General features: G+C 42.0%; 1 long non-coding RNA gene across 1 annotated transcript; it reads left to right on the forward strand.

The window, feature by feature from the left end:
* Positions 1 to 1,458: 1,458 nt before the first annotated feature.
* LOC311620382 lies at positions 1,459 to 26,803 on the forward strand. The gene is made up of 3 exons (XR_014794685.1): positions 1,459 to 1,492; positions 25,863 to 25,912; positions 26,739 to 26,803. It is a non-coding gene; the product is annotated as an uncharacterized lncRNA (long non-coding RNA).
* The last annotated feature ends 45,286 nt before the right edge of the window (positions 26,804 to 72,089 follow it).

Genomic DNA, 72,089 nt, shown 5'->3' on the forward strand with positions numbered 1-72,089 from the left:
GGGTGGCTAACATTTATTAAGAACGTATCATTCTTTATGCACTGTGTTGTCAATTTACATGTATTGTTTAATAATACTTGTATTTTACGGTTGGAGGAACAGGGACAGAGAATGCCAGTGGGTTCACAAGGAATAAGTGGCATAAAGTCATAAAATAATCTATGTCCTTTTTTTTTCTTTTTTTTTTTTTTCATTTCTAAACTTAATCTTAGGGTGTCTTGAACCACTAAAGCCTAGTTCCCTAACTAGATTGTCAACTGCTAGACGGCAGGGGCCTTACTTTTAATTTTATTTTTTATTGATTCCAGAGAGGAAGGGAGCAGGAGAGAGATAGAAACATCAATAATGACAGAGAATCATTGATCAGGCTGCCTCTTGCACACCCCCTATGGGGATCGAGCCCACAACCTGGCATGTGTCCTTGATTGGAATTGAACCCAGGACTTTTAGTCTGCAGGCCGGCACATTATCCACTGAACCAAATGGGCTTGTGGCAGAGACCTTATTTTTTTATTTATTTATTTTTTAAGTCTGCATAGACTAGGCATTCCATAGTTATAGCCTTTTGTTAAAATAAAAAAGAAAATGTATCCCTAGCCGTTTTTGGCTGGGTGGATAGAGCATTGGCCTGCGGACTGAAGGGTCCCAGGTTTGATTCTGGTCAAGGGCACATGCCAGGGTTGCAGGCTCAATTCCCAGTGGGAGGTGTGCAGGAGGCAGCCGATCAATGGTTCTCTCTCATCATTGATGTTTCTATCACTCTCTCCCTCTTCCTCTCTGAAATCAATAAAAATATATTTAAAAAGAAAGTAAAATGTAAAATCTCGAAGAATTTTATAAATAAACACTGGAAGATAGAAGCAAATCCCAGGATATTAGTTTCTCAAAATCACTACCTGGACAGCACAAAACATTGGTTTTTGTGACCCAGGGCATGACCCACGGGTGTCTGGAAATGCACAGGGGAGTTCTTAGGTTGTCAGGATCCTAGAAGCATTCTGGGTGGCAGACAGGAACATCAACATCCTGCGGAACGTGGTCTAGTCTCACAAAATTGCCAGGCCTCCAGCGCCAGCGGTGCGCCCGCTGAGAAGCAGACCTGGCTTCGCAGTCTAGTGACAGAAAATGTGGGCCTCTAAGTCAGACTGAGTTCTAACCTAGATCCACCCTCTTCTCGCCGTGTGACTCTCATCACATTTACTATGTGCTCTCTGCTCCTGGCACTTAGCTAGTGCCCCAAACCGGCTGGCCTCCAGAAAAATGTCCCCAATGGCAAGATATGATCTTTGAGGAGTGAAGGAATGACTAGACTAAAAGTAACAGTGTAAGGACCAGAGTGTATTATAAAAGTGCTTCTCTGACTTTAATGTGCTTTAAATCTCCTGGAAATCTTATTAAAGGACAGGTGCTGATTTAGGAGTCTGGGACAGGGCCTGAGAGTCTGCATTTCTGACAGGATCAAGACACGGTTTCTGTGGGCCACACGTGAGTGGTAAGATTCAGAAGTAACTTGGTAAAACTCCCTCAATAAACTAGACAAGGGAGCATTTATTGCATGTTTGTTGAGACCTTAAATTATAGAGAGGGAGGTAATGGAGGCTGAGGTTAGACATAAAGAGTATATAACACAGAAGGAACTTCCACCTGCTTTTCTGAGAGAGAGAGAGAGAGAGAGAGAGAGAGAGAGAGAGAGAGAGAGAGAGAGAGAGAGAGAGAGAGAGAGAGAAAGCGCATGCAAGCATTTTCCATGGATAATGATTTTTTTTTTCCAGGGGGAAAATGCAGAGAAATATTTTCTATGTGTTTTTTCTCAGTCAGAAGAAAAAGTCATTTTGAGTCCCCAAATAATTTGATGGTAACGGAATAAAGGAAAAACTTGGCCACCATTCTTGGATGCAGGATATAAACCTTGCATATGTTAGAGGGAGCCGTGTGTGTGTGTGTGTGTGTGTGTGTGTGTGTGTGTGTGTGTGAGTGTTTCTGTGTAAGTGAGTGAGTGTGTATGTGTGGGCTGGGAAGGCTTTGCTTTCTTAAATATGCTGGAGAAGGGGGATCTAATATTCCCCTCTCCCCGGCCGCCCACCCCCACTCCCCAGCCCCCATCGCTCATGAAGGTTAAAGCTCTACCTTGAGGGGCAGGGGTTCCTAAGGCAGCCTCTGGGAACTTTGCATAGTTTAGGCAGTGGAAGTTATTTGAATCTAGTCATTGAGAGAAGAGACTACTCATTATCCACTTAAAACACTTCCCGGCTGCAGGATGGTGTTGTAAAGAAGCCAAAGCAGTTGGCTCTGAGTTGGCCAGCTGATTTAGCAAGAAATTTTGCAAATTATGCAGTCCTTACAGATGGTGCTGTTGAGTTTGTTAGAATGTTTTAAAACACCGACACCCTTGATCGAGAACTGAATTCTAGCCTCTCAGAGGTACCTCCTGCTAACCCGAGACGATTTCCACTGGCAGTTGGAGACCAGGAACAGACCTTTCCTGGAACCTTAAGACAATGACTTCCTTTAAAAACCTCTTGCATCATAAAATAACTTGGTGGTGAACTTGGCCAAGGGGAACTCCTGGAACTTTCTGGGTGTTTTTCCTTATCTGTGAGTTGCCTGCTTTATATTTAAAAATGGTTCTTAATTGGTTTTCTGGTCTTCTGCCTGGAGGTCAGGCAGGAGCCAGCGTCTCCAGGAGGAATGATGAGTGTGCTCTGCCAGTGCACAGTGTAAATCCTGAGAGACTGTGATGAGCGTCTATGCCCGGATGTGCAGAGAGAACAGCTGGAGGCTACTGCTTTCTGGGGAAAGTGATTTCTAAATTTGCCTCTTAGAAGCTATCAGAAAGTTCAACATAATGTATCATCTTCACGGGCCCAATTCTCGTTTAGATCTTTGCACAGGGACCAGTCTTGATCTTTGCTGTTGACCGCTCGCTGGTTTTCGTTGGTTTCTGTTTGACCTTTTATCCATCTCCTCAGTGCCCTTTGGTTTGTGCTGGTGCTTATTTTGGCTCTATGAAAGCAGCATCTCTGGATGCATGAACGAGGCAGATAAAATTCCCCAGGGTTACTGAGCTGCCCTTCATCTATTTTTAGCACTGCAGTGGATTTGCCATAACTCACAGCATAACTCAATCACTCTACGCCTGTGAGCAAATTCTGAGGTGTTTGGTTGTGTGTGTGTGTGTGTGTGTGTGTGTGTGTGTTTTTAACCTTTTCCTCAGGCATTTGATATAGGCTAAGCATAAAGGCACATGATTCAATCATTGATTATTCAAGATATGCCATAGTTAGATGTGAAGTACAGCATAGGGAATATAGTCAATAATATTCTAATAACCATGGATGTGTCAGACGGGTACGAGATTTATCGGCATGATCACTTTGTAAGTTATGCTATGTCTGATCACTGGGGTGTACACCCACCTGAAATTAATATAATAATGTATGCCAACTATAATTAAAAGCTAAAATAATGATAATTTTTTGGTATAAAAAAATGATATACCATAGTTAGAGTTCTGTAATCACCAAATTGTCGCTGTCAAATATACATTCAACTCTGGCTCTTAATTTTGTGTTGGAAGCTGCACAAAGCCTATTGTGTCCTGTGTGTGGCAACAAGGAAGTGGCTGGTACACACTAAGGGACTGAGGTCAACCCATTTGTTCTGCCAGTCAGTGTGTCTTTTTTCAGAGAACCCTTGGCTTGTAGCCTGAGCTGTTTGACCCTTGTATATTTTCCATCTCTTCCATCCGTAGGGATCCTCCAGATGATGAGGATGTAGCTTATTTACCACTAGACCCCCAGAATTTAGCATAGGTCCCTAAGCCTTTCCTTTTTTCCCATTTATTTTATTTTTATTGTTGACAGTGTTACAGATGTTTCGCATTTCCCCCTCTGCCCCCTTCAGCCCAACCCCAAACCCCCCTCGCCCAGTTCTTCACCACCCTATTGTCCATATTCTTTCTTTTTAAAAAATTTTAAGTTTTTAATAAAAATTGTATATAAGATTATTTTACTCCTGCATCTTCTCAATAGTTTTTTCCTTTGCATTTGCCCTTTTCCTTTCCTACTTGGAGAGGTTTGGCTTTATCTCCCAGGCTTTTTTGGGGTCATTGTCCAGCTTCCGGCTAGTGAGAGCACCTTGCTGGGGCGAGCCCACCCGAGCAGTCGGACCTCCAGCTTTCTCCCGCCGCCCCGTTCAGTGTGGATGCCATATTTCCTCCTGTAGACCCGGCCACTGGGCTGCCTTCCGTAGTGTCCTCACAACCTGCACTTCGTCATCCTGTAGGACGGACGTGGATCGGACCCCGTTCCTCTGTCTCAGCTCTCTGAGGAGGTGACATAAGGTTCCTGCCTTTTATGGTTCTTGCCCCCATCAGAAGTCACAAAGGACTGAACTTCATTTTGGTCGCTGGCACTTCTGTGATGACTGCCAAAGGGAAGAGCCCTAAGCTCTTCCTAACAGCTGAGTTAGAGGGAGGCATTCATTCATTTGTTTACTGACTGACTCATTCAATAAACATTCATCAACAAACACCTATAGTCCAGCTGGGAAGCCTGGAATGGGGATCCCCCAGCTTTTGATTGGAATATATGCTTATCATCCAACCATCTTCGAGCTCCTCTCTTTCCGGGAAACGTGCTTCTCCACGGTTGTCAGCTCTGCGTTCCTATCATACGTGTCCCTTTCCTTCGCCCATGCAGTGACCTGCCTATGCAGCTGACCTCACTACTTGTACTAGTAAGTGGCCCCACTCCGTTCTGAATACAACTAGTTTCTGTTACTAATTTATTTCATTTAGGGTCAAACGGGAGGTCTAGGAGATAGTTGTCCCATGACGTGACCTGTGATGGCTTTGTGTTGTGCCCACTTGACTAGGCTGAACCACACACCCCTGTATTCCCTTTCTAGTGTGTTACTAGAAAGTGGCCATGGTAGGCTACAAGAGTGTAGCACCCACACACAAGCACCCTTTCTTCCAATTATTTAGCCAAGCACTGTCCTAGGTGCTTCTGTGAAGGAATCTTGCAGATGTAATTAAAGTCCCTAATCCATTGCCTTTAGAGTAATCAAAAGGGAGATCATTCTAGGAGACTTAATCAGTGCAAAGCTTTTACAAAGAGGGCTTAGAGCCTTCACTCATGTTGTTAACCTACCTACTGTTTTGCCTCATTGGTACCAAGCAGCAGTTGCTCCTATAATTGTTTTCCTCTCCAATTGGATCTTCCTTCTATTTTACTCATTCTTGGGCCAAGTGTGTGTATTCAGCTCCAGAACTGAGAGCCCAGGCTCCTGCAGCATACCCTTACCACCAAATTCATCCTTGTGGGGTCCCAGCCTGCTTATGACCTCCTTCTCCTGACTGCCTGCCCTGTGGCTATCAGCCCTGCTTAGCCGGCTCCTATAAATGTGTAAGACAATTCCTTGTAATAAATAACCAGATAGATTATAAAACCTCCCACTGGTCCTGCTTCTCTGGTTGATCCCTGAGCAATGCATGAACCAAAGAAGCAATTGTTTGCTTTACATGTCAGAAAGCAGCTTGCAATCTAGATGGCCACCAACATTCATTCATTTACTCATAACTGTATGAGGGTTGGCAATACAGCAATAAACAAAGCAGACATGGACCCTGCCCTTAGGGAGCTGATCTTCTAGCAGAAAAGCGGATGTTAAACAATATTCACAAAGATAATAAGGTTAGCACAGAATTGGTGGGACGTGTACGTGGGAGACCCTACCCAGTCTGAGGTGCGAGAGATGGGAAATAAGGGCCTGGGAGAAGGCGTGAGAGAACATGAGAACGAAGGACATAAGTTCAAACAGTTTTTTAGGGAGTTGTTTTTTGTGGTGGCAGAGGGAAGAGGCTGGAGAGGTTAACCATAGAGGGCCCAAGATGATAATGCCTGACAAACATTTTTATTTACAAATCTTCATACTTTGGAATCCTATATTTCTTTTTTTACTTTATGATATGACGTGTGGTTTCATTCTGAGCCTTAAAGATCATGGTGTTAGTATGTTTGCTCCCACCACCGCTCTTATTTCTTTTCAGCTTTTTTCTACAGTCCCCTTATACTATATAACCAACAATGCTCTCCTAATTATGCAAGCATCAACTAGCTATTATCAGACTATTTTTTAACCAATTCTCCTGCCATCTGCTTTGAATTCTCACAGCACACCTGTTGAGGGGAAAAAGGAAACAAATCCTGAACTCCTCACATTAATCTACCTGACAATTCCCTTGTCGCAAGGTTTATTTTCTGTTCGTGAAGACTCACAGCAATGGCTTCTTGGAGGGCGGGCAGTTCACCTGGCCTCATATTTCCTGGCCTCCTGTTACCACCTGAGGTGCGGGGGGAACTCAGTCCTCCCGTGGGCTGCTAAGCACCCCAATGCCCTAAGGATTTTCTTAATTAAGTAATTGAGCCACATGCTATCCTTAAAAAGTGGGCTAGAGAGAATGTGGCAAAAACCAATCACAAATATGCATTAGGGTGAATAGTGGGAACGTAATTAAAAATTTGTCTTCCTTTGGTTTCTTTCATTTTTCAAAACCCGCTGTTCTGGTCTCGGTGTAGCTGTTTTTGGGAAAACAGCTAGGTACAGAGGAGTGAGATGAATTTTAGAGCAGACTGATTTGGGCTGAAAGTCTGGTTCCAACCATAGCCCAATTTTTTATTTGAAAAAACTAGGAATAAAAGTATCCACCTATCAAATGATGTGTGCAAAGCAATTCACTTAGTGGGAGGCACGCATATAGGGCTCCGTGAATTTTGGGTATTAATCATTATGATCTTGAAAAGGGTAACTTTTCTAGAAGGAGGGGGAGAAGAAGATTTGACTACATAGCAATTTACTCAACAGTTTATTTTTACCCGTTGTGCCTGCTTTTATACTCAGAGTAAGAAGCATCGTTTGCTTTAAGAGCAATTCCTGGTCTCGCAAGGCCCAAGTCAGGAGACATGATCGACTGGTTCACGGGATGTGAGGACATTTGTACAACGTGTCCAGACTCATTTAAAAGTGAATATACTGTATACACACGTATATGTATGTATACTAGTATAAATATAATATGTATATTCACAAAATCATTATTTTGTACACCTTTAATATGTCAACTATATCTCATTAAGTTAGAAAAAAAAATTTAACCTCACTGTGAAAAAAACATAGTGAATTAGAGTGAAAAAAGTTTGAAAATAGTGGTGTTGACTGCAAGGCATTGTGAATGTAATTAATGCCACTGAATTGTACACTTAAAAGTGGTCCAAATGGTAAGTTGTGTGTTATATATGTTGCTCCACCATAACAAAATACAAGGAAAGGGAACTGGAGAATAGCCTAGTGGCTGTGTCTGAGTAACCCCTCCTCCCACTCCCGAATGTAGGCTAGCTCAGAAATAATGTGACCCACTTACGAACCGGACTATACACGGAGTATTGTTGCTAAATGGTTTCTGAACATGAGTTAGGAGGGCCCATATCTAAATCCTTCATTTTACAAAGTGGGCACGGGGGTGTGGTGGGGGGAACCTGAAAGCGTGACTTACCCAGGACTGTATAGCATCCCCTGGGGACCAGACCACACCTATTGTGCTCCGCCATGCTGACTCCGGGCGGCCTCTAGAGCAATCAAGGCCTCTGGGTGCTCACATGTGGCCTTTTCCTCCCACTTTTTCTTTTTCTTTTTTTTCTTTTTTTCTTTTTTTCTGGAACCCTGATCCTTGTCTCTAATAATCCAGTTGCTCAGAGTTCTCATATTGTCCAACTGAAGGCTAGGGCATTGGATTCCAGTCCTATCATCATATTCTCACAGCTGAGCCAGTGCAGACAGTAAGTGATATCTGACAATTCCAAGCTTCCGTCCTGCTGTCTGAATGTCAATCTCCACTCCTCAGACAGGCCACACTCTTCCTTTGTGAGGGCCTTTGCATATGCAGTTCTCTCTGCCATGAATATCCTTCCTCGCGTTGATCATTCCTATTCTCCCTTCAGGTTCCAGGTGAAACAGTCCTTCATCTGGAAAGCCTTCCACTCTCCCAGTCTGTGTTAGCTCAGCCTGGATGATTTCTATACTTCTTTGTACCTCATTCCACTTGTAATTTACTTGTATTATGCCTCAGTTCCATGAATGAGGCCAGGGTCTTGGCCTATCCTGTCCACCATTGTTACCCAAAAACTTGGCATGAGGTCTGGCATATTTATGTTCAATAAAGAAATAAAAATAATTAAAATCAACCCTGTCTCCTCATAAGGGGGATAAAGAAGGTAACGATATACCTTTATGTGTATTAACAAGCAAGAGTGGCCAGCGGAAGTAGGGCAGACACTGCCTTTAATCCAAAGAGACTGACCCAGGCACTAGCTGATCCCCTAAGGAAATGCACAGGTGGAGTGGAGGGAGCAAGCTGGGCACCCACACCTGCAGTGCGTGCAGGTGAGAAGGAAGCCTACATCAATCAGCAGAGGCGTATAGGTTTGACACAAGGGAATGCTTTCTGTTTTGATGCTGAGGATTGTTAAAAATGGGTCGGAGTACCGAGGACGCCTTCCCTAGAGGCTTCAGAAATCAGGCCAGAGTTCCATTTCAGCTGGTTATTTTAGGCTTACCACAGGTAGGGGGTGGACTAGACAGCCTCTTGGGGTCCAGTCGCTCCAATCCTCTGACCCATAATCAAACTCTAGATGCTGTTGTGGCCAATACCCACACAAGCGCACACACACGGGAAACGCACGTAGCCAGTCCTGGGGCTGTAAACATTGCCCAGTTTCCTTTCTACTGAACATTCTGAAGTCACCTTTTGTTTAGAAAATGACCTCAGTCTTTGAACACCGCAAAGCTCTCCCTATAAAGAACTGGTTCCATATTTCAAAGTGAGAACTGCAGTGCACACCAATTTAACTCTTGGATTGACGTCCACCTGAAAAACGTGGGGAAGGCAAGCTAGGCCGAGAGGGTTAGAAAAATAACCTGTTCCTCTGACTAATTTCCCAGCATAAAAAGGGAGCGATCTGGACACCGCTGTGCGTCTTATCAGTAAAGAGGGACACTTTTCTCTTTCTCTGGTTTTAAAGCGAGGGACGGGAATGGACTTGAATATGCAAATGATTCTAATTTAATTAACTTTTATGACCACAGCCCCTTCGAGATAACCATGGGAGCCAATTAGATTCCATTAAAATTCAGTCATTTCCATGAAGCTTCAATGAGACACCCTTGTCTTCTCCAAGAAAAAAACAAAACAAAAACAAAAACAGAAAAACATGCAAAGATCGAATGAGAACAACACAAAAGCATAAGTCATCGGTAGCAGCTCTGCTGTGTGGTCTCTCCAGAAGCTGCTTACACACACAGTCCAGCTTGTCACCTGAGCCAGGCGAGCAGCGTGAAATCACCCAGGTCAGTCATGTAACGGCTAGCCCAGAGTTTATCATCAACCGAAGCAATGAAGGGGAAAGGCAATGATATTTCACACTTTGGGGCAAAAATTCAAGCCTACGGCGGGTGAGTGGAGAATTGCCTTGACCTCAGGCCAGACATGAAGAGGAACTAATGCCAGTTACTCCTTTGCTGCCCAGTTTTGTAATATTCTGTCCTTTTTCTTCTCCCTGATGATGAAGGTAATACATATTTATTATTGAAAAGTGGAAACGTACAGCACGGCTAAGGAGATGTTGCCCACATTACGAAAGAACTTGGAAGCTCTCTTTGATTTTGTTCCCATCTTTCTCTTTTACTAAGCTCATTTTAGAGGCCTTGGTGTGTTTGGGGAGGGACAGAAATCGGTAGGGTGGGGAGGGTTGCAGTGAGTGCTAGGAATGGGGATATCATATATTCTAGCTCCTTTTTATTTTTTATTTTAAGTCTATATGCCATGCCACTCACCTCTCTTATCTCTAATAATGTACAATTACATAGCTGCCAATGATTTCCGAATTCTGGCCCCTACATCATTGTCCATGGGAAGAAAATTGTATGGTGGGTCCACCCTGAAAGTGCCTCAAGATGGGTTTAGGAAGAGAGCAATTGAGTTTCTGGGAGCTGTATTGCCTGCCGGTTCTAAAACGCTTTTGAAAAATTTTATTTGCAAATAGTTATATACCCTTTAATATGTATGTATGTATGTATGTATGTATGTATGTATTTATTTATTTATTTATTTATTTTATTTCAGAGAGGAAGAGAGAGGGAGAGACAGCAATAGAAATATCAATGATGAGAGAGAATGATTGATCTGCTACCTCCTGCATGCCCCTTACTGGAACCAAACCCAGGACCCCTACAGTCCCCAGGTCGGTGCTTTATCTACTGAGCCAAACCAGCCAGGGCAGTTCTAAAACATTTTAACCCTCCTATCAATATTCTGAAGTCAGTTGTCCCAGTTGGGGCAGTTGAATAGCTAATATTCATTCTTTCCTCCTCTGGTTTGCTAACAGAACTCACTTTTGCTTAGAGGGCGTCAGTTTATGCAACTAAACACTCACTTTCCCAGCCTCCATCACTGCTTTGGCGGCTTTGTGATCCAGTTCTAGCTAATGGGATGTATACAGAAGTCTGCCGGGGGCTTCTGAGAAGAATTTTTTCTTTCTTGAAGAAATGGACACATGGCTGTAGTAAAGCTGTCAGCCTGCCTCCACTTCTTTCGGCCTTAGGTTTAAATGTGCTGAAGGAAGCTGCCTTGGTGTAAAGATGATGGAGCTGCAGCAGTCACCTTGGAAACACAAAGTGAGGAACCAAAGTGCTAAGAAAGGCAGAGCTGAGAGGTAGAAAGAGCCTGGGATCTCAGTGGCACTATTGAACAGCTAAACCATCCCCAGCAACTGCCTACTCTGTTCTCCCAGTTATCTGAGAAAAAGAAACAATTTTTAAAGCTATTGTTAGGTGGGATTCAGTTACTTGCAGTAAAATGACTAAGTCATATGCCACATTTATAGGATCCTTCAGTAGTGATATGGGGGTTTGAACTCACATATTCTCAATTTAATTTAGTAGTCTATATGGATGAAGGTGGAGAAAGTGATGACATGAGCCTTAGATTGATATACATTGCTATATAACCTATTACCCAAACTATAATAATAATATCAATAGCCTATCTAATAAAAGAGTAATATGCAAATTGACTGTCACTCCAACACACAAGATGGCTGCCCCCATGTGGACATAAGATGGCCACCAGGGGAGGGCAGTTGGGAGGCACCAGGCCTGCAGGGGAGGGCAGTAGGGGGCAATTGGGCTGGCAGGGGAGAAGTTAAGCATCAATCACGCTGGCAGGCAAAAGAAGTTAGGGGCAATCAGGAAGGCAGGCAGGCGAGGCAAGTGGTTGGGAGCCAGCAGTCCTGGATTGTGGGAGGGTGGAGGCTGGGCTGAGGGACACACACCCCTGTGCATGAATTTTGTACACTGAGCCTCTACCATGTTTCCCTGAAAATAAAACATCCTCTGAAAATAAGACCTACTTACAGGTTTCCTCCCGAAAATACCCCCCCCCCCCCCCCAGGGGCCTTAAAACATGAGAGATTTGGTCCACTGATTCTGAAAGAAATGGAGTCACAAGAAATTCACCAGGAAATTCAGGAATTGGATTGTTATGATGATGTTCCAGAAGATGATGACATGATTGTCATTGAATAAATGAGTAAATTCTTGATACGGTAGGATTCACAGTTTGTCTGGTTTGTGTTGACAACTATCGTATTACCATACCGTATACAGATAACAAATTTCCTTTATTTTCATTTAACAATAAATATGTACTGTATTCTTTTTCATGGAAAAATAAGACATCCCCTGAAAATAAGACCTAGTGCATCTTTGGGAGCAAAAATTAATTTAAGACACTGTCTTATTTTCGGGGAAACAGGGTAGTAGTAACCATAAATTGGGACAGACTCAGGCAAACCAGGCTATATATTACCACCCACTTAGCTCTTCATGAAATCACCCAGTGTCATCCCTCACTATTCATTTCTATTCATTAGGGCCACACCAGAGCACTCCCTGTTCTCAGAGCACATGCATACTTTTAAACAGACTGCCTCCACTCCTGCTATCCCCTGTTCCTCCTGTTTTCTCCTCATTCCTACTCTGTTTCCTCTTGGACTTCAACTTCTTCAAGTTCTAGTAGAACTGTCATCTCTTCCCCTCACTCGTGTTGCTTTTACCTCTTCTCTTTCTTTCCAGGTTAACTGCTTTTTACCAGGGTTTTGTAATATTTTATACATACCTTTAATGCAGAGTTTATCATAACAACCCATATAGAATCCATATTGTATTCATTTAGGACTCTCTTACCTACACAAGTGTCTGTCACACAGTAGGTGCTTAATAATCATTTAGTAAAATTTTATTTTGAATCTCATATCCACTGTTGTTTTTTTAACACTCTCTGTAGGAGATGATAAAAAATGGTGAAGATGTCAAGTAGGCTAAAAGAGGGAAGTAGTGTAGGAAAACAAAATCCATAAACTGCATAATTGCTTCTTGAATTATATACTAATTATTAGCCTAAATAGTACTTGCAGTAATTTCAAATTCTTCTCTTTCTTTTCACTTCTAGTGACCAGCAGATGCATTCATTGAGAATGAGTACTATCACCCATGGGTTAGAGACTAAGAGAACTCAATGTTTGCATGTACTTTATAAAAGCTATCTTCCTGATAAGTTCATAACAAAACAATGAAAATTAATTCCAGGCTACACTGTATATGTAGGGGGATTTTTCTCTCTCATGTACACACCTAACATTTACTAAATCTCATGTGTGTTATCTATAAACATTGCTGGGGGATGGGGAGCAAAAACTGATGAAGGGCAATGTTCTCCATAAACTCTCATGAATGAAATTAAACTACAAAATATTAAAAGGAATCCAGCTGGCGTGGCTCAGTGGTTGAGCATTGACTAGGAGGTCATTATTTGATTCCCAGTCAGGGTATATGTCCAGGTTGCAGGCTCAATCCCCAGTGTGGGGTGTGCAGGAGGTCGCCGATCAATGATTCTCTCTCATCATTGATGTTCCTACCTCTCTCTCTCTCTCTCTTCCTCTCAGCAATCAATAAAAATATATTTTAAAAAAGATATTGAAGGGATAGATAGTACTAGGGGACTGAGATATATTTTTGTTGGAGGTCTATAGAGTTAGTGATAGGACACCATTAAACCCAGTAAATTATTGTTAATGTTTATCCTGAAGTCTGAGATATTAGAGAAAATGATAATGGCATGGGTCTTTTCTTTGGTGAGCCTTTAATTTGTCTCCTTCTAAATTAGAAGTCCCAGGAAACTTGGATCCAGTTCTGATTCTGGTCCTTCTTGACAGTATGATTTGAAATAGGTCATAACTTTCCTAACTGTCTTCCTATTTAAGATGGGGCTACTAATACTTATTTCTCAAGGTTAAATGGCATAAGATATGTGGAAGGACATTGTAGACTGGGTTTAAGTCTACCAATGGGAGATAGGACTATTTCAGGCTGCTTTGCAGGCAGTGGTGATGAGGAGAATGGGAGAGAGGAACAGAATGGAGAACCATACTTAAGTCGCCCCCAGGCCTCCTCTGACTGAAACCCTGGTTTATTCCACAATAGCAAGTTAATAATACTACCCAATAAAGCAGTAGCATTTAAAAATCAGTCTGGGACGAGGTTGTGTTTGCCAGGGAGGGTTGGTTCTGTCATGGCATTCTTTAAACCTGTGGTTGGCAGTCAGTTTGTTGCTCGATTATTGCCTACATTGGAAAGGGTGAGCCCAAATTGGAACTCTCTTTCCTCTGTTTAAGCCGTTCCTGCTGAGTCCCATAGCGTTGATTATAGTTCTTGCACTCTGCCACTGACTGTTTTATTCTTGACTCACCTCCAGACTCATAAATATCCTGCAGAAAACAGAGGTTTTAAACGTTGCTTATCTCTTAACCTTGTGCAATAATGTGTCTCATGTAATAGCCAGGGCACACACTCTTTCCTGCCTTATTGCCTCCAACCTATGCAAGAACAAAAATCTTGATTGACTTCCTTCAGATCTTTCAAAAGCAGCAGACAAGCCCAGTTGTGTGACCTTGGGCGGTTTCTTCTACTACAGAAAGAGGGATGATAATATCTCATGTGGAGGCTCTTGTGACCATGACCTACAATGTAAGGAAGAGCACCTGGTACATTGTAAATATCTCATAAATAAAGTGCTCTTATTCTTTATATATATATATATATATATATATATATATATATATATATATATATATATATATTTTATTGATTTTTTACAGAGAGGAAGAAAGAGGGATAGAGAGTTAGAAACAGCGATGAGAAAGAATCATTGATCAGTTGCCTCTTGCACACCCCCTACAGGGGATATGCCCGCAACCAAGGTACATGCCCTTGACCAGAATTGAATCTGGGACCTTTCAGTCTGCAGGCCGACGCTCTATCCACTGAGCCAAATTGGTTTCGGCAAAGTGCTCTTATTCTTATTAGTAATGATAACATTAAAATATTCATACTAAATCAACATTTGAAATGAGCCATGGGAAGATTAACTTATACTTAATAGGCAAGAAGGCTATCCATTAATTTTTTTCCATGTGCCTATATAGAAGGAAGTCCCTGCCCTAGAATGAGAGACAAATAACACTCACAAAAAAATCTAAATAACAATGCAATAGATGGAGGACATTTCAATACACTGAAATGCTGTTAAACAAGATTACCCAAGATGGAATGAGTGTACCTACAGTGTTTTTTGTTTGTTTTTAGATGAGTAGCTGCCTAGGTGTCACTCTATAATAGACTGAGAGCAGCTTTACTTTATATTATGTCATGACCATGTAGTATGACAATGAGATTGCATCAGAAGCAAGCAGTGCCCTTAAGAAGCTGGGTGGAAAGCTGCCACTGCAGGGAAGGAAACAGAGATATATGGAGGCTGGGGAGGGGAAGGAAGCTATTCCAAGATTGTTCTCTCTAGAGAAGTTGATTGGGACATTTTATATACTTAATGCAGCTGTTTATTTTCTGTGTCCCTTGTCCTATATCCCGGCACTGGCTAGACTTATAGAAATGGAACACTGATTTTCCCCTTTATTATTTTATTTTTTTTTTAGAGACCAGAAAGAAAAGGTGTTAATCTAATAAAAAGAGAGGAGGTCTCATGAGTGGTGAGAAAATGCACTCTTCTGGCTTATTCGTAAAGCCTTGATGTTTTGTTTTGTTTTTAATCCTTATTGTTGAGAGTATCACAGATGTCTCCCATTTCCCCCCCTATTGCCCTCCTCCACCCAGTTCCTACCCCTACCCCAGGCCTTCACCACCCTATTTTCTGTGTCTATAATTAATGCATATCATATCATATATATATAAAGAGGTAATATGCAAATTGTCTGGGATGCCGTAACATCACGACCTCTCAGGAGGAGACTGTGTGCAGGTGGGTTGGAGGGGACTGTGTGTGAGGTGAGGCAAGCCATGGATGGCACAGGCCCGAATACAGGGGGCTTACCAGCCACCGTGCGCCAGCAGTCCTGCCTCTGTGCGTGAACTGTAGAGGAAACACCTTTTCTGACTGCTCATTGGCTAAGCTCCTGGTACACCACTTGCAGTGTTCTTGGTAACTTGGGTAATAAGAATCCAAGAAAGTTATCTAGGGTTTTTCCACCTCACTCCTAGAGGAAAAAACAAAGGCCAGCTGCTAGAAGGGCTAAAAAATGTCATATCCTACCCTAGCTGGTTTGGGTCAGTGGATAGAGCCTCAGCCTGCAGACCACAGGTTCCGGGTTTGATTCTGATCAAGGGCATGTACCTAGATTGCAGGCTTCTCCCTGGCCAGGGCCCAGGTCAGGGCTCATGCAGGAGGCAACCAATCCAAGTGTTCCTCTCACATTGATGTTTCTCTATCTTTCCCTCTCTCTTCCACACTTTCTAAAAATCAATGGAAAAATATCCTCAGGTGAGGAGAAAGAAAGAAAGAAAGAAAGAAAGAAAGAAAGAAAGAAAGGAAGAAAGAAAGGAAGGAAGAAAGAAAGAAAGAAAGAAAGAAAGAAAGAAATGTCATATCCTATGAAAGACATATCTTGAAAATGCCTAAAGAGAGTTGTCATTTATTTTTCGTGGTGAAAGGACTGAAGTCCATGTTGATGAAAGCACCTTGGTGGCTGTGGCGGCTGGCAGTGGCAGCAGCATGGGCTGATGGGGCTGGTGTCTTCCCCTGATCAGCTCAGTCACCTCCCACAGAGAGAGGCAAGACTGTCAGTAGGACATTCCCTGAGGGCTCCCAGTCTATGAGAGGGGGCAGGCTGGGGTGAGGGGGACCCCCCAGTGCATGAATTTCATGTACCAGGCCTCTAGTATACATATAAGATCTTTGGTTAATCTCTTCCCACCCTGCCTCCCCACTTCCCTCTGAGACTTATAAGTCTGTTCCATGTTCCCATGCTTCTGGTTCTATTTTATTCATTAGTTTATTTTGTTCATTAGATTTTTGCTCATTTATTTTGATATTTAGATTCAATTGCTGATAGCTATGTATTTATTGCCATTTTATTGATCATATTTTTTTTTTTACTTCTCCCTCTCCCTCTCCCTCTCCCTCTCCCTCTCCCTCTCCTTATCCCTCTCTCTCTCCCTCTCCCTCTCCTTCTCCTTTTCCTTCTCCTTTTTCTTCTTCAAGAAGACCCTTCAACATTTTATGTAATACTGGTTTGGTAGTGATGAACTCCTTTAGCTTTTTCTTGCCTGTGAAGCTCTTTATCTGACCTTCAATTCTAAATGATAGCTTTGCTGGGTACATTAATCTTGGTTGAAGGTCCCTGCTTTTCATCACTTGCCACTCCCTTCTGGCCTGCATAGTTTCTGTTGAGAAATCAGCTGACTGCCTTGTAGGTAATTAACTGCTTTTCTCTTGCTGCTTTCAAGATTCTCTCTTTGTCTTTTGCCCTTGGAATTTTAATTATGATGTATCTTGGTGTGGGCCTCTTTGGTTTCCTCTTACTTGGGTTCCTCTTTGGGACTCTCTGTACTTCCTGGACTTATAAGTCTATTTTTTTCATCAGGTAGAAGTTTCTTTTTATTATTTCTTCAAATAGGTTTTTAATATCTTGCTCTCTCTCTTCTCCTTCTGGCACTCCTGTAATACAAATGTTGATATGCTTGAAGTTGTCCCAGAGGCTCCTTACACTGTCTTCATATAATATTTTTGAATTGTTTTTTCTTTTTTGCTCTTCTGATTGGGTGTTTTTTGCTTCCTCATATTCCAAATCATTGATTTGTTTCTAGGAATCATCTTCTCTACTGTTAAATCCCTGTTAATGATTCTTTATTTCAGTTAGTGTATGCTAAATTTCTGACTGAACCTTTTTCATGTCTTTGAAATTCTCACTAAGATTCTTCTAAGTCTTACTAAGTCCCTTAAAGCTCTTATTAAGATCCTTAAGCATCCTTATAACCATTGTTTTGAACTCTGTAGCTAGTAGTTTGCTTGCTTTCATTTCATTTAGTTCTTTTTTTCTGGAGATTTCTTTTTTCTTTTGTGACATGTTTCTTTATCTCTGCATTTTAGCTGCTTCCCTGTGTTTGTTTCTATGTATTATGTAGAGCTGCTATGTCTTCTAGAATTGGTAGAGTAGCTTTGTGTAGTAGTTGTCCTATAGGGCCCAGTCACCTGTGCTAGGCACTCTAGGTGTGCCCCTATTTGGGCTGTGTGCATAACTTGGTTGTAATTGAGTCTTGATTTTTGTTGGTGTCACTGGGAGGAATTGACCTCCAGGCCAATTGTCTGTGAGGACCAGCTGTGACTTCAGTGGGAGAGCTGCTGTGCAGGAAACAGCGCTGTGGAGCAGGACTTGCTTCAGTGGAGCTTTGGTGCTTACTGAGTCTGACTCTTGAGTGTGTTGCTTGTGGATGTGTGGAGTTGTATTCTGGTATGATCTGAAGCTGGTCCACTGGGTGCACTGGCTCTAGGGCCTCCAGGGAGGTGCAAAGTCAGCCATTGCCTGGGGCCACCTGGTAGAAGCTACAGAGGAATTGCAGATGGCTGCTATTTGCTATTTGTATTGGGCTTTGAAGTGCCCAGGCAAGGCCAAGTTGTGAAGCAAGGCATACTGCTGCTAGGTCTTAGGACTCTTATCGAGAGGTATGGGCACACTGATACCAGATCCTGCTTATTTGAGAGATTTTAGGAATATCTGAAGCCTGAGACAGTACAGGCCATTCATATGGGCAGGCCTGAAAATGGATAGGCCAAGTCTCAGGGACTCACAGGGGCTGAGCAAACAGTGTGAGTTAGGCTCATGGAAACTCAGATATGGAAATTCATGGAAGGCCTCTGCATTGGAGATATACCTCATAATTAAAAAAAAAAAAAATATATATATATATATATATATATATATATATATATATATATATATATATATATACATACACACACACACACACACACACACACACACACACACACACACCACACTTGGAAGTCAGACCAACCTGTTCTGAGCCTCCACCTCTCCCACCAGTCTTGATGTATTTCTTCTTTACTTCTCTAGTTGTAGGATTTCCATTTAGCTAGATTTCAGGTAGTTCTGAATGATATTTGTTCTGTATTTTAGTTGTAATTTTGATGTGGTTGTGGGAGGCAGCAAGTACCAGTGTTCACCTACACAGTCATCTTGGTTCTCCATTTTTTCTCCCCTCATTTGAGGATATGTTTATTTATTTGAGAGAGAGAGAGAGAGAGAGAGAGAGAGAAAGAGAAAGAGAGAGAGAGATTGGTGGCCTCCCTGACCATGGATCAAACCTGAAATCTAGGTATGTTCCTTGACTTGGGATCCAACTGCAACCTTTTATTGTCAGGATGATGCTCCAACCAACTGATCCATCTGGCTAGGGCAGGGCTTGCATTTTGATGTTTCAAATTATCTCCAGGGCTTTAAAAATATTAAAACAGTAAAAAAGTTTTTTTAATAGCTTAAGATTGGATAATATAGTTCCTTTGTTAAAAAATAAAAATTATGATGTAATGGCAAATCATTTTTCTTCATGAAGATTTTTTTTAATGAAGCATGAACTAACAAAGACTGAATTGAGAAAAAAGTTGTTATTAGATAATACATATTGAGATTTTATAGGCTGTTGTAAATGGTTCAAAGAGCTAAAAAGTGATAAGAAAAATGAAAGCAAATTTACTATTAATTTTTATTAATCATTATTTTATTTGTTTACTTGTTTATTGTCATTCTTCTCATTAGAATGGACACCAATGAGGGAAGGCAAGCACCATTTCTCTGTTTTTCATTATGTATCCTACCAGCTGTACAGCAATGGTCATATATTTGTGGAATGACAAATTCATAATCTAGCCCCATCAACTGCTCAAAATTACTCTTGTCCTAAATTTACTTCATTAAAAGTACTAAAATGAGTTATCTAATGATTATTTGAAAAATGAACAAATCAAAACTCAATCCTGACCTGAAATTGTATACAATATATTATAATCACAAATATATTCTTCATTAGATATAGATTAGCATAGCTCTATATTTTCAACATCTGTCATTTTAAAATAAATAGTACAACATTGTTAGATTACTTATAAATGACATCAATCAATTAGCACTGTAGGACTGAGTCTTGAAGAAATTTTTAGAGACCAATTGGTAAAACTTTAACTCTTCATATTCCCCAGATAAGACTAAAGTGATTTGGCTCTTCGTAGGCTCCCTTCCTTCTTCCACTATTGAAGATGTAATTAGTGTGCACATTATTGGGGCTGCCAGACTTAGGCAGAGGTTAAGAGTTTGAACAAGAAGCATGGGACTGACGTACCCTTTCTCCCACTATTAGAGCAGTGAAGTCTGGCACGTCCTGTTTGTTAATGGCACCAAGTCAAAGACTAATGCATTGACTGCTAAAGATTCATTAAAAAAAATTTTTTTTTATTCTTATATAAAAGTCCCTGCTGGACTTTTATATATTAAGCCAAATCATCGTTACTTATATCAGTTTTGCTCTTCATTTGCTTGATGTATTTCATCTGCATTGGGAGGAATTTAAGAATTACTGTTTGATCTATTGTATTTGTTGTCATACATTTATGCTTTAGGTTTTCTGCAAACTTATATAGATTATGCCCTTTAAAGACAGTAAAGGACAATTAGCACCCTGTATTGCCTTAAAGTTTAGTAAAGCAATAATTTTTTTCCTTATTTATTTTATTTTTTTAAAGGATATTTTATTGTTTTTTTACAGAGGGGAAGGGAGAGAGATAGAGAGCTAGAAATGTCGATGAGAGAGAAACATTGACCAGCTGCCTCCTGCACACCCCCCACCGGGGATGTGCCCGCAAGTAACGTACATGCCCCCGACCAGAATCGAACCCGGGACCCTTCAGTCCGCAGATCGATGCTCTACCACTGAGCCAAACCGGTTTCGGCTTCCTTATTTTTTTAATTAAATTATTATCTGTGTACATATTTACCATTACCCCCCCCCCCCCCATACATGCCCTCCCTCCCCAGAGTTTTGTGTCCATTGGTTAGAACAACCATTTTAAAAAAAAGTCTCTGGATCAGGGTGGAAAGTTTGTCCTGGTTTGCCAGGGACTTTCCTGGTTTTAAAATAGAATATCTTGAATCCTTAGGATCCTTTCAGTTCAGACAAACTGAGACAGTTGATCATCTTATTTTTAAAAAATATATATTTTATTGATTTTTTACAGAGAGGATGAGAGAGGGATAGAGACTTATCAATAGAAACATCGATGAGGGAGAATCATTGATCAGCTGCTTCTTGCACACCCCCTACTGGGGATGTGCCTGAACCAAGATATATGCCCTTGACCGGAATCGAACCTGGGACCTTTCCGTCTGCAGGCCGACGCTCTATCCACTGAGCCAAACTGGTTTCGTCTCGTCTTATTTCTAGTTGTGTTGCTGAGAGAACCTTATCAGGATTTCTTGAAACCAGACAATGAAATTGATTTGGAGTCCTAGCACTGGATTTTAAAAAATATTATTTTCTTTTTGAGTACAGTTGGTACATGATCTTATTTTGGTTATATTAATTTCAGGTGTACAATATAGTGAGTAAACATTTATATACTCCACACTGTGATCATCCCTCTAATTCTAGTATTCATCTGCCACCATGTAAACTTTTTACAATATTATTGACTACATTTCCCTTCCGGGTTTCAATCATCTCTCCACCCCTGCCTTTTAGTACCCATCTCTTTAGTCTCTGTTTATATGAGTTTGTTTTTGTTTTGTTTGTTTTATTTAGTTTTAGGATTCCACATAGAAGTGGAATTTGTCTTTCTCTGCCTGACTTATTTTACTCAGCATAACCTCTAGATCCATACCTATTTTTGCAAATGGCAAAAATTTTATTCTTTTTTATTGCTGTGTAATTAATATTCCATTGTGTACGTATATATACATGGGTAGGTAAAAGTAGTGAGTATGCGAAACAGAATTTATTCTTGCATTATTTATCATAGTATTTATTTGTATTAAAAAAGTCAACAAATAACATATGTTGGTGAGGTTGTGAAGAAAGGGAACCCTTGTGCATTGTTGGTGGGAAGGCAAACTTGTGCAGTCCTTATGGAAAACTGTATGGAGAGTCCTCAAAAAGCCAGCATTGTATTTTATAGGATAATAAATCCCCACCATGGCAAATAAACATGTCAATAGCAGTGAAAGCACACATGTATAGTTCTTTGAAGTACAGCCCTTTGGAATCAGATCGGAATTTTAGAATAACATTTTGTGCCTTGCTCTTTTTGGTTCTAAGAACACAGGGCCCAGTTATTCAGAAGCATTTGAAGTTGTTTAGAGAACTGCGAAGAATTTCACCAGACTAAACAATATACCTGACTTCAAGATTGATCACAAAGGGGCTGCTGATGATAGTGTCCATATCAAAGGTAGCAGTGATGCTTTTGATTGAATGAATCATTGCTGCAAAACAATCTTATATGAGAACCAGCTTCCCCTCCATGCAAATAGGAGTGATCTGTGCATTGGAAAAATGCTTATATTGTTCTTCTGCTCTGTTGGAGGCATGAGTGTTGAGGGAGGAGAGTGAGGGAAGCCACGGTTGTCAGGGATTAAGGACATTGTGTCCATGGTTTGAGCACCCTACTCCTCTATTGTACATGTTAACTCCTTGAAGCTTTGAACTTGTCAGTCTGCTTTTCCAATCCCACTTTTTTTTTTGATTGACATCTAACTTATTCCTGGGGAGTGGAGGCAGTATGGCATAGCAGAAAGAGAAGGGTTTAGAGTCAGAATGACTGGGTTTAAATCCTGGCTCTGCCCAGCACTAACTATAAATGTAGGCAAATTTCTTGACTTGGTTAAATCTCAGCTTATTGTCTACTAAATAGATTTAATGATTCATTTTATGATTATTTTGAGAACTAAATAGAATGATATATATTAAAGTGCTTAGTAGGTAATGAAATTATGCTAAAAAAGACAAAAAACCCACATGGTGAAATGATGTGTACACTACTCTTAGGTGCTCATATGCCAAAGGTGGTCTTAAAAGTTTGCTAGTTTGGTAAATTAAAAGTCTGAGGATATGGATTCTGCCCTGAGCTTCATACTTAACTACTCTTGTTCTTTGGTTTCCAGTGAGCGGAAGTGTGAAAATAGTGTCAAATGATTCCTAGAATTTTACACTTCTAAAATCCTGTGAATCTGTGAAGCTTGAAATATGTGAACCTGAGGTTTTCTGTGCTCTAGAGAAACCATGGTACCATGTATGTCATTATACAATATTTTACAGAAAACACCACCCCGCATCTTTGAGTTTGGCCTCAGGAAGAGTGGTCTCTTGTAGCCTTACATACGATTCAATATGACCTTGTACATTCTTTCCCCATTCCAAAGCCATAGCTGTTTTGATTAGGAGTGGGAACCTATTACATGGTGGGCCTGTTAGATTCTCTTGCTGGATCTTGGGATTAGAATATGGAAAGTCTAGTTAATAGACAGTGATGCTGGACCTGGAAGATCACCTTATAGGTGTTTAGAGGCTCAGGGTAAATTTGTGGAAGCCATGATGGGTCATGTGAAAGCAGAGTGAAGGAAGACAATCTGGAAGTAGATTTAATGGAAAGGGGGGGGTGGGGGATAGGGAGAGGGAAAGATGGAGAAAGTAATTTCTTTGGTCATTTTTTCATTGCAATCACTCACAGGATTTGCTATTCTTTTTTACAGCTGAGTTCTGTGAAATATCTCTGTATAGGTGACTGTGGAACAATATGGGGACTTAGAGGTCCCCAACCCCCTGCACAGTGGAAAACCTGGGGATAGCTACAGTCGGCCCTCTGCATCTGCAGATTCCCAACCGCAGATGGAAATAACCGTATTCTTTTTCCCTTAAAGCAGACTTGAATGGCTTTTCTGTTCCTTATGTCATAAGACATATGGTGACACAGACTAGGAGCTGGTAACATGGACTGGGAACTCCCCAACAGCAGGGATTCTGTCTTTTTCCCTTTTGGAACAAACATTTGGCCCAGCATTCTGCACAAAGTAGGTGCTCAATGAATTTATACTGAAATGACATGAAAATCATATATTTGTGTATAAATAGTGTCCTTGATAGCATTTATATAAGAAGCATTAAAATAATAGATGATGATGTTTCAGGAAGCATTTTCTGAATCCTCCTAATTGGGCAAGAAGCATTTTTGAACACTGTCTTCACTGTGTCTTAGGACCTATTCAGCTGTAAACTCATTGTAGCTTAGTTTTATTTTAAAATGGTGAAGACCTGGGGTGAAGTGGGGTGGGAGGGTAGCGAATGGGCGGAGGGAGGGGAAATGAGAGACATCTATAATACTATCAACAATAAAATAATATATATTAAATTTAAAAATATCTGAAACAAATAAAGCTAAGAATAAAGATTTTTATAAATCGGGGAAAGGTGGTGATGGTGGTGGTGGTGGGGGTTGTCTGTTGAAGTTAATAGCCTAGGGTTGCTTTGCATATTGTGAAGATATAAATTTATAGTTGTTCCACATAAGCAACTTGCAGTATAGTTGGGCAAAGACAAAAAAGAAAGAAAAAAGGAAGTCAGGAATAAATAAACAAAATATGGTGATTTGCAATAGATTTCAAATGGCTGGGAGAATAGAGGGTCAGCAAGGTCTGCTTTATTTAGAGGTTTTTGGAATAACAGCGAGGTCTAGTTACTCCTTTGAGATTGGCAAGGCAGAGAGGTGGGGAGGAGGAGGACCAAAGGCTAACAAAAGCATGGAGGCAGTAATGAGAGTTGTGCAGTGCACACACCACTAACAACTTAACAATTTGCATTGAGAAATTTGAGACAGAATGGCCGAGTATGGGAGGCAATAAATATGGTTAAAAAGGCTGAATCTGGAATTGGACTTTCCGTATTCAAGTCTCAGTTCCACACCTGCCTCACCACCTCTTATTGGCTTTGTGACGTTGGGGAGTTTATTTAATCTTCTTGTTCCTCAGTTTCCTCACCTGAAAAACTGGGGGCAAAAATTGTATCCACCTCACAAGGGTGCTGCAAGGATTAAAAGGGATACCATTTGTGAAGTTCTTAGATTAATGTCTGGCACTTAACACAATCAATGTCAGCCAGCACTATCTGTTGTAATGGATATCTGGTCAGATAATAGATAGCTGGTGTGGTAAGATCCAATTAAAGGAACTCTCCTATTAATTCTGAACTGCCATGTTGATAGTAAATTTTGGTCATTTAGGAAGTCAGTTACTGTCTGAGTTGTTACTGAATTTTTGGGGCGCTAATAGGGACTGGATTAAGGTAGAAAAGAACATTGGATGGATGTATAGAACCCAGTGGAAAGAGTTTGGACTTGGTGAATAACTCGTGGGGCATGGTTGTGTTTTCCTGAGCAGGGAAGTGATATGATTAAAGTAAAAGAAGGAGAGACAGAGATAGGAGGTCCAACAAAGACCACTGAGGGGGAGTATTACAATAATTCATATGTGAGGCAGCAGAGGCCACAGACAGGGCTGTAGCTGAGAGACAGCAATGTGATGGGAAATCCGAGATTCTTTAAAGGAATGGTGTCCACTGCTGCCACCATGGTCCAGGACACCAGCATCTCTTGCTTGGATCACTGCAACCTCCCTCTAACCTCTCCTGCTCTGGCCCTGTCTCCTTCAGTCTTATCTCAGCACAGCTACTCCTCTGTGCATACAGTGCTATCGCTCCCACCTCACTCAGAGCACAAGTGAGCTCCTCACTGTGCTGCACTGTGTGGGCTGCACTGCTGGGCTCCCGTTATCTCTGGCTTCATCCTGTGCTGTGTGCCTACTTGTTCTCTCCACTCCACAAAGCTGCCATCCTTGCTCTTCCTGACACACCAGATCTGTTCCTGCCTCAGGGACTTGCCTGGGCCTGGTCCTCTCCTAAATATCCCCAGAGCTAATTCCTCTACCTCCTGTAGGTCTCTGCTCAAATGTCCCCTTATTAGTGACATCGTCTTTGACCACCCTTCTGAAAATAGTCCCCCTTCCCTGCCTTGGTACTTCCTATCTCCCCTACCGTGGTTGGCTTTTCCTTACCTTATCACCATCTGACATTTATTTGTTCATTGTCTAATTTTTCCACTAAGATGTTAGCTCTAGGACAGCAGATATCTTTGACTGTCTTGCTTGCTGATGCATCCACAGGACCAAAAGAGTGCCTGGCATATAGGAAGCACTCAATAAATAAATATGTCGAAAGAATGTGAGACTAAGAGCAAATTGGTTTTGTTGTATCAGGTACCCTGCCAGATGCCTCTTCAGAAGTTGCCTCATTTGCTTCTTGCAATGACCCTGTCAGAATGTATTGTTCTCATTGTCTTTCAGATGAGTTTGAGGCACAGAGATAGTAGGAGGTAACCAAGAGCACAGAGCTGGTAAGTAAAACAATCAAGAATTGTGTCCATTCTTCTGACCTTGATGGGGTCATTAACATGAGATGGTGAGGCAGGGCTCAACCAAGCACCAAGACTTCTAGCTGCTGAACAGTGGAAGAGCAGAGGAACTACCCACAGAAATGGGAATGCTGGGAAAGAAGGCCAGTGTTTTAGAAAGAGAAGTCATGAGGAGAAAATGTCAAGGCCAGTTTCAAGACACTCTCCCCTCCCACCTCCCTACCCACCAAGAGTAGGAGGAGAAAAAGGAGTCTGTGAAAGACTGAGAAGAACCAGAAAGGAGAAGAAGCACAGAGGTCAGGAGGAGCCATGGACAGGAAGGAGGGGAAGTACAGAGGCCACATTTTGCAAGGCAACTAAAAGTAGGTCAGCTGGAACTTGGCAACAAAAACGAGATTAGAGAATCACTTGCTTTTTGATTTTATAACAAAATAATCTATCTCAACAAAGTGCTAAAAGGCATTTAATTAAGTAGATTAAAATTAATTTTCACTTGAAGACTTTTTTCCTCCTGCTGCCCTCATTACATTTTGAGATGCTTTGGGTGCTTTCAAAGAGTGGATCGGGGAGGAGGGTTTGGTGTTCCAGCCTGAAGTTTTCTTGTGCCTCTGCATGGCTCTAGTCACTGAAAGGCCCTATATTTAGAGTGTCATTGACACAGATAAAATCTGGGCCCCAGTTGGGAAATACAATAGCAAAAGGGGATACTTTAGTGATTTCTTTGGTGGCAGGAAGATTGAAAATTGAGTTTCTATGCTAGTATAACTAATATTGCCTAAAATCTGTTCTTTTTTCCTTTGTAAACTAGAAATTCTGATAACTTCATTATCATTCAAGCAAATATTCCCTACCCTAGCTTCTTACTTCAATGGGGTAAGTGTGCGTGTGTGTGTGTGTGTGTGTGTGTGTGTGTGTGTGTGTGTGTATGGATATCAGCAAACAAAGCTCTAGTTTAAAACATTGAAATGAGAGCATTGGCAAAAATGCTGGTGAAGTACACCTAACAATAAAGTAATTTATCAACTGGTGGTCTGTCAGATAAGACATGAGAGCTAGACAGACAAAAATGATTTGATGCATAGAGGAAGGAGGTTACCAAGAGCCCAGAGATGGTAAATAAAACAATCAAGAATTGTGTCCATTCCTTTAACCTTGGTGGTGTTCTTAACATAAGATGGGAAGGCAGGGTTCAGTCAAGCACCACATCTTCTATCTAGACATGGTTAGTCCACTTGGCTCTAGCCAGACAGGGCCTTTTCAAGGTATAGTATGTGTGGATGGCGCATGGCTTAGAGTTCTCAGTTTATTAAACAATAAAGTCACATGACTAGGGGCCTGGGAATAGAATCTATCCCTTGCATTCTCTGAAAGCAAGTATTAATAGCTGTGATGAGGAGCTGCATCAGGCAGAAGATATGCACATCATTTCTTTTTATCGCAACAAAAGTGTTACTGGGTTGAGATCATCATGACACATAGCTTCTGGAAACTGAAAGGAATAAAATCTTGCAGGATTTCAAAAAGAGCAAAATCATTAGCACTGAGCCAAAGCCCACTGGCATGCATGATAGAAATCAAATAGATGTAGAGGGCTCCTCTGAGAGGAAACATGCATGACTCTAGGCTACCCCTTCACAAGATGCTAATATCAATACCTCAAAACTAGTTTCCAAAGAAGCAGTTCGTCTGTAGCTGGTTTTCATGCCATATCTGATAAATGTGTGTAGCCAAGGCTGACCTTGAGCAGAATGAGGTTTTGGCTCACCACACCCCTCTGCCCTTCTCATTCCCACCCTGAAGACTGAGCCTCTTAAGGAATGGAAGGTTTGGCATTCTAAACAATAATGTGAGGCATGTGGTATGACATTAGCCATGTTCAGTACTCCCATCCTTTCCCCTTGAATCACCTTCCTCCACCCCCTTTGTTTTTGTTCCATGTTTTATGTCCTGGTCTTTTCTTTTTCCTTCTCTTTGACCATTGTTGTTGTCCTCTCCTGAGATATTAATATATCCTGAAAGATATTAATCAGAGAGAGAGAGAAAGAGAGAGGCCAGGGGAGGAGGGTTATCTGTTATATAAAGATTGTGTGCCTTGCACATAATAAGGTCTCAATGAATATTAGTTGTTTTTAGTATTTAAATGTTTGCCTTTGGAATAAATATCTTTAGATATAGGGCAGTGATTTTCAACCCTTCTCATCTCATAGCACACAAACTAATTACAGTCTAAAATTCTGTGGCACACCAAAAATATATATATTTTGCTGATATGACAAAAATAAGTATAATCTCCAGAGTTCCATTGTTCAACTATCCCTTTAAATTGATGACCTGTTATGGATTTGTTCACTTGGATTTGACCATCACTCCTCCCTACGCATGACTTTCATGCCACACACTCAGTCTTGGGCATCTGGTATCCCACCCATCTCCATTGGGGCCTGTCTTGGGCTGGCATGGCCTCTTTGTGGTTTCCTCTGGACATAGATCAGAAATTTGATAGGGAATGAAAGTTCTTGTCACATGACAGACAGCACTTAGCATTAAAAAAGAAAGATGTTGCCTGGACCCCTCTCACATGGCCCAAATATCGGTACGTTGACTGTCTCATTTCCTTTAATCTTTGCAAATGTCAGCTTCCCAGAAAGGGCTTTCCTGACCATGGTATCTTTTTTTTTCCCTCTCATTTTTTTTTTATTAAGTATTATATGTGTACCTACCTTACCAATCCCCACCCCACCCCCATTCCCATATATGCCCTCCTCCCCAGAGTTTTTCATCCATTAGTTATGTTTATCTGCATGCATACAAGTCCTTCAGTTGATCTCTTATCTCCCCCATATCTCCCTACCCTCCCCGCTGTAATTTGACAGTCTGTTTCTTTTTCTTTTTTAAAAAAATATATTTTATTGATTTTTTTACAGAGAGGAAGAGAGAGGGATAGAGAGTTAGAAACATTGATGAGAGAGAATCATCGATCAGCTGCCTCTTGCACACCCCCTACTGGGGATGTGCCCGCAACCAAGGTACATGCCCTTGACCAGAATGGAACCTGGGACCTTTCAGTCCGCAGGCCGACGCTCTATCCACTGAGCCAAACTAGTTTTGGCGACAGTCTGTTTCTTTTACTGTCTCTGTATCTATCTTTTTGTTCACCAGTTTATATTACTACAGTTTTATCAGTTTATATTACTACAGTTCTCACACATTTATGGATAAATGTGTGAGATCATGTGGTATTTTCTTTCATTGACTGGCTCATTTCACTCAGCATAATGTTCTCCAATTCCATCCAGGTCGCTGCAAATGGTAAGATGACCACGGTATCTTGTATGGAACCTTGGTCACTCTCTGTCCCCTCACCCTGCTTTAGCTTTTCTTTGTAGCTCATATTGAGGGTCTGGATCCACTTTGTTTGGACTCATTGCATGTAAAACAGGGAGATTTAGAGGCCAGATGGAATTCTACCTCAACTTTATCAGGGAGAAAATGCAAGCTCAGAAAGGTATGTAAATATTCCATGGCAACCTAGCTTATTTATGGCAAAGTTGAACTAGAAAACAGATCTCTGGCTATTTGTCTGTTCCTCACTGATTTATGGTACTGTCCTGGTCCATGCTGTGGCCTTTATGATGAGGTTTTGGGGGTGATATTTTTCTCATAATAAGGTTTGGGATGCATTGTGTCAGAGTGTCTTAGACTCAGTAGTAAATAGTAGTGTGAAGATGTTCTGATGTTTCTCACTGGATGCATCAAGTACTTAGTCAAAAGGGCTTTGTCCTCCTTCCATTTTTAGCCTCCCTACTCTTTGTTCACCTGCTCCCCTAATTTCCTTTCAGGTTTCATTTTACACAGAGGGGGAACTGAGGCATAGAGAAGTAAAAAATATAGGTAGCACCTCAATTAAACTAAATTACAATATCAAAGGGAAAGTATTAAGTACAAAAGTCTAGAAAACTGACTGAGGTTGGTAGCCAGAAATTCTATAATATTTAGGTGAAGATTTCAGCTTAAGGTTAACAAGGTGAAGGGTGTAATGAAAAATGGAACCAGGAAAAGGAGATGAAGGCTTGTGTCACAGGACTGGATAAAGGAGATAAAGGGGCCACATAGCAGCACAACTAGGGGCCACTGTCAGGTCTGGGCAGGACCTTCGCGACGAGGGGCTAAGGTTGGCTGGATTTCCAGTTCTCTTGTAACTTTTGTATCTGGAGCAGCAAGTCTTTTGGGAAGTTCTAGGAGTACTTTCATGTAGTGCTGTCCCACCCCAAACACCTCCTATGTTCCCCCAATGCAAAAGTGTTGGTGGTTCGTGGAAATTTTAATTTTGTCAGACCTGTTATCTATTCACTACCTCTTGGCAATGACATGACTGTTTTCCTTTGGGGAGTGGCTTCTCTCTCATTGGTTTTCTGGTGGAACTGTTAACTAAGATACCCCTATCTCCCCTAGATAAGGGGAAGATGTAAGATTCAGGGGAATCCAAATTGGCCCTCTTCCGGGAACCTGAGTTTTGATCCGTGTGACAATAGGAGACTGAAAACAGTTGGAGCTCACTTAGTCTAGTGGCAACACTAAGGACAATTGCAATACTCCTGCTACATAGACCCTGAAGCAGCCTTACTTTTTGTCCTTTGCTGGGCCTGGCTCTCTAGTCTTCCCTTTCATTTCGCGAATGCTCCCAAATCCTTCTCGTACATATCTTTAAAAAACTTTTTTATATATTTTTTCCCATGTAGATTTCTGATGCTGAGCACCCTGGGCAGTCTGACCTCTTTCCACCAAAACTATACTAATGGCCCCCCCCCAAAAAATGTTTGTCCATCACCCACAGGATGCAGGTGCTATGGCAGGAGCTTTCATCTATGTTATCTGATTTGACTCTCAGAACAATGCCACAGATAGAGATTATTCAAAAGTTTCTCCAACTTTTAAAATTGTAGTAATATATCTGTAATGTAAATTTTACTGTTGCAATAATTTTTAAGTTTTGTGGTAAAACTATGTTCATATTGTGCAACCCTTGCCACCATTTATCTCCAGAACTCTTTTCATCTTACCAAACTGAAACTCTATACCCATTAAAGAATAACTTCTTATTCCCCCCTATCCTCAGCACCAGTAACCTTTATTCTACTTTATGTCTCTATGAATTTGCTTATTCTAAGCATACCTCATACAATATTTGTCCTCTGTGTACGACTTCTTTCACTTAGCATAATGTCTTCACGGTTCATACATGTTGTAACATTATGTCAGAATTTCTTTTCTTTTTAAGGCTGACTAATATTCATACATACACACACACACACACACACACACACGTATCACATTGTATTTATGCATTCATTTATCAGTGGATACTTGGGTTGCTTCCATGTTTTAGCTACTTGTAAATAATGCTGCTATGAACATGGGTGTACAAATGGAGAGACTCTGTTTTCAATTCTTTTCCATATATATCTAGAAGTAGAAAAACAGTAATCACATTTTAAACCTTTTTGAGGTCACACTTTCCCACAATGGTTGTACCATTGTATATTCCCACCAATAGTACACAAAAGTTTGATTTTTTCCCTTATCCTCACCAACACTTGTTCTTTTCTGTTTTTGTGATAGTAGCCATCCTAATGGATGTGAAGTGGTAGCTGTTTTTTAATTTTAGATGCAAGTCTGAAGATAAGTAAATTGCCCAAGTCATATAACTTGTAAGTAAAAAAGTTGGGATTCAAGTCCATATCCTGTGGTCTTTCCATATGTCTGTTCCTTATCCATTCCCTCAAATACAATGCTTCTATTAGAAATTTGAAGGTATTTGATAAAGTTAAATTTGTCTTTTAGAAAAATATATCAGCTATTAAGAAGATTTAGGAGCCAAAAAATAATTCTCAGTCAATATCATAGAAACCATGTAGCTGACTTATAACAGACTCACAAAAGATTTATGGAGTTATGGTGCTTCATGATCATAGAGATCCATTCAACTTTCTTATCTTATGGGTAAGAAAATGGGGGCCAACAAACTTCTCTGTTGTCAAGTGTTACTGAAATTATGATTTGCCAATAATGAGGTTTATTTATTTTTCTTTTTAAAAAAATACATTTTATTGATTTTTTACAGAGAGCTAGAAACGTCGATAAGAGAGAAACATCAACTAGTTGCCTCTTGCACCCCCCCACCGGGGATGTGCCTGCAACCAATGTACATGCCCTTGACCGGAATCGAATCCGGTACCTTTCAGTCCGCAGACGGATGAGCTACCGCTGAGCCAAACCAGTTTTGGCGCCAATAATGAGGTTTAGATCTAAGCCAATTTAGTTTAGTCATGAGACAGGTGAGAGTGTGTAAGCTTATAAAGCTCAATTAAAGTCACAGGGCTCGAAGGAACCTTCAGGTCTATTATAATAATGTATCCATCTGCCTTTATCATGAGAGTTTACACAAGAGCAGCAGGTTGCCTTCGTGCTGCAGTAAGGAGTCTCTCTCACCTCTCAATCCAATGACATTTTAACATGTAAATGTGAAGCACTATATATATCTGCTTGAAAACTAGTACATTCTATTTAAAGGCATTTTAAACAGTTATTTTAAAATTAGAAGCAGTATTTAAAGTAAATTGAAGTATTAGTAGGCAACTGAAGGGTTGTAATAAGTAACCTTGAGTAACACTTTCATAATTAGAAACATCAGCCCCAGGTTTCAAAAGTAAATAAGTGTGAAAAGGGTGAAAGATAATCATGAGAAGTTAATGCTTTCTCCAACCTGGGAAAAGAGCAGTTATAGAAGGTCTGCATAACTCAGTGCAAACTTGCTAGATTCATCCTCGGATGCTCTACAACTCAATTCAAAATAGCAAATGCTTACTGAAAGCCTCTCATGTAAGCTACTGAGCAAAGGCCTTTTAGAATAGACACAACTAGATGGAATTCCTGAGGAGCTTGAAAGCTCATTAGGGAGATAACATAGATACATAAATGCCTCTAAAAGGTGTAAAAAGTAAAAAGTGGCATCAGGTCCACAAAAATGCACTCCAGGTTAACCCTGGCTGGGGGAATCAGGGAAAGCGAGTGAACTATGCTTTCAAGGATGAATATGATTTTGACAGACAAGAATAGGGGAAGGGTTATGCACCCAGAGAATCGAGGCCTAAAGAGGAGCAATGTCCCTACACATACTTTACAACCTGTCCTCTCCTCCTTGAAATTCCCCCTCCCCTCCCCTCACCCTTTATCACTCTGTTAAAATTCTTAACTACCAGGACTTAGACAAAACTATTTATTTAAAATGGTTGTGTTAAAAGGGTACATTTATTGGTAAATCTCTTTCTTCCTTCCTTCCTTTCTTTCTTCCTTTCTTTCTTTCTTTCTTTCTTTCTTTCTTTCTTTCTTTCTTTCTTTCTTTTTAAAAAAAAATATTTTATCGATTTTTTACAGAGAGGAAGAGAGAGAGATAGTTAGAAACATTGATGAGAGAGAGTCATCGACCAGCTGTCTCTTGCACATCCCCTACTGGGGATGTGCCCGCATCCAAGGTACATGCCCTTGACCAGAATCGAACCTGGGACCTTTCAGTCCGCAGACCGACGCTCTATCCACTGAGCCAAACCGGTTTCGGCTCCTTTAAAAAAAAAAATTGTTAATTTATAAGGACAATTATGTGAGACCATAATCAATAAAAAAATAAAATAAAAAATTATTAATTTAATTTAATTTTTAAAAATATATATTTTATTGATTTTTCACAGAGAGAAAGGGAGAGAAAGAGCTAGAAACATCGATGAGAGAGAAACATTGACCAGTTGCCTCCTGCACGCCCCCTACCGGGGATGTGCCCGCAACCAATGTACATGCCCTTGACCGGAATCGAACCTGAGACCTTCCAGTCCCCAGACTGACGCTCTATCCACTGAGCCAAACCGGTTTTGGCATAATTTAATTTAATTTTTAAAATTTATTCATTTTAGAGAGAGAGTTCTGGGAGGGAGAGGAAAAGGGAGGGAGGAGGAACCAGATGGGGGCTGGGGAGAGAGACAGAGAGAGATTGGTTTGTTGTTCCACTTACTTATGCATTCATCAGGTGCTTCTTATGTGTGCCCCGACTGGAGATTAAATGTGCAATCTTGGCATATTGACACTCTCACCAACCGAGCTACCTGGCCAATTTCTTATTTTTTATTTTGTTTTTCTTTGGAAATGTGATTATATTACAGAAAAAATATTTTTTAAATAAAGGTGTGGTGAGGCCGGCTGGTGTGGCTCAGTGATTGAGCATCGACCCAAGGATCAGGAGTTCATGGTTCAGTTCCCAGTCAGGCCATATGCCTGGGTTGTGGGCTTGATCCACAGTGCGGGGCGTGCAGGAGGCAGCTGATCAATGATTCTCTCTCATCATTGATGTTTCTACCTCTCTCTCCCTCTCTCTTCCCCTCTGAAAAATATATTTAAAACAAAAAGGGTGGTGTATAGCTTTCAAGGCCACCTCAAATCCTTATTCCTCATAATGATTCCTGACTATCCCATAATATTAAATTTGAATAGTAAATGTGAATATAAACTCCTGATTTAAAGAGAGAGAGTGCTCTATCTAGTTAGAGCCTAGAAGCAGTAGCAATGAGCACACCTGATGCATAGATGTTGCACTAAACATCATTTTCCACTAAATTGAGCCAAGGCTTTTTGACAAAGATCTGGAGCTAGGGAACACAACTTAGCCTAGGTGAGCCTAGGAAATCCCATAGTTCCAGAAAAAATGAAAATCCTCCAAGACTAACAGGGGCCTATTAAGGAGTCAGCTTGAAGGAGTTCCCCCTGGCTAAATTTAGGCACTAAAAAGAAAAAGTGAGGAGAGAGAGAGAGAGAGAGAGAGAGAGAGAGAGAGAGAGAGAGAAAGAAGAAGAAGAAGAAGAAGAAGAAGAAGAAGAAGAAGAAGAAGAAGAAGAAAGGGGGAGATAGAGGGGGAGGGAGAGAAGGAAGAGGAGGAGAGGAAGAAGTAAAAGTAGTAGCAACAGCTCTTACTCATTTGGTGTTACTTTCCCTTTGACAATCCTCCTACCTAATAAAAGAGTAATATACAAATTAACCATCACTCCACTAGAGCCACGCCCACCAGCCAATCAGAGCGACTATGCAAATTAATCCAAATCAAGATGGCTGCAGCCACAGAGATCAATGGAGAGGCTTGGGTTTCCCCGGCAACTGAAGCCAAGCTTTCCAGATACCCTGGCTGGCCTAGGCCTCCACTCAAGGATACAAAGTTTCAATTATAGAAGTTACAAAAACAGAAATGGCCGCAGCTGGAGTGAGCAGGGGCTTGGCTCTACTCCAGGCTACAGTTTCTTTTTTTTATTTTTTATATATTTTATTGATTTTTTACAGAGAGGAGGAGAGAGGGATAGAGAGCTAGAAACGTCGATGAGAAACATCGACCAGCTGCCTCTTGCACACCCCCTACCAGGGATGTGCCCGCAACCAATGTACATGCCCTTGATCAGAATTGAACCTGGGACCTTTCAGTGCGCAGACCTATGCTCTACCACTGAGCATAGGTTTTGGCCCAGGCTACAGTTTCAATTGTAGAAGATAAATAAATTCCAGATACCAGGGCCTCTGCTTGGGTCACCAGGGGGGCATGGCTGGCCTGCAAACCACCACAGGCCCCTCCCTCAGGCTGCCCCCACATTCCAAGAGAACCCCCACCCTGATCCAGGACACCTTCAGGTCAAACCAGCTGGCTCCCACCCATGCACCAGGCCTCTATTCTATCTAATAAAAGAGTAATATGCAGATTGACTATCACTCCAACACACAAGATGGCTGCCCCCATGTGGTCAAAGATCTTGCCCCTTTGTAGACACAAGATGGCCATCACAAGATGGCCAGCAGGGGAGGACAGTTGGGAGGGACCAGGCCTGCAAAGGAGGGCAGTTGGAGGTGATCAAACCTGTAGGGGAGGGCAGTTAGGGATGGCCAGGCCGGCAGAGGAGGAAAGTTGGGGGCAAACAGGCTGGCAGGGGAGCAGTTAGACATCAATCAGGCTGGCAGGGAAGTGGTTAGGGGGAGATCAGGCTGGCAGGCAGAAGCGGTTAGGGGCAATCAGGAAGGACGGCAGGCAGGCGAGCAGTTGGGAGCCAGCAGTCCTGGATTGTGAGAGGGGTCCCAGATTGGAGATGCTGAAGGCTGGGCTGAGGAACACTCTCCACCCTGTGCACGAACTTCATGCACTGGGCCTCTAGTATATAATAAAGAGCTAATATGCTAATTAGACTAAACAGCAGAATGACTGTCTGGACGACCTTCTGGATCAAGGTGGGGCTGCAAGGAATGGCTGAGGCTGTGAGGGCCAGCTGTGGCTGCAAAGACTGAGCCTCTTGCATGAATTTTGTGCATCGGGCCTCTAGTTGTTATATAAAGGAAAACATAAGCATTTACCATATATATATTACTGATTTTTTACAGAGAGGAAGGGAAAGGGATACAGAGTTAGAAACATCCATGAGAGAGAAATATCGACCAGCTGCCTCCTGCTGGGGATGTGCTCTCAACCCATCAGTCCACAGGCTGATGCTCTATCCACAGAGCCAAAGCAGTTAGGCATTTTACCTCATCTTTTAAGGAGAAATTATTTTTCTCTGGTTGAGGAGAGACACACTTTCTCCCCCAAAGAATGTTTTCATTAGAAAACTATGAAATTGTTGGTATTCAACTATTTTAGTCTACAACATTTCACTGGATTCAACCAAAGACGAATGAAAGAATTAGAGAAATTAGCACTTTGCAACCCCAGTGAAATAGGTGATTCAGATTGGAATCATTAACGGATGCTGAATTGATCATGTGAAAAGTGGCGGATTATGAAAGTGAAAACATACCTTTACATCTCAGGGGTGAGGTCTTGCTGACATCACTTTAACCAAGCGGAAAAACTTGGCTTGTTAATGGTGAGACCACCTAACATGTTTCTCCTGATGTGATTCAATCTGAAATTCACAGCATGACCTAGGAAGCATTCTAGCCAAAATATGTTTTAAGCTGTGTGTTCCTTATTCTCCATTTGCCCTTATAAATCTACTTGATGCCTTTCTCCACCCTTGCTTTATGCCACTGGAGACATCCTTCTGCAGAATGTATCACCCAGGATCCCTTGCATTTTGGCTTCAAATTTGATTTGGCTAATGGATAGTCTCTGGCAGAAATCTGGAGGATGAAGAAAAAAGATTTGGGGTATTTATTCCCTACCACTTGACTCCCCACCTGGGTACATTTGGGGCGGTAACTGTGTCCTTTTACATCTATGGCTCCTTAGGGGCTCTTTTTCCAAAGCTCTACTGACAGGTCCCAGGTGGTACTGTGAGCACTTCACCACCCCTTATTGTTCCCTAGGCCTGCACACATGCCTGCAAGTAGTCCAGTGACTTAACTCCCTTCATTTAACCCTTTTAATGTGTACCCACTTTGCATCAGGAGTGACTGACTCATCCTGAATCTAACCAGGCCTCTAATAGAACACTAAGGCTAGAAAAACAAGTTAAACAACACCTTGCGATAACAATCAGACAAATCCCAGAATCTGGGATTGTTTGCAAGACAACTGGTCTGGTGTCTTCAAAGGTCAGTGTCATTAAAAAATAAATAGGAGCCCTAGCCAGGTTGGCTCAGTTGATAGAGCGTTGACTTGTGGACTGAAAGGTCCGGTTTGATTCTGGTCAAGGGCACATGCCAGGTTGCGGGCTCGATCCCCAGTAGGGGGTGTGCAGGAGGCAGCCAGTCAATGATTGTCATCATTAATGTATCTATCTTTCTCCCTCTCCCTTCCTCTCTAAAATCAATAAAAATATATTTAAAAAATAAATGAGTAGGAGAACTCTTTTAGCTTAAAAGTAGTAAAGAGCCATAGCTACCAAACGCAATGGATGAATCTGGTTTGACAAACTCTGCTGATTGTCCACCCACAGGCTATCTCCTACTTTATTTCCAGCTAAGAGAACTCTGTTTTCAGATATCGGGATTCCAATATGCTTCAGGGGAGTCCTCAAACCTTGTCCATTGGCCAATCTTTGGTTGAAACACGGGCACTTGGGGCACATGACACAATCAGGCCAAGGAGGTGCGAGTGGGGTGGGGGTGGGGGGGGGCGAGAATCTTCTATAAGTCTTCCAGGTGTTTCTTGGCTCTTCAAAAAAGATGCATTTGAGAAATAGACCCTGCCTGTCTCTAGACACTATTGTGTGAGGATGTGATGCCGTGTTAACCCACTGGTAACCCCATCTACAAAAACAAAAGCTCTAATTTGTGGTGTTTACCTATTTCCATTTCTGTGCTGCAGATTCTCTCATGATGGCTGACTTTAAGCTACAAATAGCTGGACAACTGGCTGGCGAATTTAGCAACTGGCTCTTGGGAGCCCAGGGGAGCCGATTCCGGCCCACTGCTCATTGCTTAGAGCTACTCTGCCCATCTTGTGAAAGGAGTTGGCGACATAGTAGGGATGACAGAGAAGAAAGACGAGAGAGCAGGTCCTTAAGGAGACCTGGAGCCCCAGAATCCACCAAGCCTATAATCTTCCCATCTCTGGACTTCTCGTGACATAAGTGAATAAACATACTTACTGTTTAAAGCGGATGAGTTGGTATTTGTGTGCAGTGAATCTGGGCTTGATCTAGCTGGTACAGATGTCCATGGGGTCCCATCTAGTGGAGGGAGGAAAGCACAGCAGGGGCAAACCTGTGCACTGGATAATGGAAACCCTGGTGGTCAGGAGGAGGGGGCGGGGTACCATCCGGTGGAAAGAGGACTCTGGCCAGTTGCTGAGAGGAACAGGATGGTGGCTGGGAGCCAGCCATGCTGTCAATGCCCTTGCCAAGGAGGCTGAAGTTCAGGGCAATGCCCCAGGGAGAGCAGGAGCCAGAGCATGGGTCAGGAAGCCAGGCAGAAGCCAGGCCTGGGAAGGGCTGCCTGCTCTGTGCCGCCCAGCACAGTGCCTCAGGTCGGAGAGGAGGGCCCGGGAGGAGGGAGCTCAGAGAAAGGCCGCAGTGTAATTCCAGAGTTCCAGACACACACTCACCAGTGGGGCAGGGACGTGTCCAGCAAGCCGGTCTTTATTCGCTCAGATGCTGACCAGCGGAGATGGAGAGTTGAGGGTTTCAGGAACTACCTCGATCAGGCTGAGAAAGGCAGAAGGAACCAGAATCTTCTGCAAAGCTGCCTCAGCGCATTTCCTTGCTGACATTAAGGAAATATTGCTTACGTTTTTACTAAACCTTGAAAAGAGGCTCCCTCCCCCACTTAACCCCAGACTGTCACAGCTTCTGGGGTCCTGAAACCCACCCCTGAGACTGATGTTTGGCCTTCTGAGAAGTGACATCCCCTGTGTGGGGAAATGTGTTTGCCTGCCCCTGGCAGGTGCAGTTTCGTTCCTGTTATGAAATGCCCTCACAGTGTGCTGTCGCCTATTGTTCATTTACCTCTTTTCTTTATTCTCTTTTCCCATCCCTCTAATAACCTAACCACAGGCCCATTCCTGTTCATCTCTGTCCCATTCATTGAATAGCTATCTAGCAAGGACTTTTGTAATGGAATTGTATGTAGGGAGTAGGCTCAGAAAGAATGAAAGCTGATGTGTCAACAACATTCTCTAGGGATTTTCAGACCATTAGTTTCTTTCTCTGGTCTAGCTGGTGTCAACTGCTGCTCTTTGGCACCAATTCAATGCCAATAGGAATCTCCCACTTGGGGTGTGGTGAAGAGGAATGTGAAGAGGAAAGCTTTATTCAGTGCAAAGAGCTCCAGGATAACACGGGGCTGCTGTGGCAGAGGCCAGGCACAGGCAGCCACGCTCCGCACAGGCCCGCCCTGGCAAGCTGTGTTCAGCGTCTCAGCTCCGGCACTCCTCAGCCTTTGGTGGGAAGTGCATTCCCAGAACTCAGCGTGAACAGGCTTATGTAGACAGAAGTCCCTGCCCCTGGTCCCTGATTGGTCTTTCCTCAGACAACCGAGGATACTGAATTCTCACAGTTTGATGGTCCAAAGGCATTGTCCTCATTGGTCAGAACTACACAGCTCAGATTGGATGGGGAGAGCCTCAGGCCTATTGGTTGAAAAGGACTTCAGGAAACCTTTATAAGATCTGGACCAGCTGGCAGGAATGCAGTGCAGGCAGGCAGTTAGTGGTGCAGAGATAGTCAGTATAGCAGTGGCACACAGGGCATCCAGGAAGTGCAGTTTGCATGGGAAGCCCCTGTGCAAAAATGGCGGATAGGGTTTTTCTTTTTTTCTTTTTTCTTTTTTTTAAATTTTAGTTCAGTCAGCAACCAGGAGCCTTTCTTAACAGCGCGCTCTCTCTCTTTTTCTCTCTCTCCTTTTTCCTCCTCCTCTTCCTCCTCCTCCTCTTCTTTCTCCTCCTCTTCCTCAGGCTTCACACTGGGAAGCCACAGGGCAGAAAATGGCCTCCTTTGCACTGTTACCATTGTAAGTCATGGTTAGTAATTTCAGTTTTATTCACTGGGCTAAGTTCTGTGACACTATTATTATCCGGGAGCAATTAAGGATGGGACAGGAGAGAAAATCATCAAGAATGAAGTGTCCCAGATTCAGACTCCTTCCCTACTTGTCCAGTAAAGTCTGGCCCCTCCCAATTAAAAGAGATGCTTCAAAGAATGAATAAAAGGAATATTTTTCTGAAATGCAAACCCATTATAAGCAAAATCAACTGCAATTATAAAAAGGGGAAATATTTGCAACTCATTTAATAGACAAGGGTTAATTTTCTTTATATGCAAAAACTCCTACAATAAAAAAAGACAAATAGCCATACCTTAAAATAGGAAGTCTATAGAAAAGGAAATACAGTACAAACATGCCTTTTAAAAAATATATATATATATATTTATATTGATTTCAGAGAGGAAGGGACAGGGAGAGAGAGATAGAAACATCAATGATGAAAGAGAATCATTGATCAGCTGTCTCCTGCACACCCCTTACGGGGATCGATCCTGCAACCCTGGCTTGTGCCCTGACCAGGAATCGAACTGTGACCTCCTGGTTCATAGATCGACACTCAACCATTGAGCCACTATGGCCCAGCCAAATGTTTCTTAAAAATATAAAAGATAGCTTACTTCATAATAAAATAAATGGAAATTAAATTTACACAGACACCATATATTAGATTGGCAATGATAAAATAAATGAACATGCTCTGTTGGTAAGAGTATGAGGAGACAGCTGCTTTCATATGTGATTGGTGGGAAAATAAATTGGTATAATCTTATGAAGGGTTATTTGGAAATACCCTTCAAAATTATGAATATCTATATTTCATGTTGAGTCAAAGCCAATTCTAGGAGTTTATCTACAGATTTATTGTTACATATAGGTAATGACAAGTTTACATTTCACATTGTTTGTAATAGCAAAAAATTTGAAACAATCCAAATATATTATTAATAAAGGATTAGTTAAATAATTTTTGATATATACAAATAATGGAATATAATGCAGCCTTAAAAAATGAGGACATTTTTTATATACATACATGGAGAGGTCTTCAACATATTTTGTTAACTGAAAAAAATTAAGGTGCAAAAATTGGGTAACAAAAGGGAGGAGAAAGAATACTTATACCAGATATGTACGTGTATTTGCATATAATACGTAAGGCTAGAATGATATCCAAGAAATTAATAATAATCAGCCCCTTGGTGGAGAGAAATTGGATACCTAGGGCATAGAGTGGGAGAGAAAATTTTTCTTTTTTCTTTTTTTACTTTGTACCCCTTTTATTCATTTTGGGAATGTACTCACAATTCAAATTAGTAAATCAATTTTTTAATAAGAGGAGTACTCTGACACAGATTAAATCTGAAATGACCTAAATTTACCCAATTGGTAGTATACTTTTAATTTTTCCTTTCATCCTCTTTTATTATTGACTTTAGTGGCTGGCACTTACAAGGTGGGCAATGAGTGTGAATTTACTCTTCCTGGCGAGATCTAGTTTGCTCTGCTGCAAAGTGGTGGGGGATGAGAGGAGATTTCCTCTTTAGGTGTTTTGGGGATATGTGCTTACAGGACCTGTAAAACAGAGTGGCCCATGGCTGGCACTGCCTCCTCACCCTCAGAGGAAGACTAAAAGAAAGCTTGGCACCACCCTTTCAAAGGCTCCTGTTGGTCTAGATGCTCACCGATCTGTCTTACCTAATAATAGAGAAACACGTAAATTGACCGTACCTCTGCTACATCCACAGCCAATCAGAGTGAATATGCAAATTAACCCAACAAAGACGGCATTTAACTTGCATATATACCTGGGTCCTGGGAACCTCCTCGGCATCCAGATCACTCCCAGCCGGCCATTGGAGGGGCAACAGGGTGGGAGGGGAGCTTGGGGCGGAGGGTTTTGGCTTGGGCAGGGGCTGAGCCTGTGATTGGAGGGAAGGGGAAAAATCAATGGAAAATATCCTCATATTAAACATATTTAAAAAGAAAAATTAAGAAAGAAATGTCATATCCTATGAAAGACACATCTTGAAAATGCCTAAAGAAAGTTGTCATTTTTTTCTTGGTGAAGGGACTGGAGTCCGTGTTGATGAAAACACCTTGGTGGCTGCAGTGACTGGCAGTGGCTGCAGTAGTGGGGTGATGGGGCTGGTGCCTTTCCCTGATCAGCCCGGTTGCCTCCCGCAGAGGGAGGCCAGACTGTGGCTTAGGTCTGCTCCCAACAGAGAACATCAGTAGAACATCCTCTATGGACTCCCTGTATGTGAGAGGAGGAAGGCTGGGCTGAGGGGACCCTTCCAGTGCATGAATTTTGTGCACCGGGCCCCTAGTTTATTTATAAAGGCCCAGGTTTGAGATTCCAGAAGGAGCTGCCTGCACAGTATTGTGCTGCTTCAGGTAGGATATTGGTTGAGAGATACATTTGGGTCATTTTATTGGCTTTTCTGCTTCTACCCACTTGCTAGAAGCTATGTAATATAGTGAAAAGATTATGGGCTTGGGGTCCGAGAACCCACTTTGTATCACTTGCTATGTAATCTCATGTAAGTAATTTAATTCTCTATGCCTCATTTTCCTCATCTGTACAATAGGACCTCAATTCCTGTTCTATCAACATTTTAGGGTTGCTATTGAGGCTCAAAGAAATGATGTGCTTGCAAGCACTTTGAAAAAAGAAAATGTTTGAAATGAAAGGAGTTAGAAAACACCATAATAAAATACTTTGTGCACACATTTTTCTGTGCTAAGGGCCAACCTCATTGGGGCTTGGGAAATGAAACTGGTTGAGAGAAAATAGGCAAAGTGGGATATTTTTGTTCATAGTGAAAGATAGAGTTGAGTTTAATTAACAATTATATTTTGGTTGCCTAGGTCAGTGGTCGGCAAACTCATTAATCAACGGAGCCACAGCCTGCCGACCACTGGCCTAGGTGTATTTGTTCCTGGTATTTTACATGTTATCTAAATAAGTACCCTAAATAACCCCAAGGGGTAAGTATTATTATCTCAGTTTTATAGCTGAGTGACTAATGTTGCACACTTAGGTAGTGGCAGGCCAAGATCTGAAAGTCAAGTCTGTTTAACCACTAAGGCAAGTGAGGCCATCAGCTGACTCAGGCAAGAAAGAAGTGACTGCAGAAACCGGTTTGGCTCAGTGGATAGAGTGTCGGCCTGTGGACTGAAAGGTCCTAGGTTTGATTCTGATCAAGGGCATGTACTTTGCTTGTAGTCACATCCCCAGTAAGGGGTGTGCAAGAGGCAGCTGATCTATGATTCTCTCTCATTGATGTTTCTAACTCTCTATCTCTCTCTCTTCCTCTCTGTAAAAAAAAAAAAAAAAAAAAATCAATAAAATTATTAAAAAAAAGAAAAAAAAGCAACCCAGGATGTCATACCCAGGTGAACATGTAGACATTCACCCAGGGGTTCACAATATTCTTGTAATTTATCTATTCATCCATCTAATCCACAAACATTTTCTGAGCATGTCCCACATAACAGGAATTGGGCTAGATTTGTAATAAAACAATGAATAAAATACAGTTCCTGAAGGGTTTAAGAAACACCAGTGCAGCAGAATAGCTTGTCACATGTTCCATTTATCCTCAGTTCAATTCTGTTAGGAAAATTGTTCCTATTGCTTGGCCAACATTAAAGTTTTAAACATTATTGTTCTGTAAAAATGACCCCACTTATGCTGCTTCCTGCCAGGGAATGGCATAAGTCCATAATAACTGAAGATCATATAACTCAATGATTTTGTTTCAGAGGCAACTGTGCAATGGTTTTGAAATGGCAATAATTGCCTATTGCTCTCGAGATTACCTTATTGTCTGGTAGCGGCTATAAAGACAGTGGAGTTTTAAGAGGCCATTCAGTAAGACTGACAGAAGGAACTACTTTATATTTTTCTCTGAATGACTCTCAAAGTGAGAATCTAATTCAGAGCCCATAAAGGTCTGAAAGAACTTCTGTGATAACTTCAGAGTCCTTACAGCTGGAAGGAGACTGAGTTATAGAACAATACAGAAAACTAAAGGTGTGGCTCCTACATCAGCAGTGTTCTTTCCTTCCTGATTGAAACGGAGGTGAGCTGGAGGGGACCCACAGTTAAAATAGCCACTGAGATGATGTAGGCATTAGCTCATGTCAGGGTCTCTCAGGAGATTGCATTCAGTGTGTCAGGCTGTTGGATTGAGGGTCTCATTTCCTTGCTGGCTATTGGCTGGAGGCCTCCCTCGGACCCTGCCATGCCGGCCTCTCCTTACGGGTGCTCACCATGTAGCAATTGTTCTCACTCAGAATGAGTGGGCAAGTGAAAGAATGAGTGTGCCCAAGATGGAAGCCACAGTCCTTTTGGTCATAGGATCTCATCACCATTGCCGATTCTATTCTCCAGAGGTAAGTCACTAAATCCAGCCCACATTCAAGCCATTAGGATTATAGAAGGGTGTGAATACCGGGAGGTGGAATCATTGGCAACCATCTTAGAAACTGCCTATCACATTTAGGGAGGCCTCTCTAATGTGATGACATCTGAATAGAAACCTAAAGGAAGTGAGGGAACGAGCATGGCCATTCAAGAGGAAAGCACTTTAGGAAGAGGAAATAGTGCAAAGCCTGAGGGAGGATGCCCTGGCCGGGTAGCTCAGTTGGTTAGAGTGTTGTCCCAATATGCCAAGGTTGTGGGTTTGATCCCCAGTCAGGGCACACACAAGAATCAACCAATGGGTAAATAAATAAGTGGAACAACAAATTGATGTCTCTATGAAAAGAAGGCTAAGGGAGGAATGGTACAAGAGAGATTTAGCATTGGATGAGATAATGTAGTTTTATGTGAGGAATTTGGATATTTATTTATTTATTTATTTATATTGATTTCAGAGAGGAAGAGAGAGGGAGAGAGAGATAGAAACATAAATGATGAGAGAGAATCATTGATAGGCTGCTTCCTGCAAGCCTACAACCCGGGCATGTGCCCTTGATCTGGATTGAACCTGGGATCCTTTAGTCCACAGGCAAACATTATCCACTGAGCCAAACCAGCTAGAGCTGAATTTTTTTTGAGATGAGAAGGCTTTGGAAAGTTTTGAGCAGAAGAGTGACCTGACCTGAAATTTTTTGTAAGAAGCCTACTCTGTTATGAATTTAGAGTTTGTAATGAGCACCTGCAGTGCTCATTATAAAGTAGATTTGGGAGGCTCCCTCTAGAATCTCAGGGTTTGGCATCTTGTGATCTTCATTGTTAGTGAAGATCCCCCATGAGACTCACTACAAATGAATGAGTCTAATGTTTGAAAAACAATGTCCTCCCCTATGCACTTTGTCTTACATTTAGTCAGGTCACTATTTGACTGAAGATATTAGAAATATGTTGTTTGTGTAACTCAAATGAGTATTTTTTTTATTATTATTATCATTGGTCCTGGAAGCATTCCTGTATTTCCCATTAGCCTTTTTATTTCCTGAAGTTTTTAAGAAAATATGGGCAAAGAAATTCTACAATTCCAAAGAATCGTAGTAAACACATCTCCCTTCCTTGATGGCTCCTCGGAGCTTCACAAATTTTAAAATTCTCAGAATCCACATGTTAGCTTCCCAAGGCCTCCAAAAACGGAGACAAAATTCATGCAGGTTCAGGAAGAATTCAATATTCCATGAGTCACTGAGCTTCTCCATCAAGTTAGATCTGGTGGGGGGCTGGGGGTTCCCAGGACACTTTTATCCCTAGCTCCAAGGCTCCACTGTTCAGCAGTGTCTGGAGATGGTTCTTTTTTCGCCCTGAGATTTTGGCCCCAGAAGCAGATATGTTTCAGAAAGAACAGTGCAGTGTAGAGGAACAGAGGCCGCAGCAATATAAACTTAGGGTTCTTCCCGTTGAGCACCACACAGAAGCAGGGCCTCACGAGATTGAGGTTTTGGGAAGAGGCTCTTCTGAATTGTTGGTCTTTTTCTCCTCAACCACCCATTCTTTTCTTACAGCCCATGGCCCCTTTCTCTGGAATCTTCACCCTTTGTCACAAGGGAAATTTTACTTAAGAAGCAGGAGATCATTGGCAACATTTTTCTTAGAGGTAGGCCAACATAGCTAACAGAGGTATACAGAAATTATATGCCAGTTACTTATATGTGTATTTATGTGTCCAAGGCAACTTGAACTGTGAAAGATGAAAACCATCATGAAAATGGCACTTGTAAGTCTACTTGTGGATACTTATTTAAATATAAGTTCCCTAAAATGACTGAAATGGTCAAAGCAATGGTGTAAACAGACAAAAAATATGAACACCTACATATAACACAGAAAATCCCAGCAAAATCTTATAAACACAGGAGCTCCTGGGTCAACATTTATAGTTGCTCACCAAAGTAAAATCAAATCTGCACAAAAGTTGAGGGAGATAAAGGCTAGAACGGGTTGCCGGCAAGCTGTGATGACAAAATGCCAAATCTATAAGGAACCAGAAGACAGACAGAAATTGGACTTCCCCAAGGATGTCTCCGCAAGAAAAGAAAGCTGCCAGCTGAGTATAACACTGACTTCGGCACCTTCTGTTTGAGAACCTGTGGCCCTAGCATGCAGGCAATGAACAGTAACCTCAGGTGTGGCGAAGGGGTGTGCATCCTTCATCAGAGTGGGCACCTATTTAGACTGGAATTCCGTATCCCCTGTAATTTATGTCAACTGTCCTCAGTTTGGGGGCAATTTCCTTTTCCCATAATGCTTGTGGTTCTCCCCTTGGAAAAACCTCCAGAAAGACAAGTGATCTTTGAGATCAATCTTATTAGTATATGATGTTACAGTTGATGATGTGAGTGGGTAGTTTGCAATATTTTTTGATGGTTTACAACATTAACTGAGCCTTTTTTGTGTGCATATTTGTACCAAGTGACTCTTTGACCCAAAATGCAAATCTATGCAAAACAATGTGCCAGTTAACATCACTTAGTTGCTTAAAAATAACAGATTAAATAGGACAGGAACACTGGTTCTGCCATTGGGAAAGCTTTAAAATCTGGGCTCATTTCTTTGCCTGGTAATCACTCAATGTGTTTTTATCAAACAGGGTAAAGTTAGTTTCTTTTAATAATATGTGGTTAAAAAAACATACAAAATTCTAACCTTTTCTTTTTTGGGGGGACTAGATTTGTCAAATGTTTCCCACATATACTTCTTTCTTTTAAAAGATACAGCAATGACACTGAGCAGACAGTAATTGTTGAATAATTAATGCTAGCAGGTGGATCCAGCAATTTTGGTTTGGAATCTCTGCTCCGAATAATCTTGAACTGCCTTACCCTGTCCTACTCCCACTGCATCTCCCATCATGCCTGAGCACCACCCCCGGCACTTGTAAATAGCACAGTGGACAATGATTTACTTTGCCTTTGAGGGCAGCTCTTAGCTGCAAAGGGAGAAGACATTCTCAGATAAGCACAGGTGTGTATATATATATGTACAAACACACACATTTGTTTTCTTCAAACCTCATTCTCAAAGCTCTTTATTCCCTGCTCAGTTCATTGCACCCTCTTTAACATTCTGCATTCCCATTTAGCACCTGCTTGTTAATTTCATTCAATTCTCAGCTAGTCTTTTAGCAAGTGAAGGCAACCCACTCAAGTGATATAAAAGGACTTTTCCTTTTTCTTTTCTTTTTTCCCCCCTGCCTCTGATCCTTTTTCTAACAGGAACCACATACCTACCATATGCTCTCCAAGACACTGGTTCCCATTCTTTTGTCAACTTGTCTTGTGTTTCACCCAAGGTCAGGTTTCCTTTGTTCAGTTACAGACAATACCACCGGGGAGGAACAGGATGGGATGGAATGAATATCTGAAAGCAATACTTCCTGATTTCCGGGGAAGTGCCCCTTCACTTGTGCCCACTGACCGGGGAGGGACGCCCTACCAAAGCATCATTAGTCATCCTGCCTTTCTTAGGTTGGCAGGTCTTCTTTTCCTACTGATTGAAGGGCTACCTGACATTGTCTCAATTAGGTTCCTATTAAGGTTTCTTCTTTTCTAGTTCATCCTAACAGCTTTAATTTTTTTTTTTTTTACGTTACCAAGAAAAGATCTGTTTTTGCTCTCCTGATAAGTAGCTTGTAATTTCTCTAACTCTCAATTTTCTCCCCTGTTAAAAAAGAGAATTAGATTAAATCAATTCTAATGTTCCTTTCAGCACGAATGTTTTTTGAGTCCAGAGGTAAAATGGCTCAGGAGAAAGACCTGGGCTGCTTCACAGCTTGCCTGCACTCAGCGGTACAGTAAGAAAAATGCCTCCCACTTGTTGAGCACCTAATACAGTAAGTACTCTATTAGATCTTTACACACACAATGTTCCATTTCATTCCCAAAGCCACTGGGGGGGGGGGGGGGAGGGGGGAGAGGGGGGAGGAGGCATTATGATGATGACTAACCCTGTTTGTAGAGGAAGGTACTAAGACACAGAAAGGTTAGGTGGATCCTAGGGTGACGGGCATAGCTGGAGTGTGGAAACCAAGCCCCATGTGTTTAACCAGCCGTTCTTCTGCTTCACTGTTTTCTGCTCCCCTGCTGCACCTTTCCCCATGACTGGGTCCTGAGCTATACAGTGTGTGTACTCAGAAGTTACCATGTCAGCTTGACACAACCTTATAAAATAACTTTGTAAAGCATTGTGCACAGAAAGTGGGTTTGAATCTCAGTACACAATGCAGGAGGTAAGAGATATTATATTTCTGCTTTTTTTTGTTAACAGCTTTATTGAGATATATTTCACAGACCATATAATTCACCATTTAAGACATAAAACTTAATTTTTTGTACATTAATGAGTTGTGCAACCATTGAAAATCAATTTTTTTTAACATCTTCATCGTATACCCCCCACAGCCAAACCAAACCAAACTCTGCTTCCTTTAGTTAACTCTTATTTTCCCAGCAACCATGAATCTACTTTATGTCTGCAGACTTATTTATCATGGACATTTCTTATGCCTGGAATTATACAATATGACAATATGTGGCCTTCTGTGACTTATCTCATTTAGCATAATGTGTTTTTTTTTTAAAAAAATATATTTTATTGATTTTTTTACAGAGAGGAAGAGAGAGGGATAGAGAGTTAGAAACATTGATGAGAGAGAATCACCGATCAGCTGCCTCTTGCACACCCCCTACTGGGGGATATGCCCGCAACCAAGGTACATGCCCTTTGACTGGAATCGAACCTGGGACCTTTCAGTCCGCAAGCTGACACTCTATCCACTGAGCCAAACTGGTTTCGGCTAGCATAATGTTTTTAAGGTTCATCCATGCTGTATCATGTATCAATACTTCATTCCTTCTTATCACCAAATAATATTCACAATTCTCTACTTTTAACTCAATAGTTAATTTTAACTCTGTGCCCCCATTCCAAGGGACTAGTGAGGAATTCACCTTGTCATTCTTGGGGCTTCCCATCCAAGGCTGCGCCAAAATCCCAGGTTCTCAGCAGAGCTGAGAGATCTCTGAGGCCCAGGAGGGCATCAGTCATCTGTCCACACAGGTTCCTGCTGAGCTGCCACGTGTCTCCCTCTGTGTCTCCCCTCGGCCTCCTCTAGGCTGCCTTTGTTGTGGTTGGGGAAGTCAGGGCCAATGTTTGGCCTCTTGCTGCACTGATGGCCAGTCTCTCTGAGGTCCTGCTGTGTCCTGGCACCGACAGGGAGTAAGGCAAGCCACCGCGGACCCTCCACTTTGACTCCTTCCCCCAAGCCAGACACACTTTCATTTTAGATGAGGGGACATTTCTCCCCAGATTGAACAGATCCTCCTTGATGCACTGAGACTTTTGAAAACAAAGCTCAGGAATTCCAACCTCAACACTTTCCCTGAGGCAGGGGAGCACAGAATGGGAATCTCCCAGGGGAAAAGCAAAAGGGGAAGCACAGCTGACCTAAAAAACAGAAAGTAATCTGTCAGAGTTCATTCTCCTGGTTCAAATCTCTCTGCCCAGAGAGGCACAGAGAGCATGGGAGATTCTATCCTACGACGCCTTCCTTATTTCCCAGCCCAGGCCCTGCTGGCTTTCCTGGACCACCAGCCACCTGCCATTGCTCCCAGACAGCTTTCACCTCCCACAGGCCACTGAGAGGACATGCCAGGCAAAAACCTGGGCTCTGCTGCCTGACTTTTTACTTGAATGAAACTCTCTTTTGTGGTGAAATAAAAAGGATCTCATCTATGCTAACAGAAGTGTAGGATTTGCATTTCGATTTTACATTTCTATTACACATTTTTCTGTAGTTTTTATTTTTATTTTTTTATTACATAGTTCTGTTATATTTTTCTGTTGTGGCAGAATGCAGGGGAGAATGATCAGCCAGCACTCTGAGGGAGGAAAGTGTAAGCTTTATTTCGGAGACCTGCTAGTGCAGGAGGATTCCGGATCCAAAGCCTGAACTGAACTCCTGGGGACGCTCTGGCCTATGTATCTCCTCCTGAGGGTCCCAGCAGCTTCGCACAAGTCAGCCGTGGGGGGCCCTGGGGTTAGGCTCTGCAGCCCCGCCCCAGTCAGTCAGCGTGGGAAAGTGAGACTAGTTTTAGCAGATACTGAACTAGGTTGTAAGCCCCCCCAACCCCCATTTTCCTTTTTCATTTTTACTATATATTTCTATGAAAACTATCCAGTGGACCAGGTTTTGGTCTCAGGATTCCTTGACACTTTTAAAAATGATTGAGAATCCTAAAGAGTTTTTGTTTATTTGAGTTCTACCTATAAATATGAACCATATTAGAAATCAAAACAGACATTTTAAAATGTTTATTATTAATTTGTTTGAAAATAATAAATCCATTACTGATAATATAAGTAGCATTTTACCATAAGTAGCATTTTAATGAAAATATATTTATTTTACAAAAGAAAAAAATTAGTAACATGTCATTGTTTTATCTTTTTTTTAAAAAAAATTTTAAATGTCTGAAAATAGAAGACAGCTGGACTCATATCGGTTTTACATTCAATCTGCTGGGATATGTTGTTTTTATTGAAGAACATGAAGAAAATCTGGCATTGTAGAGATATACAGTTGAAAAGGGAGCAGGATTTTAATAGCCATTTTGGATAATTGTAGATGCTACCCAAACTTTAGCAAGAGCAGTTTCTTAAAGGTTATTTCGCAAAGGTTATATCTGGTTATATTGCCAGATATTTTCTTTGAAGTGACAGCCTCACTTTGTTTATTTTAAAAAAAAGTGCCAGCCAAATACCTAAATTGGAATAAGTTGTTTTTTTCAAATAAAAATTAGGTTTCATGAACAAAGCGGTTATTAGTTCAGCTTGCAACCCAAATAATAACACAATCATTTTTTCTTGGAGACAACCCTGCTACTTCAATATGGAGTAGGAGTGTTTTGTTTTTTTAATCCTCACTCAAGGATATGTTTATTGATTTTAGAGAGTGAGAAAGAGAGACAGAAAGAAAGGAAACCATTGACTTGTTGACCTCCATGTGTGCCCTGATGGGGGATCAAACTTGTAACCTAGGTATGTGCCCTGACCAGGAATCAAACCCATCACCATTTTGGTGACGACGCTCCAACCAGCTGAGCCACCCAGCTGGGGCAGGAGCAGAAGTGTCCTGTGTGTCCAGTCTCTCACACAAAGCATTACAAAGAACTTCACTGAAGTGTTGAGATTTAATGAAATTAACAATTCTTTTAAAAAATATATATATATTTTATTGATTTTTTTTTTTTTCCAGAGAGGAAGAGAGAGAGATAGACAGCTAGAAACATCGATGGGAGAGAAACATCAATCAGCTGCCTCTTGCACACCCCGTACTGGGGATGTGCCTGCAACCAAGGTACATGCCCTTAACCGGAACCGAACCTAGGACCTTTCAGTCTGAGCCAAACCGTTTTTTGGCTGAAATTAACAATTCTTAATGGACATTCTTAAGTAAAACTTTTTTCCTCCGGTAGGAAACAGGCCTCTGTGATCCATCTTCAGCATATTCAACTTTTACTAAATTTGCCCAAGGCAAACAGAATGTAGCGGGGAGGGAAGAGGATTTAAGAACAAAGAACTGTGTATGTGAAACCCTCTAGGCACCCTCCTCCGCTAGACAAGGGGAGGTGGAGACAACTAGAAAAGGCCTCAGCCCATTTTAAAAAAAATGGCCCACTAGGAGACAATAAGACCTAGGGGAAGTATGAGGAAACTATTAACCCCATAGTTCTCAGCCAATGAGGAACCAGAAGAGGGACTCTCGTACCTTAGGGATAAATAGCCTATGATTGCTACTCCATGTGTGCCTGTCCAACCAGATGCAAGAACATATTAAAAGTCTTGTTTTCACCATATTTCTGTCTCCAAGTCTATTATTTGAATTTGGACAGGTGAACATTTCTCACACTTCCCTTCCTTCCTTCTTTTTTTCCCTCCCTCCCTCCCTCCCTCCCTCCCTCCCTCCCTCCCTTCTTTAACTCATTCTTTCTTTCCTGTATGGTGGATTAGAATATGATGACTATTAGGTCATCGTTTGGTTCCACTGGTTGCCTTGTACTAAGGTGCTGGCAGCAGGACCCGGTTTTGAGGGGGAGAGACACACAGAGAGAAACACTGATGTGAGAAAGACACATGGATTGGTTGTCTCCCACAAGTGCCCCAATCGGAGCAGGGAATCGATCCTACAACCCAGGTTCATGCTCTTGATTGGAATCAAACCAGAGAGCCTTCAGACGGAAGGCAGACGCTCTAACCACTGAGTGGCAAATCGTTTTTTTAAAACGTTATTAGGAAAGCAGTTTTGATCGCACGGATCCCCTGAAAGGATCCCTGGCACTTTGCAGACCACACTTTGAGAAGGTGAAAAGCAGAGGAAATGGGAGGACCCAAAGGAAGGGAGCGTTTCCTGCTTCCTGAGTGTTTCCTGTCGCTGCCTTGCCTGTCCCAGCACCTGCAGGCTCTCCTCCTCTCCTGGCTGGGGCTGTCCCTGAGGCAACGTGACAAAGCCTTTGAGAGCCCCAGGCACTGAGCCTTTTGCCTGGTTCGGCTATTGGACTCTGTAGCACTGCTGGGAAAGGTGCTGGTCTGAGACTTTTTTATTTCCTTCCAACTTGAAGAATTTACTAATGAAAATACTGCATAACCCTATAAAATATCCAAATCGCTAAATAAACTATCTAGAAATAGAACTGACCAGGAATGTATACGCTTCCCCTGTGGTTCTGAAAGCATCTGCTCCTTAAAGAGGCTGTACTGATTGCTTGGAACATTTTTCCTACACACTTTATTTTCAGTGGATTGTAATTGAAGAGTTTGGGGGGGAGGGGCGGTGTGTGGGAAATCCCTGGCTTTCTACATCTCCTGAAGGATGGCCTTTCCTTAGCGATACCACATGTAAATAGATCTGGAAGCTTTGAACTGTGAGTCTATTGGGCTCCCTTCCAAACATCTGAGGGCTTGTTGTATATAAAAACATGACACTTGGTAACTTATATCAAGGTTCTAGTCCCTCATTACGTTACTATAACTAGCTTAAAGAGTACATGTAGTAAGCAAAATATTTACCTGTGATAGAGGATAATAGAATTAAGCCGAAACCGGTTTGGCTCAATGGATAGAGCATTGGCTTGGGGACTGAAGGGTCCCGGGTTCGATTCCGGTCAAGGGCATGTATCTTGGTTACAGGCATATCCCCAGTAGGGGGTGTGCAAGAGACAGCTGATCGATGACTCTCATCGATGTTTCTAACTCTCTATCCCTCTCCTTCCTTTCTGTACAAAATCAATAAAATATATTTTAAAAAAATAGAATTAAGTACATTTGGTTATTTCTGAGTCAAATATGCTAGAATAAGCTTCTGTTTAAATCTAAAATTCTGTTTTGCTTTCAAAATGTTAGACAAGAAAATTATGTTTCTAGAGTCATACACTTTGGCAGATTTCTAGGAGTCCAAGACTGTGTTGCTTTTTATTTTTTTTTTAAATCATTTCTTTATTAAAAACAATATTTATCAAGGGCCTATTCTGTGCCAAAAATTGTTCTGGAGATGGGAATGGAGCAGTGAATAAAACACAGTCTCTGCAGTCATGAAGCTTATAATCTAGAAGGGGAGATTAAAAATAACAAGTGAACAACTAAATAAGCAAGAACATTTTAGATAATGTCAAGCATATGAAGGAAATAATGCAGGGCACAGAGATAATGAATCACAGGGGAAAGGCAGGTGATCAGAGGAGACCTCCTTAGGGAGGTGATATTTGACCTGAGACCTGAGTTATGGCCAGGAGCCAGCCCTGGGGAGAGCCAGGTGGGAAAACCCTGGAAGCCATGGAAACCGCTAGGACAGAGGCCCTGAGGCAGGAATGCATATGTGGGTTTTGAGGAATGAAGCAAAGGTGTACAATTTGAGTACAGGGAGCAAGCAGGAAAAGGGTACACGATAAGGTCAGGTCATAAAGTGCCCTGTAAGCCATAGGCAGGCATCTGGATTTTATTGTAGATAAATGAGGAAGCAACTGAAAGGTTTTAAAATAAGGAGTGACATGACCTTAGTGGATTGTAGCAAATAGGTTAAAAGAAAGATATATAATAGAGGTAGAACCAAAAGGCATCTTTTTTTTTTTTTTTTTTTTTCCTGCTTGAGCTCCTGGATGGATGGTGAAGGTAGAAGTTGAGAGGTGTATGATGGAAAGGAACAGGTCTAAGAGGTGAGTGAAAGGGTCATAAAGTGCTCTTTGAAAATGGAAATAACAATTTGTGTTTTGGATGCTATATCAGGTAGGATTGCATTCAACTTCAAGGAACCAAAATAAGCAAAGAAACAAACAAAAAACAAACAAACAACAACAACAAAACCAACAAAAAAACCCTGAAAAACCATATCTAAGCAATCAATCAATGAATTGATCAATTGATTTATTTCCCCCAGAGCAAGGATTTCAAAGATAAGCTGGATATTATGATAGCTCACGAATGCCTATGAGATCTTAGGGATATTCTTTCTTCTTGGCCTTCTTATCCATGTTTTTTATTCTCATCAATTAAGAGGTATGATGCAGCTTCAGTCATAACATCAACACTCCAGACAGGAGAAGGGGTAGTGCTTGTCAGGAAAGCAAACACTTTTTTTTAGAAATCCCCCAGAAGACCTCCACTTTTATCTCATTGACCAAAATTAGAGATGATCAGCGACCACCTCTAGCTGCAAAGGAGGCTGAGCTTTTTATTTTATTTTCAAGATATATTGAATAATATCTAATAGATCTTTCATTCAAAACCAAATGGGAATTTCTAATTAGAAATGTGTGTGAAATATTTTATCTAAAAATATTTTCATACGCAAAGAATATATATGTGTTTGTGATAGATACTGAATATTCAATGAAATTTTGTGAGTATAAGTGGAACACTTATCCTGGGCCTAGACCAGTTGACAGTTGCTTTTGAGAGTTGCAAAATAAGTTTATGACAGTTTCTGCACTTTAGAATTTTGGTATGTGGCTTGGGAGATTCTGATGTTTCTTACAGTAAATCTCTAAATTTGCATTTTTAAAAATAAGAACAAATTCAAATATATTATTTTGTTGTACCCTATGAGGATCATAAGTCATCATGGTATGATTATTATTTGAAATACAAGTAAGAAATATGTGGAGTCATGATCTCTATAATCCTATTCTTTGCTTCTTAATTAAATGTTGCAGATAATAGAAACATTGGAGAAAGAGAATTAGCTTATGAATGATGAAAAGTAATTAACTCCCATAATATATGTTTTATGATTTTATTTAAGAACTGTCTATTTCATGGTAGATCAAATTAGTCATTGTTTAGAATAGAGACCTGTATGAATTTCTATTCCCAATTAACTATAAATGGGAACCCTTGCAAACTGAGCTTCCCTTCTGTTTAATATGTGCTATGTCACTTTTTTTAATCAAAACTTTAAAAAATATATATGTATATTTTATTGATTTTTCACAGAGAGGAAGAGAGAGTGATAGAGAGTTAGAAACATTGATGAGAGAGAATCATCGATCAGCTGCCTCTTGCACACCCCCTACTGGGGATGTGCCCGCAACCAAGGTACATGACCTTGCCCGGAATCGAACCCAGGACCTTTCAGTCCACAGGCCGACGCTCTATCCACTGAGCTAAACCAGTCCCAGCTATGTCACTTTTAAGAAGTTATTTTCCTTATATCAAACTTCTTTCATTATAAAAGAAAAGGTTTCCCAATTCCCATTCTCTTCCCCTTCTTCTCTTCCCCCTGCCCTCCCAGCCTCTCAAGAATTAAACAGTCATTTGCAAGTTGTAGCGTGAGATTTACTGGAATTCTCACTGTGGGTACATTCTTTCTTCATACTCAGCTCTCTCCTTTAAGCATATGTGTTTTCAATGAACATCTATTCATTTACCTGGGAAAGAGCTCTCAACACCATTAGAGTCAATAAATCCAGTTGTCTCATTTTTCAATCTCAGCTATTGTTTGGATCATGCACTAATGCTCATATAAATAAGGGATCCAGAAAATACCTGCTGTAATGTAATTTCTTTATTCTTGTGTGAGACCATAGCATGAAACAATAGTCCCGGGGTGGGGGTGGGGGGGGGCGGGGAGGGGGGAGACTCTGTACTTAAAAGGAGGAAAAACAGAAGTTTTAATTTTGTCTTTAGCTAAATGTTATAAAACTTTAAAGCTTAAATTTGAATAATTGTTGCAGATGGGTTAAATAAAATTCATCAACTCACAGTATTTTCCTGTCTCTATTCACTAGTAAACTACAGAAGCAAAAAAAAAAAAATATGTTCTAAAAAAGACATAACATTTGGGTTAGGGTTATAAGTTAGTAGCTCCTTTTTGTCCTGCCCCCAAATTATTTTTAGGCTCTGGGCCTCTGAACCAAGGACTGCAAGGAAGCTTTAATTTTTTATCAGAAGGCAGTGGTCTCCCCTCTTCTTTGTCTTTCTTATCTTGTTGGCAAATGCTTCTGTGGTGACCCAGTTCTGCTTCCTGTTTAAACTGTATAAACGATTCATTTGATTCAATATATAGTTTTTGATCTTATTTGCAAATATATAATTGAGAATGATTCCATTCATCAGCTGATTCCTTTTTCCTCTGCTGACCAAATTTGGATCTTTTCATTGTTAACTTTGGATGAGGAAAAAGAGGAAGTCTTTGAAGCTCCTCCTACTCGTGATTTTGTGGGTCTGATATGAAGGCAGGAGCATGGCTTGGCTGACTCGATGCCCTTTTCCAGATCTCCCCACCCTCGCCGACCTCACAACAGAGAATGGAAAAGCTAAACAGTCTCGGTTCTAATCTCTCCCAAAGCCAGGGGCAGTTCTCTGGTAGGGTTCTGGCCAAGAACTCTGAAGCATAAGTGGAATTCTGCTGAGGAGAGTTTGGGGAAGGGCCTAATTTTACTTCCTGACAAAAAAGACTACGTAGAGCTGCTGACATGACTCCTTCCACTTTTTTGGAATGTTGAACATGGTTACAATGTCTGGATCTAAAGCGCTCATCTTGAGACTTTGAGACCATAAGCCAATGTACTAGAAATGGTAGTGCAGGATTGTATTTTTATATTAAATTAATTATGTTATGTTATGTTATGTTATGTTATATTGTATTATATTTTTATTATATCATGGAGCCCCACATAATACAGAACTGCTTCTTTCTAGACATCCTATCTAATAAAAGAGAAACATGCTAATTGACCATACTTCTGCTACACCCACAAGCCATGGCAGTTAATTTGCATATCCAGGCACAGAGCAAAGACTGAAGACAGCGTAGAAGGACAAGCACTGCAGAAGGGAGCGAAGCTGCAGAGAAGCAAGCTGGGCGGTAGAGAAGGGAGGGAAGCAGGGGGGGCAGCAGAGACGGCTGCAGGAAGCCCTATTTTTGTAGGAATCTTCCTGCAACAGGCCTCTAGTTATCTATAATAATAAAAGCATAATATGCTAATCAGACCAAATGTCCTTCCGGATGTTCTTCCTTCCAGACAAAGCCACAGCGGGCGAGGTCCGAGGAAGAGGGGGCCAAGGCAGAGGGGGTAGAGGTCCCTGGCCATGGCAGTGACAGAGGGGGTCTGGGGCCAAGGCCCTTGCATGAATTTTGTGCACCAAGCCTCTAGTATCTGTATACAAAATTTGTGGACTCTGGGGGGAGGGGCCTCTCAGCCTGGATTGTGAGAGGGTGCAAGCCAGGTTGAGAGACCCCACTGATGCACGATCAGGCTGGGGAGGGATGTGGGAGGTTGGCAAGCCAGGGAGGAACCTCGGGAGGGCTCCAGGGTATGTCCAACCTGTCTCACTCAGTCCCAATTGTCTGGACCCCAGCAGCAAACTAACCTACCAGTTGGAGTGTCTACCCCCTGGTCAGTGCATGTCCTAGTGACTGGTCAACTGGTTGACTGTCTGCCCCCTGGTGGTCAGCGCACATCATAGCAAGCTGTTGAATGGCCTTAGCATATCATTAGCATATTATGCTCTGATTGGTTGAATAGACAACCAGACAACTGGACACTTAACATATTAGGCTTTTGTTATCTATAATGATAGAGCCTAATATGTTAATTAGACCATATATCCTTCTGGATGTCCTTCCGGACAACCTTTTGGATGAAGCCAAGGATGTAAGGGAAGCCCAGGACATGGGTGCCTACTGGCACCCTGGGGGTAGCCCAGGTCCCAGGTGCCAAAGGGAAACTGGTGCCAGCAGCCGGGGGAGGGAAGGCCTACTTTTTGCTTTCCTCCATTTCTTTCATTTGTGACCTGTTTCTTTGTCTCCACATTTTGACTGCTTCCCTGTGTTGACAGAGTGGCTTTGTGTGCTAGGTATCTTATAGGGCCCAGTGGCTCAGCCTTCCTAATTACCTGAGGTGGACATTCTTGGTGCACCCCTTTGTTGGCTGTGTGCACAGTCTTATTGTAGTTAAGCCTTGATTGCTATTGGTATCACTGGGAGGAATTGACCTCCAGGCCAATTGGCTGTGAGGATCAGTTGTGTCTACAATGGGAGAGCTTCTGTGCTAGAGACACTCTTATGGGGCAAGACTTGCTTCAGTGGGGCTTTGGTGCTCACTGAGTCTGTCCCCTGAGTATTTTTCTTATGGATGTGAAGAGTTATAATCTGGATGGTCTCACTTTGACCACTGGGTACACTTGTTCTTGGATCTCCAAGGAGGTGTAAAGTTAGCCACTGCCTGAGGCCACCCAGCAGTAGCTATGGAGAGATCTGCAGATTCCTCCTCTTTTTTGGGGGGGTTTGGAGGTGCCCAGATGAGGCCCAGCTGTGAAGCAATGTAAGCTGCTGTCCAGTCTTGGGCCTTCTTTTGGAGGCTCTGTGGCTCTCTGACCCAGCTACAGTTTGTTAGGTTTTAGGTTGTAATAGGCCATGCCATTCATATGCAAAAGCCTCTGCACACAGCTTGGGTAGGGTTGTAAATTAGGTGGGTCTCAGGAAATCATCAGGGCAGAGCAAATAGCAATGGCTAACCATCAGCCCTGCCCTGAAGAGGTCCCTGGGTCTCTGTGTCCCGCAGCACTGTGCAGGAACAATGATCATTGCAAGCACCTCTCAGAAAAAGCCACCCTCGTGTTCCAGCCCAATGACAGACAGTCCAGTTTCTCCCTGTATGAGTCTGGGTACCCAGAGTCTCACCCGGAACTGGAGTTCAGAGCAGTTGGGAGCTCCTGATTGAAAAATACAACAACATACCCAATTGCCAGCCCCTTTCTGGGTGTGCCTTCGTACCTCTGCACTTCACTTCCGTACCTCCTCCCAGTCTCAGTGTGCTTTTCTCTTTCTTTCTATTTGTATAACTTCCACTCAGCCAGCCTTCTCGTGGTTCTGGATGATACTTGTTTTGTCTTTTTAGTTTTAGTTTTGATGTGTTTGTGTGCGGCAGCAAGTTCAGGTGTTTACCTATGCCATCATCTTGGTTCTCCTCCTCTTTTTTTTTTTTTTTTTTTCTTTTGCTCATTTCTTTATTTTTAGTTTCTCTTCTCTTGAATATAGGCCAGCCTTCGTGACTTGGGTCTAACAAACAATGCAGTAGGAATGACACTGCGTGCATCCCCAGGCTAGATTATAAAAGGGCATACAGTTCTGCATTCTTGAGACTTAGGGCCTTGAGTTGACGTATCAAAAGTGAGCCTACACTGAAGCTGCTGTGCTGGAGGAGCCATGTAAGAGACCACACAGAGATGCCAGAGAAGCCCCAGCTGGACTAGACCCCCACTGTCTCAGTTTTCCCATCAAGAACAAACAAAGGTGAACGAACCAGTCTTTAGATGATTCTGTCCCACAGTCTCCAGGCTGCCCAGCTGATTCCAAGGTGAGCAGATAAGGCCCTCCAAAACTGCAGGCTCATGAGAAAAATAAATATTATTTTAAATCACTAAATTTTGAGGGTGAATTGGTATGCAGCAATAGAAAACTGGAGCAGACTATTTTTTTTATACTACTGTAATTAGGATGTTTTGTTAGGTGAAGCTAGAAGCATCCCCATCTGAAAAGATGAAAAGACATTGCTAAAATGATCCTTTTAAATTACTAGATGTGCTGATTATCCATTCTAGTCCTCTCTTAACCTGGCTGTGGTAATCAAGTTAACTATAGTACGGATGCCACAGTTTTCCATTGAAGTCGATATTGATTTAGTTACATAAAGGTTTTATTTACAATAAAACTGGGCTAGTAGAAAGGTAGAAAATGAGACATTTCCATTCATGGCACCATGTCGCTGTCTTCCTGCTCTTCCAGCATTTTGGAAACAACAAAAGCAGCATGGATAGGTGCCTAACCAGCCAGTAAAGCTTGTCTGAGTCCCCAGTTTCATCAAAATCCCACCAGTGTTCAAGGCAGTTTTCTGAATGAAATGGTGCTAGCGTTTGTCAGCTTAGTTTCTTCTCTGACATTTGCAGCTTTTTAAATAGATGAATATTTAATGCCATATTTAATAGGCCAGATTCTTTGAAGCAAATTCCATTAGTCAATTCCCACTTTTTAAAGCGTGGATAGTCACTAATTATCATTAGAATTTATTTAAAGGGTTTAATATATGGTTTTGATCATATACTCCTTTATAAGTTCAATATATAGAAACTAGTAAAATTATTTTAAATTAATATTCAAATCTTTCTATGGAAGCTGCAGTAGAAGTTAAAAAAAATCTTTCATTCCAAAGTAACATAATTCTATTTCTAGGGAAATTCCTAATCAGCTTTGCAATATAGTTTGGGCAATGTTTTTTTGCCCCATTGCACTGACATTTTAAAGCCGAAGGAACAAAATGTAACTTCTGAAAGCCAATTTTATGTGTGTGTTTATTTACTCAGTGTCCACATCCTTAGGCTGTTGGCAAATGCACAGCGAGGTGGAGCAGCACATGTGTCATTGTCCTGATGCTATGGGACGGGATGGGTGTGGACACTGACCGGGGCAGCGGAGGGGGTCCTCGCACAGAGAAGTTCCGTAAGTGATATCATCTGCAGAAGCAGCCTCTGGGGTTTACACATAACTGGGCTGGGAGTGCCTTTCTTGGATCTGACTCCTTGCCTAACTATCCGTGAGGGTCAGACCCCTATTCCTGGGTGGGCTGGAGAGCCTGTGTAAATGCGCTCAGTTCCTAAAGGCAACTCTCCATAACAGCGCCAAGAGCCTGCGAATGCTATCGTCTCCTGGGGCAGCAAGGTGCTGCAAGCAAAAGCTGAACCCACATCTCGGTGAGAAGCCAAAACAGGACAGATGGTTTATGCTGTGCCTTAAATGTGGTCGTTTCCAGCATAGTTTCCTTAAATGAACAGGAAACAGAAAGAAAAAAAAAAAAAAGAAAGAAAAAAAAAAAACCTGAGAAGATGACTGCTTTTGCATGGCAGTTGCAAAGCAGATGAAAACTAGCACTAATTTCCTACTCTGTCCTTCCTCTCCCTACCCAGCATTTTTTTGGGGGGAACTGAATTATGGATGCATGAGACGTGTCTTCTCTTCATGCTACCTGGTATGTTTGTTTGTGTCAAAAACAAGCGGTCACTGCAAAGCTACCCTGGTGTCGGGGACGCCTTGGGGGGGCCAGTATTACATTTTATTTGGCACTGAGGCCCCATCTAGCACCTGAGAAAATACGCAATCAGTGGACAGTCAAATAAGACCATGGGAGTGGTGGGAGGAGGGTGAAATTTCACAAAGTTCAGAACACAACATAAATACACATTAGTTCCTCCATCTGCCTGTGGTAGCCCTGAGCCCTGAGCACATTAGCCTGTCAAGAATCTCTTGAGATCCTCATTAGGGAGAGGCAGGTATTTCTGTTTCGGACACTGTGTACTCTGAGTCTCATTCTGTGCTCCTCTGGATCAGAACCCTTAGCTTCACTCCCCAGCTCCTCTCATGCCTTCTCCAAGCTCATGCCTTTCCGTGAGTTTCCCAGGTGCCTGTGGCACTTCCCTTAGCTTCCCCCACCTACTTAGTATTAGCAGGTAGAGCTCATCAGTTCCTCTCTAACGCTGGTGCCTCCTCCTGAAGTCCTACACGCCATCAGCAACAGAGAACAGTCTCTCGTCCATTTAAATGATGGCTTTTAGAAGCATGGCCCTTTCAAGCTGATTCCAGAGTTCTGAGTTCTTTCATTCACTGAAGCCATATTTCTCAAAGCTTTAGAGTTATCCAGGATGCTTCTTAAAACACAGATTCCCACAGCGCCAGGCTCTCAAGTCTGCGTGTGCAACAAGCTCCTTACGGAGGCAGCTGATGCCATCTCAAGGTCAGGGTGCAGGGAGCTAGCTAATTTTGACACTGTCTACATCACCTTTAGGGTTTCTTCTTAAGGATGAGAATATCTTTTCACTCTCACAGTTTGGAAAACTCAGGAACAGTCTGCCAATTTCAACAACTGGGACACCTCCCAGCCCTTCTTGCAGCAGTCTCAAAACAATTGCAACTGTGCTTTGTGGGAAAACTTGAGGCTGAGAACTCCATTCGACCTTTCATCCTTGGTCTTGGCTGGCCTTCCCATGCACCTTTCAGGAGCTCCCTCCCCCCATGTCCTCTGTGTTCCCCTGTATCCTGGTCTTTATTTTCCCTCTGTGTGTCCTCTCCCTAAGCACCCCTGTCTTACCACAGATGCTCAGCCCCATCCCCTCTCCCCCTGGACTTCCACTGTAGAGTATGTCCCCTTCCATCGTCCCATGTGGCCTCCCCTGAATGAACCCTGTCTCTCTCTGGGGATGTTCTTCCCTCCATAGTCTTCTTAAGTGGCAGCTGTCCTTTCCCCCACTTCCATTAGGAACCACAGAGCTGATGGTGATAGGCATGAGGCAGAGTTGGGAGGTGGTGGCAAACATTTTCTGTAAAGGTTTCTTTATACTCAACCCTGCCATTGTAGTGCAAAAGCAACCACAGACAGTAAGGAAATGAATGTGAATTTCATATAACTTTCATGTGTCATAAAATATTCCTTTCTTTTTTTTCTTTTCTTTCTTTCTTTCTTTCTTTCTTTTTTTTTTTTTTTTTTTTTTTTTTTTTTTAAATATTCCTTTCTTGAAAAAAAAATTTCAACTGTAAAAACATTTCTAGCTCATGGCTATACAAAAGCAGGAGATGGGCTGGGTATGGCCCATGGGCTGTTGTTCATTGACTCCTGATCTAAATCAGTGTTCCTCAAACTTTAATGTACATACACATTGCCAAGGATCTTGTTAAAATGCAGACTCCAATGCAGTAGATCTGGGGCGGAGCCTGAGATTCTGCATTTCTAACAAGCTCCCAGATGATATTCGTGTTTCTAGTCAGCACACCACACTTTGAGTGAAAGGTAGAAATGTATTTTTCTAAAATAAAGACATTATAAATAGTTTAATAATATAGGAAAATGTTCATAGTGTAATTCATGGTAGGTAGCAAGGTTGTGTGGAAAGCGTGGTCTTTGAGAAAATAGGCTTTTAAACCAGACTCCCACTTAGCAGCTATATGAATATGGACACACGTTTTAACCTTTCAGTTTCTATCTATTCAATTGCAAAGCGAGATAATATTCTCTGATTCAGAGGTTGTTTTGGATTTAAAAAGAGATATATTTTATTGATTTTTTTACAGAGAGAAAGGGAGAGGGAGAGAGAGTTAGAAACATCGTTGAGGGAGAAACATTGATCAGCTGCCTCCTGCACACTCCCCACTGGGTATGTGTCCACAACTAAGGTACATGCCCTTGACCAGAGTCAAACCTAGGACCCTTGAATCCACAGGCTAAAGCTTTATCCACTGAGCCAAACCAGTTAGGGCTTGTTTTGGATTTTAATATGATAAGGCATGTGGCAAATACTCAGTACATCTTAGCCATCATTATTTTTAAATTTGAAAAGCAAGACATGAGCCTGTAGATAACAAAATCACAAGAATGTTAATTTTGAGTGCCACAGGGGATTTCCTTGCTTTCTTTCACAAAAACATTTGTAAGGATCATGTCCATTCATTCATTCATTCAAGACACATTTGCTACGTTGTTATTTTTCCTGCCAAGCAATGTTCTTGCTGGATCTCCAAAGATGAATGAAATGTAAGCTTACATAACTGGGGGAGATGGAAACAAAAAGCAGTTTCAGCATAGACTATGGGAGTCTATGCAGAGTGCTGGGGAACATACAGGAAAGAGCCTTCACTCTGCTACGAGGAGACACCAGAGGGATTCCACACAGGAGGTGACTGTTCAACTAGACTTCATTGATGACTATGGGTCTGCCTGAGGGATGGGAGAGGAACAGGATATGCAAAGGAAGTGGAGAGTTTGAGGGGGAGGGTCCAGGAAAACCAGACCCTAGGGATGTGAGGGAGAGGCCAAGGACAAGGCCCTGACCAATCAGAACAGATATAGGCCTTTATGTCAGAGTTTTGGATTAGCTGGATATGAGCCCTGGGTGGGTCATTATCACTTTTTGGAAAACATCCTTTAATGCCATAATATGTGCTAGCTGGATTCTGAGAAAAGCCAGTGTGAGAAAATCCTTGACCACTTTTGCTGGAATCACAGAAATACTGGGGAGTCCTTATGCTAAGCCAAGGCATCCCAGCCTGCTGCTTGTCCCTAAGGAACACCATTACAGACTGGATGAGAATTCTCTACTGCACACCAGGGCCAAAGGAGAGTGGCCTTCGTCAGTAGCCTCCTGGAACAGTAATTCCCATCTAAGTGTCTGCTCCTGGAGGGACTTTGTGTGCTGCTGCTGGGGCTACTGCAGTAAAGTTTGGCATCTGCCATGGAGAGTTCAACCTCTAGTGAAGAAAATGGGCACACAAATCACTATACCACAGGGTGAAAGGGTGCAAAGCAAAGTCTTTATAGGAAGGAAACAAAGATGAGAAGGAGTTTGGATCCGGGGGGGAAGAGCTTCAGATGAGCTTCAAGGAGGGAGGAAGCAGCATTTGAGCTGGCATTTGAGATAGATGCTTCCTTCCAAATTGCCAGCTTATGGGAGGTGGGGCGGTTGGAGTATCTCTCTATATAAAAGCCTAAGTGACCGGACAACCAAATGACCAGTCACTATGACAACAGTGACCACCAGGGGGCAAACACTCAACACAAGAGCAGCTCCCTGGTGGTCAGTGTGCTCCCACAGATAACCTTCTGTGGCTCTGATCGCCCCCGGCACTGATCTGGGCAGGAAAAGCCCCTGGGCCGTGATTGCCTTCCAGGCCGAGGGACCTCACCCCTGCACGAATTCGCGTGCACCCGGCCTCTAGTATTTTATAAATAGCTGACTTTAATCAGTGGCTTTGGAACTGATGGTAGTAGGTTCATGAACTGACCTTCTAGGTAGGGCCCAAAAGCTGCCATCTGAAATGATCCTGAACCTATAGGACAAAGCTCACCATCAAAGGAAATTTGGATTACAATCTCAGAATAGAAATATAGAAATGGTTCCTAGAAATTTCTCTTCTGTCTTGTTTTCCCTTCTTGATTTCCTCAGGCCTTCTGTCCTCCATAGCAGGGCTTCTGAGGTAGAGGGTCATGTGTGAGATGCAGTGGGCCCAGTAGTAAGGGTGCATGAAGGTGGTAGGTACTTTACTTGAGCTCAGACACTGCATCCAATGTGGGTGTCCTGAGGGATATAATACTGATTACAGCCTACTCTTCTTGTTGTTAATTCCTCTTTTCTCAGTGGCATGGGATGGCATTTTCTGCCCCAATAGTCTCCTTGATCTTTTGAATTAATTTTTCTACACTTCACCTGCTTTTAATAGAAATTTAGCCTACCTGGTGACTCTAGAAAGCCCCAGCAGAGTTGCTTGGCCTGAAGGAAGATTTGTGGTTAAGATTTGGAATTGAGAAAAGGGAGTCCAAGAAGCCACCACAGGGCTGTATACAAAACCAGACTATGGGCTAGGTTTGGGCACAGTGGAGAGGGGTCTGCAGGCAGAAGCAAAAGGACTGTTTTTCACAAGGAACTCTGAGACAAAGGGCCACAAGCAATGCTGCTTCAGGGTGCAGGCGAGAAAATGCTCCTCAGAGGGCACCCAGATACTGTTAGTCACTTCTAGACCTGGTGCTGACAGGGTCCTGATCACTTACATGGGCTCAGGCTGGGACTTTCCATCAGAGTGTTAAGGGAAAGAGACATTTTTCCTATTGAAGAGAGTCTTCTACATCAACAGTTTGTTTTGGGATCTTTGTAAATTGATCCCTGGACAAATAGCAGGATTTTTACAGAGGACTGGGGTAAGATGATACTCCAAAAGGCTGCTTGTATAGCAGATATCATTGATGAGGCTGAGGTGAAAGAACATAAGAAGACTGTTTGAGCCCTGGCTGGTTTGGCTCAGTGGATAGAGTGTCAGCCTGCAGACCCAGTCCCGGGTTTGATCCCAGTCAAGGGCACATGCCTGGGTTGTGGGTTCAATCCTCAGTGTGGGGCATGTAGGAGGCAACCAATCAATGATGCTCTCTCATCATTAAAGTTTCTCTCTCTGTCCCTTTCCCTTTCTCTCTGAAATCAATGTTTATGTTTATACCCTATAAAATAAGATTTTAAAAAAGCCCATTTGATATAGTTAATAATACAGGGTGGGGCAAAAAACTTACAGTTGTGAGTACACAAAACATAGAGTTTAATCTTGTATTGTTATTTATTAATTATTGTATTATTTTCCATACAAACAACCTATCTTTACCCCAGCTTGTATTGTAATAAGTATGTATGGTACCAGTTCGGTACTGGAAATACCAGGGGGAACACTTTGTAAAGTATATGATTGTCTAACAACTATGCTGTATACTTGAAGTACAAAATACTATTGAATGTAAACTATAACTGGAAAAAAGTTTTGAAAAGAAGCCTGTTTGTGAACACACATGAGATGCCCTTGGATGCTCCCAAATACCCACATAGGAAAAAAGATTACTGAGGCTCCTCCTTAAATGGTCAAGAGAACACATTAATAAAGTGTGTGTTGTTATTTTTACTGTAAACCTCATTTATACCCAATGGCTGAGAAGGCTTGGAGAAATCTGAGTTACATTTGTAAGTATACATATACATACATACATATGAAATTGATATTAAAAGCAATGTCCTAGGAAAGAGTGTTACTCAACCCACTCACAAACACTGTGGCAACATAGGTCTCTGTGACAGGTGCCACATTTATATGGATATGAATCAGCAAATATGAAATTATCTTTATTTCCTAAGTCATTCTCATCAATAAGCAGCAGTATGGCACAAGGCCTTTCTCCATCAAAAGGGGAACACAGCTGGTTTTTTATTTGTAGACTAGAGGCCCAGTGCATGAAATTCATGCACTGGTATGGTCCCTAACGGCTTCCAGCTGGGTACTACTTCATCCCTTCCCCGGGCCAGCCCCATCCCCTGGTCGAACTCCCGGATGACTTCCTGGTCTAGGGGACAATTTGTATACTACACTTGTATTATATAGAATGATCTGTCTTGCCTCCTAGAACATGCTATTGGGACTTTGTCATATTGTTCACTTCTGTATCCCTAGTGCCTAGAACATTACTTAATATGTGAGTGAGTGAATGAATGAATGAATAAATAGATGAGATGAAAGCCATTTTTCTCCTTTCTCCGTTGCTGTTACTTCTGCCAAGACTACCTTGAGTCCTGGCCTATGGAAAATTCCATCCTCTCGACTGCATAGAGATGGGGTGGTTTCCAGGGCATTATGGGTCAGCATGTGGGTGTGGATTCTTGTACAGACAAAGAGGCCCTGGGCTTACTAGATAGTCCCAAAGTCTCAGAGGGACTTTCAGGCAGAATAATATAAACTGCATCTTCCATAAAGCACTTTATTTTTCCCTATATGAAAATAGCACATGCTTGTTAGCTAAAGATTGAAAATACTAGAAAAATATGAAGGTGGAAAAATTACCCATAATTCCTTTACTACTACAAAAAACCACCCTTCTTTTTCTCCTGGATTATGGAAACAGCTTTTACATCTTCCCTCTTCCCTGCAGCGCTGCCTTCCTTAAATCTAGTTGCAGGGCAAGGGAGAGATCTTTCTAAGACAAAACCCCTCACAGATTTCCAGTTGTCCTCAGTGTCCCAACCTCTGAATAGGGTTGGCTCAGTGTGTCTCTTCAACTTCTAATTCCTCTGAGCCCCTGTCATACTACACTTGTGCCAAATGGAATTTCCCGAAATTCTTTAAGCGAGCTGCACTTCCTCACACTACCTCACACTGCGTCTGGTCTTTTTCACAAGCTGTTCGCTCTAACTGGAACTCTCTTCATCTTTCTCGGTCCCCTTCTTTCTTTTCCTCTGATTCCTGGTCTGTGTCTGACTTTTCATCTTTTCTCTCTCTGATTCAGAATTTAGATACTTCTCCCCCTGATAAGCCCTTCCTGACCATTCTTCCCCCACCAAACCTGAATGTGTAGGTCCTCCTCTTCACTTCTAAGAACCCACAGATTTCCCCACCATATAGCTCATCATTCAGCATTTTAGCCCTTGTCTGTGAAAGCATCGCTTTATCCTCAATGCACAGCACTCATGTCACACAGCTCAATAAGTATGGGGTGTCCCCCCAAAATGTGTACACACTTTAATAGCTGACAAGTCACTTAATTTTGAAAATGAGCTTTATGTTAAGAAACACTGACTTCATAATCATTCGAAGGGTGTATACATTTCTTGTGGGGACACCCTGTATTTGTGGAAGTGAATGTAAATGGAACCAAGGTTTACATTTCATTTTATTGTTTTAAAAAAAATATTTTTATTGACTTCAGAGAGGAAGGGAGAGGGAGAGAGAGAAAGAAACATCAATGATGAGAGTGAATCATTGATCGCTGCCTCCTGCACAACCCCCTCTGGGGATTAAGCCGGCAACCAAGGCATGTGCCCTGACCGGGAATCAAACTTGGGACTCCTCACAGACTGACACCCTATCCACAGAGCCAAACCAGCTAGGACCAAGGTTTACATTTTAGAAACATTTCCTATTAACTTTTGCTTTAATCATATTATTTTCCATTGTATATGAATATAATTACTTATATAAATTTAATGTTAAAGACTACATCATGTAAACATTTTAATCTTTTTAATGTAAAGAATTTTTTAAGGGCCTGATGCGTTTCTTTTAAATATATTTTATTGATTTTTTACAGAGAGGAAGGGAGAGGGATAAAGTTAGAAACATCAATCAGATGCCTCCTGTACGTGCGTTCCCCCCCCTCCCCCTGCCCCAACTGGGGACGTGCCCGAAACTAAGGTACATGCTCTTGATTGGAATCAAACCTGGGACCCTTCAGTCCACAGGCTGACGCTTTATCCACTGAGCCAAACCAGTTAGGGCTGTAAGGATGTTTTAACTTAACATTGTGCAAGAGTGGGCCTTCCTTCCCCCGGGTGCTGGCACCAGCTCCCTCTGGCACCCAGGACCCGGGCTTCCCTCTGGCTGCCAGCAGGCACCCAGGACCTGAGCTTCCCTCACAGCCCCAGCTTTGTCTGGTCTAATTAGCATATTATGCTTTTATTACTGTAGATTTTCAATGTTACCTAATCTTCAGAAACTTAATTTTTAATGACTTCATACTATTCCATCAAGTAGATGTACTCTGGTTAACATCTTCTATTTTGGGACATTTACGATTGTTTTCCTGCTATAATTTGTTAATAATTTTACAATAATTATCTTTGGGCATAAAGCTTTTCATATTTTGAATTATATCTTTAAAAAATAAAGTAAAAATTTAAGGTCACTGGGCATTTAAAGTTTTTAATATATATTGCCTACTTGCCTTCACAAAGTGTTATTCATTCATTTATATTGCCATTAGCAATCTATGCGTGTGCTCATTTCATTTACCCTTACCAAAGTCACTTCCTTTTCAACGCTTAAAATCTTTCAAGGAACATGTATCCCCCAAAGGCAGCGCCACTGAGGACACAGGGCTAACATCTGCCCCTCTCTCCATCTCCTTCCAAGTTCCATTTGCAGAGTTTTCACCCCACTAGGCAGTGTGGTCACTCAGAGCATCTATTTCATCCTCTTAGGGTGGGTGAGATAGCTTTAAGTTTTCTCTGGTTTATTCTATTTCAAACCCTTTAGAGGGTGCAGGACAACCTCTATCCTCTTTGCCCACCAAACACACACACACACACACACACACACACACACACACAAAGCTTATGTCTACCTGAGGACAATACTCACCGAGACCACCTTGCCACTCACCTTTTCTTTATCCCTGCTCCCCGACTTCTTTGCTCTTTTCTATAGGTCCAACTCTTTCCCCTCCTTCCCTGCCTCTTTCTCTTCCTTTTCCCCTTCCTTCCTTCATCCATGTATTCAACAAATTTAGCAAGCACCTACTAGGCCAAGCCTAGGTGCTGGACTACACAAGGAAATAAGACAGGAGTAGTTCCTGCCTTCATGGAGTTTACATTCTAGATTTAAAGCAAGCAAGCAACCAACCAACCCATACATTAAAACGTTACACACTGAGATAGGCATTCTGAAGGAAACAAAGGCTAGGAGAGGGAATAGTGAAAAAATACCCTTAGGTAGACTAATCCTCCTCCCCCTTTCCCTTTCTCCCCCCTTAACCCTTTAACTGTGCCTTTTCTCCTCCTCAGCCTTCACCACTTCTGACACAGTATGTGTGTTTTCCCATTTATTTGTTTATGATGCTTTCTCTGACTCCAATGTCAAGTCCTGCTACTCCCAGCCAACTGCAGGTTCCCAATACATATTTGCGGGATGACTTCATGAATGGAAAAAGCCTCCTGGGGCCTGTGTGTGAACCTGGGCCTGTGGATGAGAATGAGCTATTTGTGTCCAGTTGGTGTCAGAGGTCCGGGGACTCTCTGGCAGGCAAAGGAAGGAAGAGCAGCCAGAGTGGCTACACCAGGGTGAGCGAGGGGGCAGCAACACGAAACAAGGGGGTCCGGCCGGTGGGCAGGGCTCCTAGGTACCAGGTCTGTGGGTTTGGATTTCATACCAAGGGCCCCGGGAAGCCACTGGAAGCGTTGTTTGGACATGACCCCAGGCTCTGTCTCCCGCCTTGGCAGGGTATAACTAAAGTATGTGTGGGGGCGGGGTGGGGCAGGGATGAGATGGGGGTAATTCTCACGGTGAGTTCTTCCACACAGATTTGCCCTCACCCTGTGACACATATTTTCTCTGGTGGGTGTGGAGGATCAGACTTC

Source organism: Pipistrellus hanaki, assembly GCF_964339955.1.
Source record: "Pipistrellus hanaki genome assembly, chromosome: 3".
Lineage (NCBI taxonomy): Eukaryota > Metazoa > Chordata > Mammalia > Chiroptera > Vespertilionidae > Pipistrellus > Pipistrellus hanaki.